This window comes from Haliotis rufescens, unplaced genomic scaffold, assembly GCF_023055435.1.
Source record: "Haliotis rufescens isolate VD_foot unplaced genomic scaffold, xgHalRufe1.0.p SCAF_52, whole genome shotgun sequence".
NCBI classification, from domain to species: Eukaryota; Metazoa; Mollusca; class Gastropoda; order Lepetellida; family Haliotidae; genus Haliotis; species Haliotis rufescens.
In genome coordinates, this window is record NW_025964246.1 from 1,368,483 (window position 1) to 1,440,571 (window position 72,089).

Consider the following 72,089-nt stretch of genomic DNA (forward strand, 5'->3'; position numbering starts at 1 on the left):
TAAATCGGGCGGCGCGAGCGTGTTTACAAAATCGCTCTTTCTATTTCCTTTCTCGTGTGTAATCTCGTTCTAAATATGGAAACGAGATCTACACGTATTGACACGTCATTCGATGGAATTTCCCCGTCTTTTTGGCGCGAAAATCGCGGGTATGTCACCTGTTTTCGCGACAGGTATTTTTCTCGCTTGAATCGTAAATCAAGCGTAATGGCGGCCAACTACGATTCGGATAGCGATCAGATGATTAACAACGACTTTATCGGGAATAATAATGTGTTTGAATTGAATAATTTACGCGAAGGGGAGAGGGAATTTCGCGAATATTTTCGTGAAGATTTTGACGGTTTCGACGAGGTGTCCCCCCCCCCCCCCCCCCCCCCCCCGCCAACTTTCGAGAATGGGAGTGGCAGAGGGACACACAACAGTGGAGACATGAGGGATTTTGAAGAGGCGACCGGATTCAAGAATATATATTGACACGGTGAGTGAAGAGTCGTGCTATTGATTTTTTCCAACTGTTTTACAATGATTCTGTGTTTGAACAGATTATCAGTGCGACGAATGAGAATGCAGCCTACACGTGAACGAGCGATCACAACAACAACAAAGGTGAGTGGCATGACGTATCTGTTTCTTTTTTTTAAATTTATTTTTCTGATCGCAATCCGAATTGTAGTTTGCCGGTTTGTCGTATGTCCTTATATTTCGCTCAATTTGAATAAAATTTATTTCCATATTCATGTTTGTTTTCTTGTTTTTTACATCTTAATTTAAATTTTAGTAACTGTAATGTTTATTATTTATTAATTGATTTAATAAAGTACTGATTTAATTTATTATGCAATTGTAAATAGCAGTGTATTGTAAATATGTTATCACAACTTGTATATTTGCAGAACTTGAATATACGATCTTTCCGTCCTTTTACAATGTTTCCCTCTTCAGATCAATCTGTGTTATCTTCCCTGTGATGTCATTCTTATAGTAGCTGTGGTTCAATGTTCAGATAATGTGATAAATAACTTTTTAAAAACTTAAATACTTAATTTTTGTTTCAAATCCTGAAAAAGAACAAAATAAATCAAATATTTGTGTTTTTACCTGTGTTAACGAGTTTACCTGCGTTTACAAGTTTACCTGTGTTAACGAGTTTACCTAAGAGGCTGTAAGTGTATCATAAGTAATATGTGACATCAGTATAGAAAACAAAGTCAGTACCAAGAGTTGTAAACTTGTTTATTTGTTTACAGATGTGCATGAAGAGAATTTACCTGTAACACCTGGGATTACCTGTGCCGTCCAAGATGACAAGACCACTGTGTTATGTTTACCTTGTATCTGTGATTTATTTTTGTGATTTGTAATACAATTTGAGCCAAAATTCATTGTCTGTTTTCATTTTTTCAGTGTTTTCAAGTTTTATTTCACTTGTAAACACCTGTAATTAGAAAATAACAAAGGTTACAGACAATAACAACAAAGAATATTAAAGTATACTTAATCCTCTTTACAATGGTATATGATAAATGTATATTAAAAGCAAGTTTCTGGTAGAAAAAGTGCATCAAAAATGATAGTGTGATTTTCCAATAATACTGCCAGGGAGGCCAGTGTACAGGGCTTGTCAGTGTCAGGGACTGCAGGGTCTCAAGGGACATAACTCTGGGGCAGCCAGTGATGAAAGAGTTAAACATATTTTTATTTCAAAAGAAATCTGGATTGGTAAACAGGCAAAACTTGCTTACGTAAATACCTCTCCTGGTAATAATTTTACAACAGCTGGTTATATATCAGATTATATATAAGAGAGTGCTAAACATAAACATACTCAATACACAAATGAAATATATGAAGACAATACAAGTGGTGTCTGTGAAATAAGATATAGCAGTTTTCCATTACTACATGCATAAAATTAAGCTACTCGAATCTTTTGCTTTTGACAATGAAATCGTGAACTGGTTTAAGAATAGTCATGTTTGTAGAACTGCTGACTGAACTACTACCATGTAATATCGTTTTAAAGCATACCCATGTGTGTAGAAATACAGAGTGTTTCTGATATTATATCATGTATATAGTTAGTTATATATCAGTTCATAGCATACATGAGTGTGGAATTTATATTTTTAACGATTTTTTTTTTACTAAACATGCTTAAAGCCTAGGCAAGTCTATATCAAACTAAACAAGACTAGTTTGCTTGATTCCACAGCATAAAAATATGAGAAGAGGAAAGGTTCTTTCGGAAAATTTCTTTTATTATTTCTTATTATTTTAAAGACATATTTTCATTGACTAAGTGTTTGTCTAACTGACAATATGAAACAAAAGTCATGTTTGAATATCTCAACAGATATCCCAACAATACAAAATTGTATAAAATTGTCCATTTGGCTGATAATATGATAATATTGACCTTCTATTCATTGTATAACATGTATTATGATAAAGTCACTCACAATTATGTTTCAAGAGAGATTAGGGTTGTATTGAGTCTAATTTGAAATTCAAATTGAAAGTCTATCTCTTAAAACATACAGAACAAACTGACACAAACAGATTTTTAAACAGGATATTTTCAATCATATCCTCCATATTTATTCATTTATCTATTTTTAGCTTTTGCAAACTTTATGCGTGACTTTTCCTTAAGAAGAAAATAAATATGTCTGGCCTGAATTGATATGGCACGGAGCACTCTAATCGATCAGATAATTCATATCAAGTTACTTTCAATCATCATCCTCACAAATGTGCAAGATATTAGTGATTAATTATGTTTATTTTTTCTCACACATAACAAGCATACGACACTGTGTGATAAAACCAAAGCATATTACTTGATGTAAATTCAGATCTGGTAACCATGGTGAACATTGACTAACATTAGTCTCTAAAATAAAATATTTCAAAACAAAAATGGTTAAGTTCTTTTTAAATATATGATAGAAAAGAGTCCCCATATCGTCTTTTTTAGAAATTGAAGAAATCTAGATTTGCACGAGATAACTTAGATGTGTTTGTTTGAAGGTCATAACGTTAATGGCAGACAAGGGCGAACATTTTCCTGAGCTCTGGGCTGAAACCCATAGTTGGGCAACCAGGAAGTTCACCACAAGAACGACAGACAGGCAGATTTTTAATGTCAATTAGCTGGATCAGAACTATTCTCTAGGACTGGGACGAGTCCAAATTTACTACCGGGTACCCACACCCTATTACCTGGGTACTCACTGTAGGTCTCAAGAGATGTCTCAAAATGTCTGATTGGGACTTTTTTTTACCATAGCACAGGCAAAACGTATTTAGATACATGTATTAAACAATCTGGTCATGCATACACTGAAGTTGACTTGAGTTATATCTGTATTCAAGCACATGAAAAGTCAGAATGGGCGCATAGTTAAAAAGAAATGTGAACCTAAGTGACTTGTAGTGTAACCATGGAGTTCTAGATAATTTTTATCATTAAACAATATATCGCGTGACTAACCACGGGTCCGGGTAGTCCTGTGGGTACCTGGGTCCTACTCAGTACCCACCCGACCCGGGTACCCAAATTACCCGTCCCAGCCATACTATTCTCAATGCATCAGCTGTGTGCATTTCATGAGAGAGACATCAGAATGTGCATTTTGAGTATGATATAATAGCTAAGATGTATCATTAAGCATTATATACAGTGAATATGTAGAAATTCTGAAGAACAGGATCTTGCTAATGGAGTAATTTCTTGTCCATATTTGCCGTTTTGCCTCAGTCAGAAATATGAACCAGCTTATATATGATTATGAACATGTCATACGACTCATTCGTGACACTGTCATAACATACTAACTGTAAAATGATTGAACATAACTGTATTGAATCACCTATTTGGTAGAAGTACACTCATCAGATTTGTATAAGCTATAACCCATAACTCACCATTTCAACCCAATGTTAACACACAAAGTGTATATTTATATAATAAGAAAATACCAACTTTCGCCAAAAACAAACTGAATTATTCAACATAGTTATAAAATTTGAATGAAATCATCTGCAGAATCGTGTAAATATTTATGAAACACGAAATCAAAGTTCAGCACAGGTCCATGTAACTAATAGTCTATACCAACAAACTCGCAGACGATTAATTCAATGTCGCCTTTCAATACGGTGAAGGCACCAATATATTGGTTACAGTTCATTCCTCGCTCATTGTTTTCTTCCACTCACATTGCCATGTGTATAATAAAAGTGGCCACAGTCAATACAATTCGCCCCAGACAGATGGTGTTTATATCGAGTCTCCGACCCAGGTAATGCGATCACCTTCACATGGTAAAGACTTCGCCACTGAGAGCCACCGAGAGAGTGTGTGTGTGTGTGTCACTTCGTGATCACAACATAAGGAGCGCGACATCAGTCTGTGACAGATGCTATTTTTTCCTTATAAAATTTAAGGAAACTATTATATTTGACAAAGGTGTGTCATTAAGTCACTTGCTGAAACTATCAATATACAAAAATACACAAACACATACCTCGATTGACGTTTGAAATCGCTACATCTGCCGCTGAACCCTGTGTGCTATTGCTCTCGCAAACAGGAAGTAATCGCGATGCCCACGTGACCTTGCCATTGAGCACTCATTACTGACAGCTACTCATGCGCGCCAATTTTAGTTCACAGTGCTTGAAAGAAACTCTTTGTAAAATGTGTATTTCGAGTGTTCTATTGAGAAACTGTTTCGTACATTTATTTGTGTATCTTTTGATAAGCACTTGCCTTTTATTCGATCGCGAGACTAAAATGATGGAAGGTCATCGTGACATTTTTGTATATACAAAATTCATTCAACACAAAGTTGAATAAACTGGGTGACAATCATAACGCCACCAAGGCCGTAGTTAACTTTATTTGACAGGGTGGGGGGGGGGGGGGGGGGGGGGGGGGGCAAATAAGGTTATTCATTTCTTATTCAAGTTAACTTTCACAAGGAAAAATGTTTTCGGGGGGGGGGGGGGGGGCAGTCACCCAGTTTATTCAAAGGTCAGTGATGGTGAAAAACTATGGATAGGTTGAGATAATAATGTGAATAAATTTATGTTGACTTATTGATTTATTTTTTTCTTTTTATGACAGTGCGGCGTCTCGTCACCCTTATCAACAACGACATGACTTTTTCAAGACTGTTAAAAAGATCACATAAATGCCGACATTGCTTAAACAACACGAAGGATAAAAAAAAACAACGCGCACGCAAACACACGCAAACACACATATATGTAAGAAATTATATGCCAGTAATTAATTATAACCTCCCTAATATGATTCTGTGAAGATCTGGGTTAGAGTAGGTCTTCAGCAACCCATGCTTGCCGTAAAAGGCGACTATGCTTGTCGTATAAGAGGCGACTAACGGGATCGGGTGGTCAGGCTCGCTGACTTGGTTGACGCATGTCATAATATCCCAATTGCGTGGATCGATGCTCATTATGTCAGTCACTGGATTGTCTGGTCCAGACTCGATTATTTACAGAACCTGTCATATAGCTGGAATATTGCTGCGTGCGGGGTTAAACAACAAACAAACCGACATGACACACCTCGGATATGGCTGACTGCGGCGTTACAGCTACTCCACGAGACAAAACAATTTCCATACCCAAAATACCGCTCTGTGAAAGTACTACATATTGTAAATAAGTCCGGGTAATTAAATCAAGTTTTTTTTGCTTTCGCGGCCAAATGACCCAGTGTGCATATACAGGAAATATAAACATTTAGCTACATGAGTGAAGCATTGATGTTTTTAAACCAAAGGTTGAGAAGTACATTGCAGATTTACAAATATAACTGTTACATATATCCTCTTGGGTGAAATATTGCATATTGCAAACATAGCGTTCTTGTTTCTGGTCTTCAGTAATATATTGACATCAGATATATCAATGTTTATCAAACGTGTTGGGACCCGTGAAGATCCGGGGTAGAATAGGTCTTCATCAACCCATGCTTGCCGTAAAAGGCGACTATGCTTGTCGTAAGAGGCGACTAACGGGATCGGGTGGTCAGGCTCGCTGACTTGGTTGATGCATGTCATCGATCCCAATTGCGTGGATCGATGCGCATGATGTCAATCACTGGTATTGTCTGGCGATTATTTACAGACCGCCGTCATGTAGCTAGAATGTTGCTGAGTGCGGCGTAAAACAACAATTCAAACGTGTTGGCTTAGTGCGATGTATAGATCATGTACACTTGTCAATTACATAATATTGAGTATCAGGTACTGAATATACACGACGCATAATTTGTAAATCATTTAGAGCACACTCACCCCTACGTAATGTAGTCACATATATATTGTATTTCTGCACGTCGCTCCAAAAGGGATGTAACACTAACACATTCAGCAGACATTCGTCTTTCATGCATGGATCCCTCCGCTCACAGACATGGCTAGTTTTTCTTGTTTGTTTGTTGTTTAACGCCGCACTCAGCAATATTCCAGCTATATGACGGCGGTCAGTAAATAATCGAGTCTGGACCAGACAATCCAGTGATTGACATCACGAGCATCGATCCACGCAATTGGGATACGATGACATGCATCAACCAAGTCAGTGAGCCTGACCAACCTATCCCGTTAGTCGCCTCTTACGACAAGCAAAGTCGCCTTTTACGGCAAGCATGGGTTGCTGAAGACCTGTTCTCTTCCCGGCTCCAGACATGTATAGAAGGTATTCGGAGATAAATTAATTAATTCCCTTTTATAAAGTAATTTGTTGATATAAAATTATTAGAACTCACATTCAAACAAAGAATTCTAGAATATGTTTACAAAAAGAGTGTCATCACAATATAACAGTTGTTACAAGACTTCTATATTATAAGCATAGAATTCTAAAGGTTTATAAAGATGAAGTGACTAATTCTTGGCAGTCTTCAACAATGCAACCCTTTAGCCTTTATTATAATACCATCAGATATAACTGTATATCCCCATCTCTTGCGGAAACCACACTATTACAATTGCAAAACCTAAAAGGCACCCCCCCCCACCCCAACCCCCAACCCCCACCCCACCACCCCTAACCTGCGTTGTCCACTAGGGGTGGCTCTTTCACATGTCTCCTTTAACATACAACGCTGGTGTGGGTGTCTATATGTTCACAACGTGAGGTGAAATGGGGTCGCGGGATGTATTGTACTTTCTTATCGGTAACTCCAGTGGGCTGACTGCTTTCTTTGCTTCACGTTATCAGCCTGACCTTAGGTGAAGAACAGATCTGTGACATGTGACATGGTCTGCTATTTTGATCGATTCAAGCAGCCATAGTTTTATTGCGTCCCACGGGACTCGCAGTTTAAATTATATTTTAATATTTTGGTGGTCAGGCTCGCGTCGATAAATTACATTCATAGAGCAAACAAGTGCGATACATTGAAAGTTGGATAGATTGTTATACTCCTACGTAAGATCCGGGGTAAAATAGATCTTCAGCTACCCATGCTTGCCGTAAAGATGACTATGCTTGTCGTAAAAGGCGACTACAATGGCGACTAATGGGATCTGGAGGTCAGGCTCGCTGACTTGGTTGATGCATGTTATCGTATCCCAATTGCGGGGATCGATGCTCATTATGACTGTCAATCATGGATTGTCTGGTCCAGACTCGATTACTTACAGACCGCCGTCACATAGCTGGGTCTAGGTTTGTCAGCACCATACCCGTGCTCGTGGGTTTCACCGTAGTGGTAAACGTCTGAGAAGTGCATCACTTCGGGCTTTCCTCCCACATTAAGCTGACACGCCGTGATATAACTGGAATACTGTTAAAAGCGGCGTTAAACCCAACTCACTCACTCACTCACTCACATAGCTGGGATATTGCTGAGTGCGACGTTAAACAAAAAACTAACAATAATACAACTACATGTATATGCCATTTATCAACATAAATTTCCATTTTCCACGTTATTGAGTATGTACTGGTATGTAATAAGTCTAGTCTTTTGCAGCCACAACGTAGTATCTGCTACTAAATTTAAATCATCTGCAAACAAAATCAGTAACAGCTTAAGCATCTCTTCTCAAAGGAAGACATTAATTCGACTAATAAAATATAATGCTATATAACGGTGGTCTGTTAATAATCGAGTCTGGACCATACCATCCAGTGATTGACATCATGAACATCGATCTACGCGATTGGGAGAAATTACATGCATCAACCAAGACAGCGAGTCTGACCACTCAATCCCGTTAGTCGCCTCTTACAAAAAACAGGAAACAGAGGGGGGTGGGGGGTGGGGGTGGGGGGGTAGGGTGTGTGTGTGTGGGGGGGGGGGGGGGGGGGGGGGGGGAGCAGAAATCCTGGCGTACACCGGGAGAACAGAAAAAAATAATCGGAAGTTGCTTCCCATTGTCTATAACTGTAGCTTCATGGCGACTAATAAGGTAACGGAAGTTACGAAGTCCGTACAATTTTTTCCCGCTCTGTGGCCAGAACATATATATATTAACATTTATCCATTTTTTTACAAATTATTGTCATCCATTTTAAACAAAAAGTCTTAAAATATAATTTCTGATATTTTGTTGTTGATTTTTTAAAATATTTTTTCTTACTTTCCGGTAAATATGCATTGAATGCCCATTACTGATAACGCATGCAGAATTTAACTTGTGCTATCTTTGCACTTGTCTGGACAAATCACTGAAGTGTGGCATCCTCATAAACAATGTACTTAGTGGTTGGTAGAATTATTTCCTGTTTTTACCCAATTTGGATCTCCATACACAACTTTTCTCTGTACCGCGATACGATGGAGTTCTCTCCCTTGTCAAACAGAGCGCGAGGCCCGGCTTTTACTCGGAGCTACTAATGTAAATAATGAACTTTTATCAGTAAAATATGCATTGTTAGATAACATGAATGATATCTGATACAGAGAACACGAATAATCATAAAGGTTAGTGAGGGCATTTTGTTCCGTTTAGCGTACATGACAACAGAGACAAAAATCTATTATATGGTCTCTGATGACAAGTACCACGATACCCCGAGGTTGCAGGCTATACAGGGTGCCGGGGACCTTTAATAACCTAGAATCCCCACGGGGTATAGATTCCTGGGGACCTTTTATAACCTAGAATCCCCACGGGGTATAGGTTGACGGAGTCCTTAAATAACCTGGAATCCCCACGGGGTATAGGTTGACGGAGTCCTTTAATAGCCTGGAATCCCCATGGGGTATGGGTTGTCAGGGACCTATAATAGCCTGGAATCCCCAAGGAGCATAGGTTGCCGGGCACCTATAATAACCTGGAATCCCCACGGGGTATAGGTTGCCGGGCACCTATCATAACCTGGAACCCCCACGGGGTATAGGTTGCCGGGCACCTATAATAACCTGGAACCCCCACGGGGTATAGGTTGCCGGGCACCTATAATAACCTGGAATCCCCACGGGGTATAGGTTGACGGGCACCTATAATAACCTGGAATCCCCACGGGGTATAGGTTGCCGGGCACCTATCATAACCTGGAACCCCCACGGGGTATAGGTTGCCGGGCACCTATCATAACCTGGAACCCCCACGGGGTATAGGTTGTCGGGGACATATCATAACTTGGAATCCCCACGGGGTATAGGTTCCCGTGGCCTTTAATAACCTAGAATCCCCAGATTATATATAGATTGCTGGGGACCTTTTATAACACTGAATCACTCACGGGGTATAGGTTGCAATGGGGATCTTTAATAATCTTGAATGCGCGCGGCGTATAGGTTGCCGGGTCCTTTAATAGCTTCGAATCCCCACGGGGAATAGGTTGTCGGGGACCTATAATAGCCTGGAATCCTCACAGGATATAGGTTGGCGGGGACCTATAATAGCCTGGAATCCCCACGGGGTATAGGTTGTCAGGGACCTATAATAGCCTGGAATCCCAACGGGGTATAGGTTGTCGGGCACCTATCATAACCTGGAACCCCCACGGGGTATAGGTTGTCGGGCACCTATCATAACCTGGAACCCCCACGGGGTATAGGTTGTCAGGGACCTATAATAGCCTGGAATCCCCACGGGGTATAGGTTGTCGGGCACCTATAATAGCCTTGAATCCCCACGGGGTATAGGTTGACGGGCACCTATAATAACCTGGAACCCCCACGGGGTATAGGTTGTCAGGGACCTATAATAACCTGGAATCCCCAGGGGGTATAGGTTGTCGGGCACCTATAATAGCCTGGAACCCCCACGGGGTATAGGTTGCCGGGCACCTATAATAGCCTGGAATCCCCACGGGGTATGGGTTGTCAGGGACCTTTTATAGCCTGGAATCCCCAAGGAGCATAGGTTGCCGGGCACCTATCATAACCTGGAATCCCCACGGGCTATAGGTTGCCGGTGTCCTTTATTAACCTGAATCCCCACGGGATATAGGTTTCTGGGGAAGTATAATAACCTGTATTCCCCATGGGGTATAGATCGTCGGGGACCTATAATAGCCTGGAGTCCCCACTGGGTATAGTTTGGTGGGGATAAATTATATTACTAAAGGTTGGTCTCAATGCGTAGCCTCACTGAATGTATGTTTTCGTATGCGACTTCCTGTGTGGCTGTTCATGCTATCAACCACTGGTTGCAGGCCATGTCCGATTATTTACACGCTACTGTGTAGTAGCGTTTCTCTTCACAGACACGTCAACTTAAAATTACAAGACAACGCTTTAAAATATTATACGTACGCATCAGTGACTATTGACGAAACAATGGAGAAAGTTCCTTTCCTGAAATGTTGTACAACGGCTTGAAATCGTGTACGGGACTCATTGACAATTTCTTGCTTCCGGACCATAAAGTGTATATTTTTTCTTCTTACTTCAGCTTTTCCAAGGCAGTCGGACTCGTGTGGAAATGAAAGTTGGATTCAAATTCGGAGCGTAACACATACATTGTTCAACATTAATTGGGAAAGTTTGCATAAAAATCAGACTAAACTGTGTCTTTTGCTATTCGTGACTTTTCAGATTTTTGGTTTCCAAGGTAAAACAAATGGTCTTCGTTCAAATGTACGAGGGGTGTTTATTAAAGATTTCCCCTGACCCACTTCCGATGGACCTAGTGGAATGAAACTTGGCATAGGTATTAGTCTCTCTCCACATAGGAACCACCAAGAGTTACACACTTCTCCCATCGTTTTATGCAGCTATGGAGACCTCGCTTGTAAAAGCCCTCATTTTGCGTCTCAAACCAGGACTTGACTTCAGAAATCAGTGTTTCATCATCTGTGAAACGTTTTCCCTTCAAAAATGACTTCATGGTTGGAAAGAGGTGGAAGTCAGATGGTGCAAGGTCAGGAGAGTAAGGAGGATGTGGAAGGATTTCATAGCCACAGGACCGCGCTTCTGTCTGGGCACCATGAGAGTTGTGTACTGGAGTATTGTCTTGCAGGAGACAGACACCCTTTGTCAGCATGCCACGCCTCTTAAGCTTGATGGCGTCCCGCAATTTCCGCAGCAGTGAAGCATAATAAGCTCCTGTAATTGTGGTACCCTTTGCCAAGAAATCCATCATCACTACTCCGTGCTGGTCCCAAAACACCGTGAGCCTGCAGAGGGTTGGACACGTGCCTTCTTTGGGGGTGGTGACTCCACATGCTTCCATTGCATCGATTGAACTTTAATCTCAGGATCATAGTGATGGACCCATGTTTCATCCTGTGTGATAAGTCTGTCAAAAAAGTTTGCCCGGGCTTTTTTGGCACATGTCCAAAAGATCCTTTTTAGCAATTGATTCGTTCCTGCTTTTGGAAAGGTTTGAGTAACCTGGGAATCCATCGTGCAGACACCTTATGCATGTTCAAATTGTCATGGATGATTTTTTTTCCACAGACCCTACACTGATCTTGACGTCTTGCGCTAACTGGCGAACAGTTATACGTCGGTCTGCCAAAATGGCGGTCTCCACTTGATGGATAGTGTCCTCATCAATGGCTGAATGGGGGCGACCAGGAATGGCAGCTGTTTCCACAGATGTCCGACCACACTTGAACTGGCGATGCCAGTGTTTAACAACGTCATATGATGGGGCATCTTCCCCATAAGGTGCTTTCATTTCATGGAAAGTTTCTTTTGGTGTGCGACCTTTCAAATATAAAAACCTAATCACTGCTCGGTATTCTACTGGCTCCATTGTCACCCCCTACTCGATCATAACACCTGTAAAAGTGGTAAGATTAATAGTTCGGTGCTGCAAATTCAGACATAACCCATAGATACATGTATCATTACACATGTGAAATTTCAACCAAATATGATAACCCTAATCGGGTCAGGGGAAATCTTTAATGAACGCCCCTTGTAGGTACAGTGTGCGTTCATTATTCACAATTAAACGGTTCAGTATCTGATGCCTTTTGTTTTTCGTGATTTTATTAACCTAGTATACTAAACTCACTCCCGTGTAATCCCAATTGTATGGCCCGTGAAGATCCGGGGTAGAATAGGTATTCAGCAACCCATGCTTGCCGTAAGAGGCGACAATATGTTTGTCGTATAAGAGGCGACTAACGGGATCAGGTGGTCAGACTCGCTGACTTTATTGACGCATGTCATCTTATCCCAATTGCGTGGATCGATGCTCATATGTTGTCAATCACTGGATTGTGTGGTCCAGATTCCATTATTTACAGACCGCCGTCATATAGCTGGAGTATTGCGGCGTTAAACAACAAACAAACAAATCCAATTTTATGAAACAAGTGAATAGTTCTGGTACCGAACGCCTCGCCCAATATTGTTCTGCTAACCTAATATGACGCCGTATACGGCCACTAAAAACACCATAACTAAAAGTATTCCCTTGAAATATATACAATCTGGTGAAAGCTGACCTGCTGTCTGTTGGTCCAGGGGGCACGAGGGGCCCAGTCGTCTTCTGCGCCGCAATTCGCTGTAAAGAGTTGAGTCCCTTGGTCACGCCAGAAACCTATGTTTGTGGGTTCGAATCCCGGTTCGCCCCGATTATGTTTCTAGGTTTGTCAGCACCATACCCGTGCTCGTGGGTTTCACCGAAGTGATTTCCTCCCACATTAAGCTGACACGCCGCGATATAACTGGAATACTGTTAAAAGCGGCATTAAACACAACTCACTCACTCACTGTTGGTCCATGGCAGGCACCTGCTGAAAACAGGACGGAGCTATATGCAGTGGAATACCTACGGAAAGGAGTAGATCTATAAAATAACTTCATTTTCACATCCGTTTTGCTATTTTCATGGGAGTACACTCGATTAGTTATATAGTATCCAAATTTGACCTAATAAAGATAACGTTTTAACTAGGGCTGGGACGAGTCCAAATGTACTACCCGCGGGTACCCGACCCCCTATTACCCGACCCTATCCGGGTACCCACTGCAGGTCTCAGGAGTTGGGAACAAAATGTCTGATTGGGAATTGTTTTACCGCAGCCCTGGCCAAAACTATTTAAATACATGTATCAAACGATGAGAAGTTGAATGAAGCGTTATCTTTACTATTTAAGTCAAAAGGAATGTGTGTATAGTCAGAAAGAAATGCGAACATTAGCGACATGTAGTGTAACCACTGAGCTATAAAGATCTAGTGAGTTTTTGTCATTAAACCATATATATCACATGACTAACCACGGCTCCGGGTAGTCCTGGGGGTACCCGGGTCCTACTCAGGACCCACCCACCCGAGTAGCCGAGTTACCCGTCCCAGGCCTAGTTTTAACCAAACATCTGCACTGTCTGTGTAACCCGTGAAGATCCGGGTTAGAACAGGTATTCAGCACCCAAGATGCTCGCCGTTTACAAGAGGCTCCTAAACTTATAAGAGGCGACTAACGGGATCGGTTGGTCATGCTTCCTGGCTTGGTTGATGCATGTCATCGTATCCCAGTTGCGTAGATCAATGCTCATGATATCAATGACTGGATTGTCTGGTCCGGACTCGATTATTTACAGACCGCTGTCATGTAGCTGGGATATTGCTGTGTGGTGTAAACAACAAACAAACACTGACTGAGTTTTGAAAACCCTTCATGGCTGCGAAACAACAAAATTCACAATTTGTCATATAGTTCAATACACCTACATATAGCTATTCTCACTTGACATGGTTTAAATCATTGAGATCTAGATCTAAGCGAACATGACAGATGCCAAATACGAAACTAATGTTGATTACATAGCTTTGCTTGGTTTCAAGATGGCGGCTCACAGAGCTAAAGACTGGAAAGGAAATATTTTGATTCAACTGCAAGGTCGAAATAAGAAACAAACCCAAGCATATGTAGGCCTAATTCAAGCACGTGAGTCAAACATAGCTGTAGCCAATTTTGAATATAAGTACTTCCTCACAAACAAAGATTAAGCCTTTCTTGCGAATGCGGAAGATAGTTTTGACACCTCCCCTTGCAGACGATAAAATGTTGTTTTCATCACAGTCTGGTAAAATGATAAGGCTGACTGACTTGTGGTCAGTTGGATGGTTCACTGATTTAAGGGCGGACCCATACACTAAGCTTGTGTGTTAAATCAGTTACTTTGCCAGCTCGACTGTACAGAAAGAATCATTGACATCAAAATGTATAAGAATGATGTTCAGTGATAGAAATAAAATGTCAGTGAAAGTGTTATCGATTTGAGCATGACTACCGAGGGGTATTTATGCTTACACTTTAAAGTCACACATGTACAGTAGAGTTTGAAACAGTTCTCACTTCAATACTCATTCTTATGGCATTAAACGGCCCCAGTATGCCTGTCAAAATGGCACTAATTTGGCTGAAATGTCTTCAGATTTTTCAGTTTTGAAAGCAGCATATGCTTCTCAAAAGATGTTATAAAACACCCACGATTCTGTCATATCTATACATGCAATAGTTTATCTGTCATGTCTGCAGTGTGAAAGAATCAGGTATTCTTTTGAATGCAGTCTGCGATTTTAGCCACTAATGTGGAGCCCGAAATTAATAAAATTCAGGTCTGTCCTGTAAGCTTTGCTAATAATAGAACATATGATGATCATAAAAATTAATTCCGAGAGCAGTTATAGCTACAAGACTCAAAAAAACATTTGGCACAGATGTGTTATAATGTCAGTCTATACCAAAAGCTTTTGAGTCTCCTAGCCCGAACCTGTCACCCAACATCATTTTCAGTGGATGTTAGTATTCATTTATGGACTTTCATTAGCAATGCTTACCTGACTGAAAGGAATATTACTAGACTCGTGCTTCGGCCTGGTGTCTATTGTCACAGACTGCTGCCTTGTGTTTGTTTGTTTGTTGTTTAACGCCGCACTCAGCAATATTCCAGCTATATGATGGCGGTCTGTAAATAATCGAGTGTGGACCAGACAATCCAGTGATTGACATCATGAGCATCGATCCACGCAGTTGGGATATGATGACCTACATCAACCGAGTCAGTGAGCCTGACCACCCGATCCCGTTAGTCGCCTCTTACGACAAGCATAGTTGCCTAGTGTGGAACTGGTGCTTTAAAAGTAAACATTATATATTTATTCAGGTACCACAAACTATTAATTATTTCAATCAGCATATGTAAAATCAATATTTGTTGTCAGTTTATTGATTAGTAGATGAGAAAGCTACTGGTAACATGTCATGAAAGAAAATATTTTGCTATATCTTATCCGTAACACTCTCTAGTTTGGTTTGTTCAAGAAATGTGATTTCAAGAAATTGTTTAATGGGAAACTGTGTGTGTATTTATTTAAAACTGTCATGGAGATTATTTTAAATGTCTTAGAGATAGACAAGCAAAACTATACTGTTTTTAAAAAGTCAATATATTTTAATGAACATGGTGCCGTTTTGATTCAGAGACATGGCCTATTTACAATCTTTTCCAACAATATCACTCCCGCAACACTAAGCTACCATCATCATGATCATCAGGCATACCTGCCCTGTACAAGCTGTCACTGTATTTGTTTGTTAGTTCTTTAACGCCGCACTCAGCAATATTCCAGGTATATGACAGCAGTCTGTAAATAATCGAGTCTGGACCAGACAATCCAGTGATTGACATCATGAGCATCGATCCACACAAATGGGATAGATGACATGCATCAACCAAGTCAGCGAGCCTGACCACCCGATCCCGTTAGTCGCCTTTTACGACAAGCATAATCGCCTTTTACGGCAAGCATGGGTTGCTGAAAACCTATTCTACCCCAGATCTTCACAGGTCTCTCAGCAATGGACTCATCCATGGACTCCCTGTGACCAGTGTTGCTTAACTTCACCTGATCACATGCCAAAGTGAAAGTCAAATTTCTTCTTCTTTTTTACATTTACATAAAATACTGGACGTCAAAGTGGCCGACATGATAAACAGGACATGAAAGATTTCCGAAACTGTTCCTGAATCTGTGGTGATTACATGTACCGTATGCAACGTAATAAGCGCCCAGGGCGCTCTCAAAATTAGAAATAGGGGGCTCTTATTAGAATATTATTTTGGTGGGGGAAAAAACAACACAGTTGAAAGATATCGTGGTTTATGCCGTCATATAGCTGGAATAATGCTGAGTGCGGCGTAAAACAACAAACCAACCATCAACCAACCATTGCTGAGAATGAAGATTGAGTACATACTGATCCATTAACCGGTATTGGTTGTCGCTGAACCTTGACTGATGGATAAATCAACAACAGGTTTTTATGTTTCACGCTAGCTTTGACATATTGCATGTTTGTTTTCTCCCTCAGATAACAAGCTTGTAGAGATCGCGTCTTCACTCAAGTCACGTAATGTTCAACTCCAAGTTGAGGCAGAGAAATTGAAGGAAGAAAACTTTAATCTCCAGGTGAAGGTTGAAACTGGGTGAGTACATTATGCTGTCTGACTAACGCTTAGTTTCTGAAAATACATGCTGTATTCGACGTAATAAGTGCCCCGCTCTAATAAGCGCCCACGGCGATATATTTGCTAATATATTGGCTAGTGAACAATCCACATTAGCACCCCTTCCGATTGATCAATGTACACAAGACTTATTTATTCGCGTATAATACGCAATCGTGTGTTATATGCACCCTTAATTATGGGCAATTAAATTCGGGAAAAATATATCTGTCGCATATAAACATTTCAGGGTGTCAGCATAAACCATGAAATTTATCTTTCAACTCTGTTTTTCACCAAAATAGTATTCCAATAAGAGCCCCCTATTTCTAATTTTGAGAGTGCCCTGGGCACTTATTATGTTGAATACAGTAGTATTTATAGAAATATGTGGAATCTGTGGAAAATCTAGACTTGCTACATTTGGGCTATAGCATTGCAGTAAGGGCTGGGTGGAAGAGGCTAGGGCTGGGACGAGTCCAAATGTACTACCCGGGTTTCCACCCCACTATTACCCTACCCTACCCTACCTGGGTACCTGCTGTAGATCTCAAGAGATGGGTACAAAATGTCTGATTGGGAAAAGTTTGATCTTACCCCTGGTAAAAAGAATTTAGATACACGTATAAAACGATCCGGTCATGCATAGGCTGAAGTTGTCTGAGTTTTTATCTTTATTCAAACATATAAAGTCAGAAGGAATGTGTGCATAGTCCGAAAGAAATGCGAACATTTGTCACTTATCACTTATAGTGTAACCATAGAGTTCTAGATAATTTTTACCATTAAACAATATAATCACATGACTAATCACGGGTCTGGGTAGTCCTGTGGGTACCCGGGTCCAACTCAGTACCCACCTGACCCGAGTACCCAAGGTACCCGTCACAGTCCTACCTGTTACTGTTGTGAGTAGTTTAGACATGTAATAGCATGACAGTTAAGGTTTCAATCAAATTTGGGATTTGAATGCATGAATGGGGCTGCAGATTTGGTGAGGGTAGTCACACTAGGTCCCCCAAAATACTACAATCAGCCTTAGAAATTCCTCTTTTTTAAGACTTAGTCCTTAGGACTAATGTTAACCATTTTTCACAGAGTTTGTAGCTATTCCTGCTTGAACAAGCAGGGTTAGAACTGAACACTAGCCCGCTAGCCTGGGGCTAGAACAAATTCCTGTGGGCAAGTACAAATTTCCAAATTTCCACATTGTTTTAACATGACAACAAGGCATTTTGTCTTTACCCGAGCTAGTAAAGCTTTGAAGTTTAGTTCTAACCCTGGACCCAGTTTTATTCAGAAGCATTTAGAACTGGATCAGAATTAAGCCCTCAGATACTACTCGTTTATCCGGACTAACATCACTGGATGTATGCTTGTTCTCAGCACGGGGGTCTCGGGCTAGCACCCTGGAGCCAGGAGTCAGGGGCACTTATGGTATACTGTAAACATCTTTATTTCTGCGCCGTTAAAATATTGCAAATACCACACCAAAGACAATACTGCGACGAGATATTTTTGCGAGTTGCCGTGTTGAGATGATCAAATACGATATTTGACTCAACTCATTGTCATGACTGAGTTTGAATGCAAACTATATAAGAAGGATTTGAATGAAAGTTCGTCATTCACAAATTGTGACAATGTGGAGATACGAATGGTACACGCAAGATGGCTTGTTTCCTGTGTGGACAAAATTGCAAAGGACACTGACGCAATCAAGCGAGGTTGGAAGAAGGCAGGATTACTGTGAGGTAGCAGTGACACTAATTGGTCTGTTTACACTGGCATTTGTGATGTATTGTGTGACCATTCTGCATTCATTTGTGTTTTTAACTTACTGAGTAACTTGTGGTTCTGGTTGATGATTTCAACATTTGATGACGTGTTGCAATGAATAAAGTATGTATGTATTAGTTATACCTATTTTTGTGTTTTTAATTTTTGCAATTGAGTCTCGTTCGCAAAACTCGCAATAATAAAACGGTCGCAAAAAATTCCCAGTTTACAGTAGTGTTACAACTACATTGCTACAACACTGTCTTAACATGTGTCATTGTGTGACACCTTGATATACCACAACAAAGAGCTCATGATAGGTGAGGGGCATTTATATGTCATAAAAGACTGCATGGGATCGGTGATGCTTCTGTAAAGCACAAGTGACAAGTAACATCCTAATACAGAGAACTGCCTCAGGCCTCGTGTCATTGAGGGGCTGATTGAGGCTCTAGCCTCCAGCTCCCTAGCAAGTCATTAAGAGGGAGACAAGTTGACGCGATCAGATTGATGAGTTTGTTAGTCATGACGATTTGGAGAACTTATGTAAAGGGGTTACGTGGAGCGGTGACCTAGACTGGACACATGGATGAATACCATCTTGTCGTGTTCCTTGTAGTCACAGCCATGTTGCAGATTCGCAGGAGGCTGAGATACCGGAGGCTGTGAGTTCTAGGGGAAATCATGAGTACAGTGTTTGGCTTGTGTGGGATTTCAGTTTTTATGATTAACTTGGAGGCGTAAAGAATGTTTTGATTGATGTCTTTTGTGTAAGGATTACGACCCTGGTATAGCTGTGAAGTCGTAGCTTAATACTGCTCTGCTTTTTCTACTAATCTTGCTAAAACTGTACATAGCTCAGAGTTAGAAATTGGCACTAGTCCTGTAGTCCTTACCAAACTGCCCAATAGTAAAGGTATCCTAAGGACTAGTAGAAATTGGCCCATTTTAAGGATTTTGCTATATGTTATCATTATAAGGACTAGTGGACAAAAACTGTTAGTTTCTAACCCTATAGCTACGATTAATGCCTTCATAACACTCAGACTTTTCTGAAGTCTGATGAATATTTGAACAATCTTCATCAGAGTGTAAATTCAGAATATCATGGATTATATGCCTTGGGCCCTCTGGTTGACCGTAGTCGAACGTTCTGAAGGCGGGAATCGCAGTAAATGCGGAGCGGAACATAGCAATGTTTTCGCAGCTAACCGTAGTACTCCTAGCTTTATTTCATGCTATTGTTGTACAATGCAGTGTTCGAAATTAAGGGGATCTCTGTGGTCCTTGAGGTTTGCTGCTATAGTATTTGAATCAAGGTACCCTTATATATCTTATGTTAACAATAAGGGTTAAGACAAGACCCCTTGACTTTCATGCTTGATATTTGTCCACTGACAATGTATATCTCACTGTGTGGTGATATGATGATTTATTGAATTCCTATGATGTCACCATCCTCCAACAAGGAAATTAGCCAGGAATGTCTACTAGCCTGAAATTGTTCTCTAAATTATTCACAGTTGCCTCAGGCTTGGATGCAGCGGTCTTAACGCAGATCAGTATGATAGATATATCTTGGATACAAAACTTGTTTCTGTGGATATCATACTGAAGATGCTTTACACTTCTTTTTTGTGTGTACAAATTACTATGTTCTTCGAAATGAAATGTATTTCTACCAACATGGTTATTCTTTACAAACAATGCTATGCAGAAATTCGTATTTGAGTAAGGAAGCGCAAATCCAAACTTTAGATTCTATTCAAAACTTCATATAAAAACTGGCAGATATTCAGTTAAATGAATTGTTAATATAAACTGCAAACAGATTTATTATATATACACATGTAGCTTGGCATGTACAATTCATGTGTTACATCTAACCTTCACTGATATATTTATTGTATCATGTCCTATGTGTAATGGAGCGGTATTGACATAAGCGCTTCGCTTGTTTACCAATCTATTTTCACACTTTTGTGAAAGTAAATATTGGATATCTTTAAACATTAACAAAACTGGTCTGGCCTACTTCTAATTTCCATCCCTGCTCCAATACCTGACTGATTGTGACAGTACCTGAATTAGCGTATTCGACGTAATAACCGCCCAGGGCGCTCTCAAAATTAGAAATAGGGGGCTCTTATTAGAATATTATTTTGGTGAAAAATACAGAGTTGAAAGATAAATTTCGTGGTTTATGCTGACAGCCTGAAATGTTTATGTTAGACAGATATATATTTCCAGAATTTAATTGCCAATAATTAAGGTTGCATATGACACACGAGTGTGTATTATACGCGAAAAAATAAGTCTTGTGTACATTGATCAATTGGAAGAGTGCCAATTGGGATTGTTCACGAGCCAATGTATTAGCAAATATCGCTGCGGGGCGCATATTACGTCGAATACGGTAGCTGATATTATGTTGTTCCACTGTGGTTTAACAGTGGCAGTGGAGGAGGCAATTAGAGTTGAGCAGAGGTAGAAACTAACGTATTCAGTCCACTAGTCCTTATAATTATAACATATAGGAAAACCCTTAAAAATGGCAAATTTCTACTAGTCCTTATGATACCTTAACTATTGAGCAGTTTGGCAAGGACTACAGGACTAGTGCCAATTTCTAACGCTGTTGAGTATCACCTGGTATCTTGCGATACGATTCATATCAAGATATGGACTGACAATACCTGATATGGTACACCACATCAAACAGTAAGAAATGATGAAATCAATGAAATACAGCACTAAAGCCTCGTTCAAAATTTGTCTATTGCTATCTCAGAGAAAACCACAAGAACAAAACACTTTTAAATGAAGAGATGGTTATTAAATGTTGCAGTTAGTCGGCGTGTCCTCAGGTACCACGTCCTTGTGTTCTGCCATGCTTACATGCCATTGGGGGCACGGGTGGCCCAGTCGTCTAAGGGGCCACAATTCGCTGTGCAGAGTTGCGTCCCTTGGGCACGCCAGAAACCTATGATTGTGGGATGCCTGGGAGACAATTTAGTGAGTGATGTATTCTGTGTTGCAGTGGCGGCAGTGGCGGCGGTGGGGGTGGAGAGAAGGTGACACATCTGGAGCAGAAGCTGTACAAGTTGCAGGAGGAACTCACGGAACTACACAGGAAGAGGGGGGAGGTATGTAGTTGTAGACGTGGTGGTGGTAGCTGTAGTAGCAGTGGTAGTAGTAGCTGTGGGAGAGAAGTTGAACACACAGGAAGAGGGGGGTACTGGTAGTTTGTAGTAGAATCTGTAGTAGTAGTCATTGCGGTAGCTGTAGTACTAGTAGTGGTGGCAGTAGTAGGTTTAGTAGTAGTAGTAGTAGCAGTTGTAGTAGTAGTGGTAGTAGTGGTAGTAGTAGCAGCAGCAGATGTAGTGGTAGTAGTAGTAGTAGTAGTAGTAGTAGTAGTAGTAGCAGATGTAGTAGTAGTGGTAATGGTAGTAATAGTAGTTAGGTAGTGGTAATAGTAGCTGTTGTACCTACGGTACTTGTAGTTGTAGTAGCTATGGTAGTTGTAGTTGTAGTAGCTATGGTAGTTGTAGTTGTAGTAGCTATGGTAGTTGTAGCTGTAGTACCTACGGTAGTTGTAGCTGTAGTAGCGGTAGTTGTAGTAGCTATGGTAGTTGTAGCTGTAGTACCTACGGTAGCTGTAGTAGCGGTAGTTGTAGTTGTAGTAGCTATGGTAGTTGTAGCTGTAGTAGCGGTAGTTGTAGTTGTAGTAGCTATGGTAGTTGTAGTTGTAGTAGCTATGGTAGTTGTAGCTGTAGTAGCTATGGTAGTTGTAGCTGTAGTAGCGGTAGTTGTAGTTGTAGTACCTATGGTAGTTGTAGCTGTAGTAGCTATGGTAGTTGTAGCTGTAGTAGCGGTAGTTGGAGAAGCTACAGCAGAACTCACAGAGCTCTGCAGGAAGAGTGGGGAGACAAGGTAGTCGTCATCATCAATATTATTAATTTGTTTTACATAATTTCTGTTCTGTTTCAGAATGCCCAGCAAATTATTGACCTCAAGAATGTTTTACAAGAAAAAGAAAAAGATTTACAACTAAAAGATGCAAAGTGAGTTAAAGGAATGTGTGTTGTTGGACCTTGTTTGTAGCAGGACATTGCAAGTATCTACTGATATTATTAATGATGTTAGTGATATTATATGAATAATGGTAATAGTGATATGCAGTGGTCGAAATAAAGGAGTTTGTGTATTTGCATACGTAAACCCTTAACTGTTAACATAACTTATCACAAAGACTACTTGACTTTCATAACTAATGTCAAACACGAATTTGTGGATGCTTTTTAAAAGGAATGATCATTCTTGCATCTTCAAGCAATCATGATCACATTAATTCTGAGAAACAATAATATAATAAATGTAAAGTACTGTTTTGATTGTAAAAAGGGGGCACGGGTGGCCCAGTCATCTAATACGCTGTGATTCGCTGTGCAGAGTTGCGTCCCCTGGACACACCAGAAACCTATGATTGTGGGTTCGAATCCCGGTTCACCCCGATTATGTTTCTAGGTTTGTCAGCACCATACCCATGCTCGTGGGTTCCACCGAAGTGGTAAACGTCTCAGACCTGCATCACTTCGGGCTTCCCTCCCACATTAAGCTGACACGCCGTGATATAACTGGAATACTGTTAAAAGCGGCGTTAAACCCAACTCACTCACTCAATTTTGATTGTAAAAAAGTTGCAGTTGTGACTTCTAAACACAACAAAATCTGAAGTAAATCTTAAAAGTAATATGTGGTATTTCATGAGTGCTGGTTGTTGATGCTAAGCACATGATGTAGGTGATCTGTAACCTATGTATGATGTTCGACAGATTGTCCGACTCAGAAGCCAACATCCTCGCTTTGAAGAGTGCCCAGCGACAGCTGGAGAACACCATCATTGAACTGGAGGCCACCAACCAGGTCAGTGAGGAGAAGGCTGTGTGTTGGCAAAACAATGGTATTGCGATATATTACAATACAGGTAAAGTGTTAGACAGCTGGAGAACACCATCATTGAACTGGAGGCCACCAACCAGGTCAGTGGGGAGAAGGTTGTGTGTTGGCAAAACAATTGTATTGCGATATATTACAATACAGGGAAAGCGTTAGACAGTGATTGTACGTGCAGGTTCTGTTTTCTACAAACTAAAGTTCAAATTACTCAGGATTGTCAGTTGTCGCCATTATGTAGTCATGGATAGATGTTATATTGCTGGACTATTGCTGTCATGTCTTTTACAACTTATACCACAGTTAGTCTAAGTATGGCATCCACTTACTCACCCAATAACCCTCTCACTCACCAACCCACTCACTCACTCACTCACTCACCAACCCACTCACTAACCCACTCACTCACTCACCAATCCACTCACTCACTCACCAACCCACTCACTCACTCACCAACCCACTCACTCACTCAACCAATAACCCACTCCACTCCAACCTACCCACTACCCCTCCCCCTGCCCACTCACTCAATCACTCACTCACTCACTCCCCCCCGCCCACTCACTCAATCACTCACACACACACCCTCTCACTCACTCACTCACTCACTCACCCAATAACCCACTCAATCACTCAATAACCCATTCACTCACTCACTCACCCAAGCAACCAACCCACTCACCCTCCCCCCTGCCCACTCACTCTATCACTCACCCACTAGCTCGCCAGCCCGCCTGCCCGCCCACCCACCCACTCACTCACTCACCCACTCACTCACTCACTCACTCACTCACTCACTCACTCACTCACCCACCCACCCACCCACCCACCCACCCACCCACTCACTCACTCACTCACTCACTCACTCACTCACTTGTGTGTGGCAGATGCTGAAGGACGAGCACCAGGCCCTCCAGCTGGCGTTCACGGCGCTGGAGGAGAAGTACCGCAAGGTGATGGAGGAGAACTGTGAGCTGGTGCAGCGGTGGATGGATCTCAAGGCCAAGGATGCTGACAAGCTCAACGAGGAGAATGACGACTTCCTCAAGTAGGTGACAGATCTTTAAATAGAAATTAGGGCATCATCTGATCACTTAAAACATCAACCACTCAGGACAATTCACAGTCTCTGAAGTGTGAGACTTTTGTCACTGGTCCTAGAGTTGTTAGTCCAGCCTAACTGTTTCTCCATAATACCAGCCTAGTTCGGCAAGGGTGGAACCTGGACTTTTAGAGTCAGTTAACTCTCTTGCCTCGGGAAGATGTAAACATACAGCTGTGTTTAATTTTGTGACATGACATGACATGTGGATGGGATTAATTATTTTTTGGGAATTAATACTTTTTATTCCTGTATCCCTGTTACATTTATATCACTGCAGTCAGGAAACTACAGAGTTTAACACGAGAGACACAATGTAAAAGTTCAGATTAAAGTTGTTTTATGCAGGACTATTTTAGGTAATCAGCTGGTCATTGGGACGTGCAAATGTACCCGTGTTACCCCGAGGGGTGGTCGGGTAGCCTAGTAGTTAAAGCGTTCGCTCGTCACGCCGAAGACCCAGGTTCGATTCCCGACATGGGTACAATGTGTGAAGCCCATTTCTGGTGTCCCCCGCCGTGATATTGCTGGGATATTGCTAAAAGCGGCGTAAAACCGTACTCACTCACTAACTCTACTCCAAAATGGATTATGTTTCAATTGACCTTCCTAATTCCACGAAAGCCAAGTGATGCATCGACACAATATGCATACAGCTCAATACTCGCTGAATGTTAATTTTACTTTGTGGATACATGTTATATCAGCCGTAGCAAACAGCGACACATTTCCGAATCTGTCTTAATAACAGACTGTATTTAGTGTAACAAAATAGGGACACACAAATCTGTCGACAAAAAGGTCGACAATGTGATATTTTAACTTATTACCTACGAGGGCAAAAATATTCGAATTAAAAAAATTACATGTGCCCTAGGGTCATATCACATCACAAGACAACAGTGTATTCAGCGTTCCCTTTTAACGGTAATTACCATTTTTTTACCGATAAAATTAGCCTTCGACTGGTAATTCATGTGACTGCCAGTCCCTGTGGACCGTCAAATAAAGTACCTTATAAATCTTTGTTGTTGAACAAAACATCGGTGATATTCATATGAGTACATTTTCCGAACAAAGTCAGCCTGTCTGTTACCACCATTTGTAGCGACCTCGTCTCGAAATAAAAAAAAAGAGAAAATTGTTACTGAAGTTTGTGTGAATGACGTTTAGATCTAACTAAGTTACTTCCGAGATGACATCTTTGCAATGAACATGATGTTGAAAGAATTAAAACCAAATAATTTTCATGCTTATTTTTAGTTGTTGAAAGTTGGTACTGGCAAAAATTAGGGGGGGACTGGTAAATTTTAGAGTTGCCGGTCCACAATGACTGGCAGTTTCAAAGGGCAGCGGGAACACTGGTATTGCTTCCGTCATCCGGATGGCATTGTTGGAGTTATTCGAATCTTGTTGTGACCGCTAAAGTTGATCCATGTTTGCAGGAAGCGGCAAGCACAGTTGCGGAAAGACCTTGCTGATGCAGCGAAGGAACCTGTTGCAATAACAGAAACGTAAGTGTTATCGGAACTGGCGCTTACAGTCCGAAGCCGGAGTCCAGTAATTTCTGTCTGGGCTGGAAACCTCAGCTAATAATGGTCCATACAATGACACTAATGTCTTCTGAAAATGATGCTAAGGGCAGTGGGGTAGCCTGGTGGTTAAAGTGTTCACTTGTCACGCATAGGGCCTTGAGGTTTGCTCCTGGTTGTATTTGAACCATGGGGCCCCTTAGGGATCTGTCATTTATGAAATTATCATGGGGGTGGGGGTCAGAGGTTTTTGATGCACTAATGTACTAAAAATACCCCCCCCCCCTCTCCACCTCCAAATGCATGTCATTTTTGGGATGAAATTTTTCCCCGTGTCCTTTGTACATTTTTTTCATGACCCTCCCTGGAAAGACAAAATCCCAAAACACTTTACCGTATTCAACGTAATAAGCGCGCCGCTCTAATTAGCGCCCTCGGCGATATTTGCTAATATATTGGCAAGTGAACAATCCCAATTAGCACCCCTTCCGATTGATCATGTACACAAGAGCTATCTCTTCGTGTATAATACGCACTCGTGTGTTATATGCACCCTTAATTATGGGCAATTACATTCTTTAAAATATATCTGTCGTATATAAACAGTTCAGGCTGTCAGCATAATCAACGAAATTTAACGTTCAACTCTGTTTTTTTCACTAAAATAATATTCTAATAAGAGACCCCTATTTCTAATTTTGAGAGTGCCCTGGGCGCTTCTTACGTCGAATACGGTATGTCCAATTTTTCATGACCCTCCCCAAATATGTGTATTATTTTTAATGACCCCCCCTTTGAGGATGTCATATGTTTTGGTGACCCTCCCCATCCCACCCTATTATAAATGACTGGTCCCTAAACCTTTTTGTTAACATTAGGGTCATGACCAGGGTGCCGTTGTATAAAACAACCTTAGCGCTACGACTGTCGTAAGTCTTTGTTAAGGTATGGGAGTTACGATCACCTTAGCGGTAAGATCGCTTTGTACAACGGCACCCTGGACCTTTTGACTTTCATGCTTAAGTTTGAACACTGCTTGTGCTTAAACTGGTGATAGCCGTTGGGGTAGTCCCAAACCAAAGACCCGGGTTCCATTCCCCACATAGTTATAATATGTGAAGCTCATTTCTGGCATCCCCCACAGTGATATTGCTGGAATGCATAAAACCTAACTCACTCACTCACTTAACCTGGTGAACATACATGATCTGTTTGTTGCAGCGGAAAGCTCTTGCTGCCCGGCATTACCCCCATCTGCCTCAGTGCCTCTATACCAAGCAAAGCACAGTGTGTCTTCGTGAGTACCTCTACAATGCTGTGTGAGTGAGTGAATGTTGTTTTATGCCAGGCATCACCCCATCTGTCTCAGTGCCTCCATACCAAGCAAAGCACAGTGTGTCTTCGTGAGTACCTCTACAACGCTGTGTGAGTGAGTGAATGTTGTTTTATGCCAGGCATCACCCCCATCTGCCTCAGTGCCTCTATACCAAGCAAAGCACAGTGTGTCTTCGTGAGTACCTCTACAATGCTGTGTGAGTGAGTGAATGTTGTTTTATGCCAGGCATCACCCCATCTGTCTCAGTGCCTCCATACCAAGCAAAGCACAGTGTGTCTTCGTGAGTACCTCTACAACGCTGTGTGAGTGAGTGAATGTTGTTTTATGCCAGGCATCACCCCCATCTGTCTCAGTGCCGCCATACCAAGCAAAGCACAGTGTGTCTTCGTGAGTACCTCTACAACGCTGTGTGAGTGAGTGAATGTTGTTTTATGCCAGGCATCACCCCCATCTGTCTCAGTGCCTCTATACCAAGCAAAGCACAGTGTGTCTTCGTGAGTACCTCTACAGCACTGTGTGAGTGAGTGAATGTTGTTTTATGCCAGGCATCACCCCATCTGTCTCAGTGCCTCCATACCAAGCAAAGCACAGTGTGTCTTCGTGAGTACCTCTACAACGCTGTGTGAGTGAGTGAATGTTGTTTTATGCCAGGCATCACCCCATCTGTCTCAGTGCCTCCATACCAAGCAAAGCACAGTGTGTCTTCGTGAGTACCTCTACAGCGCTGTGTGAGTGAGTGAATGTTGTTTTATGCCAGGCATCATCCCATCTGTCTCAGTGCCTCTATACCAAGCAAAGCACAGTGTGTCTTCGTGAGTACCTCTACAACGCTGTGTGAGTGAGTGAATGTTGTTTTATGCCAGGCATCACCCCATCTGTCTCAGTGCCTCTATACCAAGCAAAGCACAGTGTGTCTTCGTGAGTACCTCTACAACGCTGTGTGAGTGAGTAAATGTTGTTTTATGCCAGGCATCACCCCATCTGTCTCAGTGCCTCTATACCAAGCAAAGCACAGTGTGTCTTCGTGAGTACCTCTACAACGCTGTGTGAGTGAGTGAATGTTGTTTTATGCCAGGCATCACCCCATCTGTCTCAGTGCCTCTATACCAAGCAAAGCACAGTGTGTCTTCGTGAGTACCTCTACAGCGCTGTGTGAGTGAGTGAATGTTGTTTTATGCCAGGCATCACCCCATCTGTCTCAGTGCCTCCATACCAAGCAAAGCACAGTGTGTCTTTGTGAGTACCTCTACAACGCTGTGTGAGTGAGTGAATGTTGTTTTATGCCAGGCATCACCCCCATCTGTCTCAGTGCCTCCATACCAAGCAAAGCACAGTGTGTTTTCGTGAGTACCTCTACAACGCTGTGTGAGTGAGTGAATGTTGTTTTATGCCAGGCATCACCCCATCTGTCTCAGTGCCTCCATACCAAGCAAAGCACAGTGTGTCTTCGTGAGTACCTCTACAACGCTGTGTGAGTGAGTGAATGTTGTTTTATGCCAGGCATCACCCCCATCTGTCTCAGTGCCTCCATACCAAGCAAAGCACAGTGTGTCTTCGTGAGTACCTCCAGAACACAGAGCTTTTTGGGGATGACACTTTTCAAATATTTTTGCATTTATTTCTTAACCCTTATTTTCACTAAATTTGTGAGTCTTGGAAACATGAAACAAAATTATCTTAATTGAATTGTACTTAATTGTTATTTATAGACTGCACCTTTGGTCTAGTGGATAGAGCGTCTGCCTGGAGAGCGGAAGCTCGTGGGTTCGATCCCAAGCTGTGTCATACCAAATGATGATAAAGATGGTACTTGTTGTTACCCTGCCTGGTGCTCGGCATTTAGGGGCTCAAACAAGGACTTCTTGGCTCGCACATTGCTGTATAAGTACAAATTCTTGTCTTACAGGATGCTCATGAAGGGGAGGTAAATGCTGTGCAGTGGAGCGGCTCTGGGAGACTCTTTGCAACTGGTAGTGCCGATAGAAAAATAAAACTCTGGGAAATTATTAATGGTGAGCTATATGAAGTTATAGTGGAAAGAAAGAATCCTAGCCTTTCAACAGTAGACGCAAACATATATTTAGAGTTTTTAACAATGGGACGTGTCCAAAATTGCCATAGCTATATTTTTTTCAGTAATTCTTAACCATACAAATATGTTCACTATTTAACACTGGAAACTGTTCATTGTTATTTCCGTGCCCTCCCCAAGTTTGGGGCGGTCGGGTAGCCAAGTGGTTAAAGCGTTCACTGGTTACGCCGAAGACCCGGGTTCAAATCCCGACATGGGTACAATGTGTGAAGCCCATTTCTGGTGTCCCCCGTCGTGATATTGCTGGAATATTGCTAAAAGCGGTGTAAAACCATACTCACTCACTCACTCCAAAGGGTGAGCCTCCCTTTGTGTGTACACCAACCCCTTGCCACGGAAATAGACTCGGCCACAGAGGTCTAGGATGCTGCAGGGTGTTGTACAGAGTTGCTTCCCTTAGTTGTGCCAGGATGAGGGATGCAAATTAGCCTGAAACATTTACTAGCCAAAATAGTGATAACATATATGAAGTACCACTCCATCCCCACTCAGTACCCTGAAAGTCTACATGCTCGGGAGGATAACTTTAGCATCAATACACTGGCTGGGGTTTGTGAGTTAGTGCCTGTTTGCACCCTGTTGTCTAATATTGTTAATTCTAGATTGTCTCTATTATTATCCAACCCGTGAAGATTCCGGGGTAGAATAGGTCTTCAGGAACCCATGCTTGCCGTAAAAGGTGACTATGCTTGTCGTAAAGGTGACTAACGGGATCGGATGGTCAGGCTCGCAGACTTGGTTGATGCAAGTCATCGTATCCCAATTGCTTGGATCGATGCTCATGATATTAATCACTGGATTGTCTGGTCCAGACTCGATTATTTACAGACCGCCCTCATATAGCTGTAATATTGCTGAGTGCGACGTTAAACAACAAAACAACCAACCAACCAACTCAGTACCCAGAAAGTCTACATGCTCTGGAGGATAACTTTAGCATCAATACACTGGCTGGGGTTTGTGAGTTAGTGCCTGTTTGCACCCCGTTGTCTGATATTGTTAATTCTAGATTGTCTCTATTATTATCCTTGGTTCACACTATAATCTAGCTTCCTCTCGTTACCTGACCTGTCCCTTACAAAACATGCTGATGATACACCTTCTACCTAGTAATACTACAACTAGTACTAATAATAGACTATTTATATTGTGTATTTTTCAACACCAATCAGGGGCATGCTTATAGCGCTATTATTACCCTGGTCACCGGAGCAATGTGCACTCAAGAATCATTCTCAGCTCCCTGAGGAGTATACAACCCAAGCTGCCTGTTAGGAGCTGGAAGGTTAACAGCCACATTGCCATCTCATCCTAACGGGTACTGCTGGGTGAACAGTGGCGCATTTCGAACAAAGTCACTTGCCCAAGGTGACACCACATCTGTTACATGTGCTTCAAGACCCATGAAGATCCGGGGTAGAATAGGTCTTCAGCAACCCATGCTTGCCGTAAAAGGCGACTATGCTTGTCGTAAAAGGCGACTTACAGGATCTGGTGGTCAGCCTCGCTGACTTGGTTGATGCATCTCATCGATCCCAATTACGTGGATCGATGCTCATGATATTAATCACTGGTTTGTCTGGTCCAGACTCGATTATTTACAGACTGCTGTCATATAGCTGGAATATTGCTGAGTGCAGCGTTAAACAACAAACCAACCAACCAACATGTGCTTCAGTCACGGGCAGGACCGAAGCCCTGGAAACTCTCAGGAGCCGAGCTGCCGAAATGGGGTAGCAGAGGATGGAGTCATGCCACAACCTCTTTAGCCATGTGGACAGGCAGAAGGTCTGTGGTTCAAATCGGACATTTTATGGCCGCTACATCACCATGCCTCCAGGTATTTGTTGTAAACAAGAATTTTTTTTGTTCCAGGCAAATGTGAACAAAAGGGCATCCTGACGGGTAGCAATGCCGGGATCATGGCGATAGAGTTTGACATTGAAGTAGGTGGCTGTCTTCACTGACACAAAACAATGCTGATTATGTCTTCTTTCCTGGGATCCATTCCATCAAATGTTCTTAGCGCTGAGTAGGGCTGCAACGAATACACTATGGGCGAATATTTAGTGCCAAAAATATTTGAGACTACTATCATGACCATAGCTCTTAGCATAATTTTCAGTAGAATTTAGTGTTATTATATTGATTATTGTTAACTGAGCCTAGGCTGAACAGAATGTTACTAGACTCAGATTTTGGACTTGTTGCTATATTCGCAGACTGATTTCCTAATTAGTGGGTTTCAACAAGTGTTTGTGTTTAATGAGATTGTGTCGTCTATTGAGGTCGGGCAACTCATTCAAAGGGAGACAATTGAACGACTGTCTTGACCCATGAAGATCCGGGGTAGAATAGGTCTTCAGCAACCCATGCTTGCCGTAAAAGGCGACTATGCTTGTCGTAAGAGGTGACTAACGGGATCAGGTGGTCAGGCTCGCTGACTTGGTTGCTGCATGTCATCGTATCTCAATTGCGTGGATCGATGTTCATGATTCCACTCACTGGATTGTCTGGTCCAGACTTGATTATTTACAGACCGCCCGCGTATAGCTGGAATATTGCTGAGTGCGGCGTTAAACAACAATCCAAGCAACCAACTACTGGCTCACCAGCCAAAACCTTGGGTTCGATTCCCACCATGGTCACACTGCGTGAAGCCTGTTCTTGGTGTCATCCACAATTATGTGGCTGGAATATTGCCAATAAGTGCATGGGTAAAGGTGAATTTAGGCTTCATTACTAGCATCAGTGCATGTGTACATGCTTCATGTACGTAAAGATCTATCGAAAATGTCGGAGTGAAAACCAGCATCATGGCATGATTCTCTTAACATTATTCTTTTTCACATGGAATTACACTTTTTTACACCACTGATAACCCCAAAGCTTCAATTAGGGTTGGCATCCCTGCATATGAACGCACTGATGCACATGATGAAGTCATCCATTTTTCATGAAATCATGATCATTTTATTTCACTTCTCCAGTTGAGTTCAGGAAACTAGGGCTTCAAGGAGTCCACATTTACTACCCGGGTACCCGACCCCCTATTTCCCGACCCTACCCGGGTACCCACTGCAGGTCTCGAGTTGGGAACAAAATGTCTTATTGGGAATTGTTTTACCTCAGCCCTGGCCAAAATTATTAGATACATGTATCAAACGATCAGATCATGTGTACACTGAAGTTGACTGAAGCTTTATCTTTACTCAAACATATACAAGTCAAAAGGAATGTGTGCATCGTCAGAAAGAAATGCGAACATTAGCGACTTGTAGTGTAACCACTGAGCTATAGTGAGTTTTGTCATTAAACAATATATCATGTAACTAACCACGGGTACGGGTAGTCCTGTGGGTACCCGGGTCCTACTCAGGACCCACGCGACCCGAGTACCTGAGTACCCGAGTTACCCGTCCCAGCCCTACAGGAAACTTACATTTTCTCAGAACAGAAGAACTAAGGAGAAATATGAGGAAACATCAAATTAAGGCGCCGCGATTCGCTGTGCAGAGTTGCGTCCCTTGGGCACGCCAGAAACCTATGATTGTGGGTTCGAATCCCGGTTCGCCCCAATTATGTTTCTAGGTTTGTCAGCACCATACCCGTGCTCGTGGGTTTCACCGAAGTGGTAATCGTCTGAGACCTGCATCACTTCGGGCTTTCCTCCCACATTAAGCTGACATGCCGTGATATAACTGGAATAATGTTAAAAGCGGCGTTAAACCCAACTCACTCACTCACTCACTCACCTGTCCCTCATGAATAAGTGCCATGGCTCAGGATTTACAAAATCAATTCATTCGTGACTTGACGAGGAACTTCAACACTATTTCACGAGTATTTGTTTGTTTCAGGACAGCTTAATCCTTGGTGCTTCTAATGACTTTGCAAGTCGAGTCTGGTCAGTGACAGATCAGCGATTACGGGTAAATATATAGATTGTTTTGATGTGGTTAGAAATAACAGTTAATGAAAATCCATATGGAACAAGTTTTATAATGATTCACATGCTCTTGATGTAATACAAATAGTTGATGTGATACCGTATCTCAATGTTACTATGGTAATGAGGTCACAGACTCTCATTGTTGATGTGATACCGTATCTCAATGTTACTATGGTAATGAGGTCACCGACTCTCATTGTTGATGTGATACGTATCTCAATGTTACTATGGTAATGAGGTCACAGACTATCATTGTTGATGTAACACAGTATCTCAATGTTACTATGGTAATGAGGTCACCGACTCTCATTGTTGATGTAACACAGTATCTCAATGTTACTATGGTAATGAGGTCACAGACTCTCATTGTTGATGTAACACAGTATCTCAATGTTACTATGGTAATGAGGTCACAGACTCTCATTGTTGATGTAACACAGTATCTCAATGTTACTATGGTAATGAGGTCACAGACTCTCATTGTTGATGTAACACAGTATCTCAATGTTACTATGGTAATGAGGTCACACACTATCATTGTAGATGTTAAGTTGTCCCAGTTAGTTTCTTGATACTGATTTCCAAAGAGAGAAGAGGTAATTATTGAGAGTTAAAGTATTACATTCATGTAGGTATTTGATGTGACAAAACCTGTGCCAGAATTCATGTTTTTCCTCTCTTGGGAAATACAATATGTATGTTTCGTTAATTTGTTTGTTGTTTAACGCCGCACTCAGCAATATTCCAGCTATATGACAGCGGTCTGTAAATAATCGAGTCTGAACCAGACAATCCAGTGATTGACATCATGAGTATCGACTCACGCAATTGGGATCGATGACATGCATCAACCAAGTCAGCGAGTCTGACCACCCGATCCCTTCAGTCGCCTCTTACGACAAGAGTAGTCGCCTTTTACGGCAAGCATGGGTTGCTGAAGACCTATTCTACCCTGGATCTTCTTGGGTCCAATATGTGTGGTATTTTCTTCAATAATTTCTTACACCCTGGTATATAATATGTAAGATAACGTGTTAGACCCTGGTATACAATATGTGTGATATCATGTTAGACCCTTATATTCAATACAGTTAGTACCTGTAGGCCCTGTTATATATATTGTATTGCTCAACGGATTGCAGCACACACTGACAGGTCACAGTGGCAAGGTGCTGGCAGCCAAGTTCCTTGGGGACACCAACAAGGTTGTGTCGGGAAGCCATGACAGGACGCTCAAGGTGTGGGACCTCCACAGCAGGGCGTGTGAGTATCTCTGTGTTTACCTGTCACCTACAGACCACATGGTTCCCCAAATCAAGTGAGTGAGTGAGTATGGTTTTACGCCGCTTTTAGCAATATTCCAGCAATATCACGGCGGGGGACACCAGAAATGAGCTTCACACATTGTACCCATGTCGGGAATCGAACCCGGGTCTTCGGCGTGACGAGCGAACGCTTTAACCACTAGGCTACCCGACCGCCCCCCCAAATCAAGAACCAATGAGGACATGAATAACGCAGTCCAAGCCCTCCCCATCCTTTTATCAGCGAGTCAGGAAAGAGTACTCTACAAATGGACATGGTCTAATTCAATTTTTTTTTTAAATTTATGCGAATATAAATTCAAATATATTGTTTGGTTAGCCAATCAAATGCAATGGAATCATTTGCGATTAAAATTTTATGATTCAGACAGGTTCTGATGCAAGGATGCAAGTGTAGGGGTTGGTGTTGGATGAGGGTAATAGATTGTATTAAATATTGCTGCGGGATTACAAGTTTTCAAATTTAGGGGTGTAATGTTATTTTTTTTTCATGAATTATCAAACTTTTATTGACTCACTGTTATTCATGTTAGTTCCAGCTGGGTCAAGTGTGGGTTTGAGTTATGTCCCCTTGATAATCATTGAATTTATGCCACCATATCCAGGAACCACAAAATCAATGTTGTCCAGACATAATTCTTCAATCCAGGGCCCTGTTCTGTGCTTTTTTTGTTTGTTGTTTACGCCGCACTCAGCAACATTCCAGCTATATGACGGCGGTCTGTAAATACTCGAGTCTGGACCAGACAATCCAGTGATTGACATCATGAGGATCCATCCACGCAATTGACATCTATGACATGCATCAACCAAGTCAGCAAGCCTGACCACCCGATCCTGTTAGTCGCTTCTTACGACAAGCATGGTCACCTTTTACGGCAAGCATGGGTTGCTGAAGACCTATTCAACCCCGGATCTTCAAGGGTCCGCTGTCCAGTGAAGTGATCATGTCATCAAAGGTGACAATGCTTGTCGTATGAGGCGACTAACGGGATCGGGTGGTCAGGCTCACTGACTTGGTTGATGCATGTCATCGATCCCAGTTGTGTGGATCGATGCTTATGATATCAATCACAGGATTGTCTTGTCCATACTCGATTATTTACAGACCGCCATCATACAGCTGGAATATTGCTGTGTGTGGTGTAAAACAACCAACCAACCAACCAACCTGTGAACATGATGGGTGTGGCCACCCAGAGTTCCATGTGGCCAGCCTTGGACATCTGCCATAGGACAGCGCCATTTGACAGTCCATAGTCCATTCAAAAAATTGCATATGTTTTTCAGCTCTTGATAATTTGACAAGTCTATACATTTAGATATGTCGTAGAATGGTTAACTTTCATTGAGAAAATGTCCGAAATCATGAAAAACTATTTCCATTTGCATAGTTATCCTTTGTTTACATCAGCTGTCATCAAAGCCCTACGGAGAGCTAGCGATATGGTCACTTTGATGTAAATACCGTATTCGACATAATAAGCGCCCCGCTCTAATAAGCGCCCACGGCGATATTTGCTAATATATTGGCTTGTGAACAATCCCAATTTGCACCCCTTCCGATTGATCAATGTACAAAAGACTTATTTATTCATGTATAATACACACTCATGTGTTATATGCACCCTTAATTATGGGCAATTAAATTCTTGAAAAATATATTTGTTGTATATACATTTCAGGCTGTCAGCATAACCACGAAAATTTATCTTTCAACTCTCAACTTTCAACTTTTTCACCAAAATAATATTCTAATAAGAGCCCCCTATTTCTAATTTTGAGAGCGCCCTGGGCGCTTATTACATCGAATACGGTAGATATATTGTCATGCACTTCACTGTCGCAGTTCTAGTAGCATATCTATATAATAAATGCAAAACAATATGTAAAGCGCCCCAATAGGCTTGCATAAGGCCAGACTGTTCTGATATCAGAGGACGAGCGTTTGTTTACAAACAAGAGAAAAGTCTGGTCATGTGATGTGCAAATAAGCCCGTGGCAGTGGTGTTACGCTAAGTCACCACTGCACCGGAGTGTGGGGTGTGGTACATGACACCAAGAAGACATATCACTCAGAAATTGAGGTCGAACTGTTTTTTTCTACAGAATGCCACATCACTGTCCGAGTGCTTCCTTTCTTCTGGCCAGAAGTGCCATAGGTTGAGATCAAATGTGCTGAATGAAACTTTTGCTGTACTTTCAGGTATAAAGACAATATTTGCGGGGTCAAGTTGCAATGACCTGGTGACGCTGCACGGGAACAACATCATCAGCGGCCACTTCGACAAGCGTGTCCGGTTCTGGGACACCCGGTCAGATTCTAGCGCTAACGAAATCATGCTGCAGGGACGGCTGACATCGCTAGATCTAGCTCCAGGTAGTGTGCCAAGGATACATACAAGTCATCACCTACCCGTGAAGATTCCGGGTAGAACAGGTCTTCAGCAACCCATGCTTGCCGTAAAAGGCGACTATGCTTGTCGTAAAAGGCGACTAACGGGATCGGGTGGTCAGGCTCGCTGACTTGGTTGATGCCTGTCATCGATCACAATTGCGTGGATCCATGCTCATGATGTCAATCACTTGATTGTCTGGTCCAGACTCGATTATTTACAGACTGCTGTCATATAGCTGGAATATTGCTGAGTGCGGCGTTAAAAAACCAACCAACCAACCAGCCAACAAGTCATCACGCGAGGTGGGGAATATAAAATATACATGATATGTTTGGCATTTTGATAATGATAACAATTATCCTAGTCGTTTGTCCGGTCCCCGATGATCAATTCTGACGTGGTCGCTTATAGACAAGGGTGATGCCATGTGTGTTTGTGATCACTAAAAGTTGTACCTATCTGACCTTTCAGAATTGCTTATTGTACCCCCTACCTTAAAGGGTATTATATGTACAAGTCATAGCACTAGTCTTCGAATTGTATATATGTGGAAACTGTACTTGAGTTTTGTTATTTGTGACTCGAACAATGATGCAATTTATGTTACTAGATTATATAGGTATATCCTTGCTTATCCAATAAACTATCAAGTAAAATAAAATACTTATTACATTAATATTTATGTATTTGGGTTCATTGTTGACTTTAGGAGGAATTATTTACGAGTATGATTAGTAGCAGACGTGGTTATTTTTGTGTCTACATATGTGTAGCAATAGAACTTAGTCAGGTAGTCATTTGGCTACCTCTGAATTTTTAGTGCTACGACTTTCGTAAGTTTATCTTAAAATATGGGAGTTACGATTGTCTAAGTGCTAAGATTCTCGTAAGTCAGTGTTACAGTTTGGGAGTTAGGATTGTCTTTGGGCTAATATTCTCGAAATTCATTGTTACAGTATGGGATTTACAATCATCATTGCCCTAAGATTCTCGTAAGTCAGTATTAAAGTATTGGAGTTACAATCGTCATAGCCCTAAGATTCTCGAAATTCAGTGTTAAAGTATGGGGTTTACGATCATCATAGCTCAAAGGTTCTCGCAAGTACAAACGTAAGTCTATCTTAAAATATGATTGTTACGATTGTCTTAGTGCTAAGATTCTCATAAGTCAGTGGTACAATATGGGAGTTACGATCATCTTTGTGCTAAGGTTCTCGAAATTCAGTGTTAAAGTATGGGATTTACGATCATCATAGCTCTAAGATTCTCGTAAGACAGTGTTACAATATGGGAGTTACGATTGTGTTAGTGCTAAGATTCTCATAAGTCAGTGTTACAATATGGGAGTTACGATCATCTTTGTGCTAAGGTTCTCAAAATTCAGTGTTAAAGTATGGGATTTACGATCATCATAGCTCTAAGATTCTCGTAAGACAGTGTTACAATATGGGAGTTACATAGCTCTCTAAGATTCTCAAAATTCAATGTTACGGTATGGGATTTATGCTCATCATAGCTATAAGGTTCTCGTAAGTCAGTGTTACAAACATAAGTCTATCTTAAAATATGGGAGCTACGATTGTCTTAGTGCTAAGATTCTTGTAAGTGAATGTTACAGTATGGGATTTACGATCATCATAGCTCTAAGATTCTCGTAAGACAGTGTTACAATATAGGAGTTACGATCATCTTTGTGCTAAGGTTCTCGAAATTCAGTGTTAAAGTATGGGATTTACGATCATCATAGCTCTAAGATTCTTGTAAGTCAGTGTTACAATATGGGAGTTACGATTGTCTTAGTGCTAAGATTCTTGTAAGTCAATGTTACAGTATGGGAGTTACAATCATCTTTGCTCTAAGATTCTCAAAATTCAATGTTACGGTATGGGATTTATGCTCATCATAGCTATAAGGTTCTCATAGGTCAGTGTTACAAACATAAGTCTATCTTAAAATATGGGAGCTACGATTGTCTTAGTGCTTAGATTCTTGTAAGTGAATGTTACAGTATGGGATTTACGATCATCATAGCTCTAAGATTCTCGTAAGTCAGTGTTACTATATGGGAGTTTCTATTGTCTTAGTGCTAAGATTCTCGTAAGTCAATGTTACAGTATGGGATTTACGATTGTCTTAGTGCTAAGATTCTTGTAAGTGAATGTTACAGTATGGGATTTACGATTGTCTTAGTGCTAAGATTCTTGTCAGTCAATGTTACAGTATGGGATTTACGATTGTCTTAGTGCTAAGATTCTCGTAAGTCAATGTTACAGTATGGGATTTACGATTGTCTTAGTGCTAAGATTCTTGTAAGTCAATGTTACAATATGGGATTTAAGATTGTCTTAGTGCTAAGATTCTCGTAAGTCAATGTTACAGTATGGGATTTACGATTGTCTTAGTGCTAAGATTCTCGTAAGTCAGCATTACAATAAAAGAATTACAATTGTCTTAGTGCTAAGACTCTCGTAAGTCAACGTTACAGTATGGCAGTTACGATCATCATATCTCTCTAAGTTTGCTTTGTGAAACGGGCCCCAGGGACCCATTAAGTTTGAACACTGTGCCCTTGTAATATGTTGCAATGACAACATTGTATTTGTACTGCAGTGAGTGTTGAAGTTTTGCTTGGAATCAATGACAGCACACAGCTGACACATTTCATAATGCATTAAAGCTGTTCGCTCAGTACCACAATACAATCCAACCTGGCCATCAATAGTCCTGCTCATGAAGCAGGTAAATATATACAGTAACTGATAACTCATTCTTGTGTATAGAATTTATACATTTTTTTATTGCCAGTTTTATATGCTTTGTCAGTTTGATTATCGTTTGGAGTATTTGAAACGATGATGTGACATATTTATGCTTCCATAGGCACACAGCTGTTGCCATGGTTGCAGTTTATTATTCAGTAATAATTTTTCATAATGTTTGCAGATTGAAACACTATAAACCAGATCATGCATTGATTTTCTCCCTAAGCTAGTTCCAGAGTTCCAGATAACTCTTTGAGCAATTGAGTTTTTCCCAAGGGTTTCTATTTTAATTGGATTATTATATTTTTCATTGGGTAACCAATATTTTTTCACTCATCTATTCATCACTCTAATGGTTTTTCCCAAAATTAGTGAACATCTTAAGATTTAAAAAAAATGAAATAATGTTTTAGATGTATGTAACTGTTCTAAATATATAGGCTGGACTTGGAAAGTAAATTATCTTGCAATTGTGTTTCGGAAATTAGCTCCTTTGTACGCATGCTGAAAAGGCTTCATTTGTTATTTACGCATGCTGTTTTTATAATTTGAGTTATACATTTAAAGCATGCGTTTCTGTACACAAGTTAATTGAAAGTAATTTCTGTTACAAGCCGGGGGCACAGGTGGCCCAGTTGTCTAAGGCGCCGCGATTCGCTGTGCAGAGTTGCGTCCCTTGGGCACGCCAGAAACCTAAGATTGTGGGTTCGAATCCCAGTTCACCCCGATTATGTTTCTAGGTTTGTCAGCACCATACCCGTGCTCGTGGGTTTCGCCGAAGTGGTAAACGTCTGAGACCTGCATCACTTCGGGCTTTCCTCCCACATTAAGCTGACACGCCGTGATATAACTGGAATACTGTTAAAAGCTGAGTTAAGCGCAACTCACTCACTCACTCAAGGGCATGGGCATGTGATGGTCACCAAGTTTGTGAGATGCCCCCCTTAATCCCCCATTGTCTTACCATTCACCCCGCTTGGGTGATTTTATTCTATAACAATAGGTGCTGGACAAGTAGGAAGACCCCTTAATGAAATGAATTACAACTCTGCAAATGATTTGTCTGTTTGGAATAATTATGTCATCATTAAACACAAAGTAGATGCCCTGATTTCCCTGTTTTCAGACCGGTGTAGTTTGCTGTGCTGCACACGAGACGATTCGGTGAAGATTATCGACCTCAGGATGAACCAAGTGTCAGCCACGTTTTGGTAGGCAGATTGTATATATCCTATCTCTTGACCGAAGGACACAGGTAACTCTGTGGTCTATGGCAAAGCAATTTGCTTGATCGTGACAAGATCTAAGAGTTTGTTCTAGTTGTGTCAGGAGTAAGAGTTTGTTCTAACCATGACAGGATCTAATAAGTTTGTAAGTATGAACATACTAACTCGATATCTTTTGAAAACCCAGTAGAATTGCCCCTTATTCCTCAATATTTAGAGATACTGTATAAGGAAGATAAAGGATGCAAGATATTTAATTCAAAATTAGTGAATAGTTTTGATTAAAAGGACAACGTTCACAGTGAAACAAAATGGGAAAATGAAATTGTTGCACAGGGTGACTGCTTAATGAAATGGAGGGGCGACAAGGTAGCCCAGTGGTTAAAGCGTTCGCTCGTCACACGGAAGACCTGGGTTCGATTCCTGACATGGGTACAATGTGTGAAGCCCATTTCTGGTGTCCCCCGCCGTGATATTGCTGGAATATTGCTAAAAGCGGCGTAAAACAATACTCACTCACTAACTCTACTCCGAAATGGATTATGTTACAATTGACCTTTCTAATTCCGCGAAAGCCCAGCGATGCATCGACTCAATATGCATACAGCTCAATACTCGCTGAATGTTAATTTTACTTTGTAGATACATGTTATATCCGCCGTAGCGAACAGCGACACATTTCTGAATCTGTCTTAATAACGGACTGTATTTAGTGTAACAAAATGTCCCCTGCCATGATATTGCTGGAATATTGCTAAGAGCGGCGTAAAACCATACTCACTCACTAATAACATGGATAAAAAACCGTACTGTCCCAAAATTGGAAATAAATTAGCAAAATATCATATTTTGATTTAAAGAAAAATTATATGACGCACTCCACTTGATTTTCGTTATAACTAAATTATACATCTACAAAAACAAATGTACGAATTGTTCACAAAATTTTAATGGTCTGACGACTATGTCAACAAATTCTTATCATTTCAACAAGTTCACTGCCTATTCAGAATGCAAATATATAAAAGTTTTTGACCTTCTGGTCTTCATGTCACAATCACGTCTCAGACCTGCATCACTTCGGGCTTTCCTCCCATTAAGCTGACACGTCGCGATATAACTGCAATACTATTAGTGGCGTTAAACACAACTCACTCACTCATGTCACTATCTGTTTACATAGGAAAGATTTATACAATGTCAAATGTTTACACACCATTAATAATATGTCCATAACGTAATTATGTTGCAGTCACTATTTCTCTTTGAAATGTGTCAATACCCATAGAGAGTGCCTGTACACCCAAAAAGAAATAAAGTGATAAAAAAATGAAAATCCTCCTTCACTCAGTCATGTCCTTCAAGACATGGTAGAGGTGTTAATATGTTTGTTGATAATATTAATGAGTGGATTTATTCTGTTCACAGCGCTGATGGGTTTAAAGTGGGCTGTGATTGGTCAAGGGCTGTTTTCAGGTAAATAGTAGTGCAGGATGATGATGATGATGATGATGATGATGATGCCAATTACAATCATCTTCGTGCTGAGATCACTTTGTTGAATGTGACCCTGGGCTCCATTCCATGTTGTGATCTTGGCGCTACGACAATCATAGCTTTTAAGACCCAAAACAAGTTAATTTATATGTCAGAGATGTTTAAAAAATCGGCAATAATGGGTTACTAGATAAAGTGATGGACAACTTTTATTTCCCATTTCGGAAAACTTTTTCTTATCAATATTGCCATGTGCGGTTTTCTTGTATGCTACCCAGAAAAAGCATGTCTCATTTTACTCTTGTGCATTACCAGTGAGTAAGTAAGCTTGTAGGATCTCTCATAGGAACCTGATGTACCCGGTGGCTGAGTGGGTTAGATTGCTGACTTTGTGTGCTGGCTATTAGGTGCCTCACTCTGGCAGTGTGGGTTCGAATCCTGGAGGGGCGGTCGGGTAGCCTAGTGGTTAAAGCATTCGCTCGTCACGCCAAAGACCCGGGTTTGATTCCCCACATGGATACAATGTGTGAAGCCCATTTCTGGTGTGCCCCGTCGTGATATTGCTGGAATATTGCTAAAAGCGGCGTAAAACCATACTTACTCACTCACTCACTCGAATCCTGGATGGGACTCAACCCAAAAAAGTACGAGAATCTGTACTTTTCTTAGAAAGTGTTATCCCAAATATAACATTTGCTCCATTTGACCACTTTCTAAATGGCATTGTGTGTTCACTCTGTAGTAGCGTAGTATGTCTAAATGATCCTGTAGCACCTCTGACATGAGCATGTGTGTCTGTCTCCAGTCCTGATGGCAGCTTTGCAGCTGCTGGTTCAAATGATGGAGGGCTGTATATCTGGAACATCGGCAAGAACAAGGTGGAGAAACTTCTTAAAGAACATAGGTGAGAACGGAAGACTGTACAGAACTGGTTACCATGTATGTCTTGCACCGTCGCAGGGAGTAACAATCTGGGGAGGTTTCATAAGCGTTGTCCCTGACAAATACTAGTCAGGCGTTAGAAATTGGCACTAGTCCTGTAGTCCTTACCAAACTGCCCAATAGTAAAGGTTTCCTAAGGACGAGTAGAAATTGGCCCATTTTAAGTGTTTTGCTATATGTTATCATTATAAGGACTAGTGGACAAAAACTGTTAGTTTCTAACACTGCTAGCCCGAACTTCGAATTTATTGTTATCATGTGGACTCATTAGCTTAGCTTATGAAACACCCGGATATTACTTTACTCAAACAAAGTTAAAGAACACCTGATTGTTTTCATATGGCTATAGGTATTGTATAGATATGACTATCAGTCATGACTGGTGGGAATTGTAACACATCCTTCCAGTTGTGGGTGTTCTTTGACTTGCATTGAGTAGAATAGTTGTCCAGTGAGCCCGTTTTCTGTCTGTATGAATGTGTGCTATGTGAATGTATGCTATGTGAATGTGTGCTATGTGAATGTGTGCTATGTGAATGTATGCTATGTGAATGTGTGCTATGTGAATGTGTGCTATGTGAATGTATGCTATGTGAATGTGTGCTATGTGAATGTATGCTATGTGAATGTGTGCTATGTGAATGTGTGCTATGTGAATGTGTGCTATGTGAATGTGTGCTATGTGAATGTGTGCTATGTGAATGTGTGCTATGTGAATGTGTGCTATGTGAATGTGTGCTATGTGAATGTGTGCTATGTGAATGTATGCTATGTGAATGTATGCTATGTGAATGTGTGCTATGTGAATGTATGCTATGTGAATGTGTGCTATGTGAATGTATGCTATGTGAATGTATGCTATGTGAATGTGTGCTATGTGAATGTGTGCTATGTGAATGTGTGCTATGTGAATGTATGCTATGTGAATGTGTGCTATGTGAATGTGTGCTATGTGAATGTGTGCTATGTGAATGTGTGCTATGTGAATGTGTGCTATGTGAATGTGTGCTATGTGAATGTGTGCTATGTGAATGTGTGCTATGTGAATGTATGCTATGTGAATGTGTGCTATGAGAATGTATGCTATGTGAATGTGTGCTATGTGAATGTATGCTATGTGAATGTATGCTATGTGAATGTGTGCTGTGTGCTATGTGAATGTGTGCTATGTGAATGTATGCTATGTGAATGTATGCTATGTGAATGTGTGCTATGTGAATGTATGCTATGTGAATGTGTGCTATGTGAATGTGTGCTATGTGAATGTGTGCTATGTGAATGTGTGCTATGTGAATGTGTGCTATGTGAATGTATGCTATGTGAATGTGTGCTATGTGAATGTGTGCCATGTGAATGTATGCTATGTGAATGTGTGCTATGTGAATGTATGCTATGTGAATGTGTGCTATGTGAATGTGTGCTATGTGAATGTATGCTATGTGAATGTGTGCTATGAATGTATGCTATGTGAATGTGTGCTATGTGAATGTGTGCTATGTGAATGTGTGCTATGTGAATGTATGCTATGTGAATGTGTGCTATGTGAATGTGTGCTATGTGAATGTGTGTTATGTGAATGTGTGCTATGTGAATGTGTGCTATGTGAATGTGTGCTATGTGAATGTATGCTATGTGAATGTGTGCTATGTGAATGTATGCTATGTGAATGTATGCTATGTGAATGTGTGCTATGTGAATGTGTGCTATGTGAATGTATGCTATGTGAATGTGTGCTATGTGAATGTATGCTATGTGAATGTATGCTATGTGAATGTATGCAATGTGAATGTGTGCTATGTGAATGTGTGCTATGTGAATGTGTGCTATGTGAATGTATGCTATGTGAATGTGTGCTATGTGAATGTATGCTATGTGAATGTATGCTATGTGAATGTGTGCTATGTGAATGTATGCTATGTGAATGTATGCTATGTGAATGTGTGCTATGTGAATGTATGCTATGTGAATGTATGCTATGTGAATGTATGCTATGTGAATGTGTGCTATGTGAATGTGTGCTATGTGAATGTGTGCTATGTGAATGTGTGCTATGTGAATGTATGCTATGTGAATGTATGCTATGTGAATGTATGCTATGTGAATGTGTGCTATGTGAATGTTTGCTATGTGAATGTATGCTATGTGAATGTGTGCTATGTGAATGTGTGCTATGTGAATGTATGCTATGTGAATGTGTGCTATGTGAATGTATGCTATGTGAATGTGTGCTATGTGAATGTATGCTATGTGAATGTGTGCTATGTGAATGTATGCTATGTGAATGTGTGCTATGTGAATGTATGCTATGTGAATGTGTGCTATGTGAATGTGTGCTATGTGAATGTGTGCTATGTGAATGTGTGCTATGTGAATGTGTGCTATGTGAATGTATGCTATGTGAATGTGTGCTATGTGAATGTGTGCTATGTGAATGTATGCTATGTGAATGTATGCTATGTGAATGTGTGCTATGTGAATGTGTGCTATGTGAATGTATGCTATGTGAATGTATGCTATGTGAATGTGTGCTATGTGAATGTGTGCTATGTGAATGTATGCTATGTGAATGTATGCTATGTGAATGTGTACTATGTGAATGTGTGCTATGTGAATGTATGCTATGTGAATGTGTGCTATGTGAATGTGTGCTATGTGAATGTATGCTATGTGAATGTATGCTATGTGAATGTATGCTATGTGAATGTGTGCTATGTGAATGTATGCTATGTGAATGTGTGCTATGTGAATGTGTGCTATGTGAATGTATGCTATGTGAATGTGTGCTATGTGAATGTGTGCTATGTGAATGTATGCTATGTGAATGTATGCTATGTGAATGTGTGCTATGTGAATGTATGCTATGTGAATGTATGCTATGTGAATGTGTGCTATGTGAATGTATGCTATGTGAATGTATGCTATGTGAATGTATGCTATGTGAATGTGAATGTATGCTATGTGAATGTGTGCTATGTGAATGTATGCTATGTGAATGTGAATGTATGCTATGTGAATGTGTGCTATGTGAATGTATGCTCTATGTGAATGTATGCTATGTGAATGTGTGCTATGTGAATGTGTGCTATGTGAATGTTAGCTATGTGAATGTGTGCTATGTGAATGTATGCTATGTGAATGTGTGCTATGTGAATGTATGCTATGTGAATGTATGCTATGTGAATGTGTGCTATGTGAATGTATGCTATGTGAATGTGTGCTATGTGAATGTATGCTATGTGAATGTATGCTATGTGAATGTGTGCTATGTGAATGTGTGCTATGTGAATGTATGCTATGTGAATGTGTGCTATGTGAATGTATGCTATGTGAATGTGTGCTATGTGAATGTATGCTATGTGAATGTGTGCTATGTGAATGTGTGCTATGTGAATGTGTGCTATGTGAATGTATCCTATGTGAATGTATGCTATGTGAATGTATGCTATATGAATGTATGTGAATGTATGCTATGTGAATGTATGCTATGTGAATGTATGCTATGTGAATGTGTGCTATGTGAATGTATGCTATGTGAATGTATGCTATGTGAATGTGAATGTATGCTATGTGAATGTGTGCTATGTGAATGTGTGCTATGTGAATGTGTGCTATGTGAATGTATGCTATGTGAATGTATGCTCTATGTGAATGTATGCTATGTGAATGTATGCTATGTGAATGTATGCTATGTGAATGTGTGCTATATGAATGTGTGCTATGTGAATGTATGCTATGTGAATGTATGCTATGTGAATGTGTGCTATGTGAATGTGTGCTATGAGAATGTGTGCTATGTGAATGTGTGCTATGTGAATGTGTGCTATGTGAATGTATGCTATGTGAATGTGTGCTATGTGAATGTGTGCTATGTGAATGTATGCTATGTGAATGTGTGCTATGTGAATGTGTGCTATGTGAATGTGTGCTATGTGAATGTGTGCTATGTGAATGTGTGCTATGTGAATGTATGCTATGTGAATGTGTGCTATGTGAATGTATGCTATGTGAATGTGTGCTATGTGAATGTGTGCTATGTGAATGTATGCTATGTGAATGTATGCTATGTGAATGTATGCTATGTGAATGTATGCTATGTGAATGTATGCTATATGAATGTATGCTATATGAATGTATGCTATGTGAATGTATGCTATATGAATGTATGCTATATGAATGTATGCTATATGAATGTATGCTATATAAATGTGTGCTATATGAATGTGTGCTATATGAATGTATGCTATATGAATGTATGCTATGTGAATGTATGCTATATGAATGTATGCTATATGAATGTATGCTATATAAATGTGTGCTATATGAATGTGTGCTATATGAATGTATGCTATATGAATGTATGCTATGTGAATGTATGCTATATGAATGTATGCTATATGAATGTATGCTATATGAATGTATGCTATATGAATGTGTGCTATATGAATGTGTGCTATATGAATGTATGCTATATGAATGTATGCTATGTGAATGTATGCTATATGAATGTATGCTATATGAATGTATGCTATATGAATGTATGCTATATGAATGTATGCTATATAAATGTGTGCTATATGAATGTGTGCTATATGAATGTGTTCTATATGAATGTATGCTATATGAATGTATGCTATATGAATGTATACTATATGAATGTATGCTATATGAATGTGTTCTATATGAATGTATGCTATATAACTATATGCGATATGAATGTATACTATATGAATGTATCCTGTATAAATATATGCTATATGAATGTATGCTATAGAAATATATGCTATATTAATGTATGCTATATGAATGTATGCTATACGAATGTATGCTATAAGAATATATGCTATATGAATGTATGCTATATGAATGTATGCTATATAAAAGTTTGCTATATGAATGTATGCTATATAAATATATGCTATATGAATGTATGCTATACGAATGTATGGTATAAGAATGTATGCTATAAAAATGTATTCTATATGAATGTATGCTATATGTATGCATGCTATACGAATATATGCTGTATGAATGTATGCTATATAAAAGTTTGCTATATGAATGTTTTCATGGGTTTCCTGTAATCTCTTTCAGTCATGCAATAATGGCCTGTGCGTGGAATCCGATTGGCTCCTCTCTGGTCAGCTGTGAGCGTTCAAGGAAAGTCATCTACTGGGCCGATTACTGAACAACAGCATGTAACCAACAGACAGAGGGAATGAAATCCAATGTGACAGAGTCATAATCACATGCAAGAGAACTTGAGTCTCCTGACAATCAATATATATAATGTGAAAAGGTCTCAAAGCTAAGAAAGGGCATTTTGATGAACACAGTTTTCCATACTTTATTCTAAGACAAACACTTTTCTTGGACTATTATATTTCTGTCCACCTTTCCCTAAGCAGAGACAGTTTCAATCAAAGCTAATGTTTAGATAATCCCCTTTACCATTCGTAATGAGAGCTGCTTTGCTTAGATCTCTTCGCGAATGTTGAAGTGATGTTGCTTGCTGAGCATGACTATAATAGCTTCCTGTATACCGTTATCAATAGAAAAAAGTCATCTATATAACATGTTACATCCTTATCTTTTATTCATCCTAGAATGATATATATGCCTGATACAGCCAATCGGTGAACATGGTGAATAAGTGAATAAATATACTGGTGATGAGGTACGGTGAGGTGAAATGGGGTGTAACCTCATGTCCAAGATATTGTACTTCTATAGCAGCATGTGTGTGTGTGGCTGCTTGTACTCGTCCCGATTTTTGGCTGTTTAATGGAGCTAGCTCACAAAGATATGCTGCAATTTAAGATGGATACCCCACTCAGACACAGGGTACTGACTCCGAGCCGACCAGTCCTTGTTTTAGCCCCTAAATGCTGACTGCCAGACAGGGTAACAACAAGTACCATCTTTTAATGTCTTGTGGTATGACACGGCCAGGCATCGTAACCACCGACCTGCCACTCTCTGGACAGACACTCTACCACTCGACCTCGGATTGGAGGGAATATAATGGTTATATGTGATCGTATTCAATACTTGTATACACCAACACAGTTATGCCGGATCTCTAATACTCCGGAGCCATTGTTCAGGCACTTTCACCAGCAATCGTATTGTCAAGAATTAAAGTTGTTTCACTTTTTGACAATGGACAGGTCAGTTAAGTTACATAGTATTCTCTCAGTGCCTGATGTATTGCCAGCTATCTCCTTCAAGTAATACCTTTCTGCATGAAGGGATCTGACCACACCTCCATAGGAAGTCACGTGAAACCTTAATTCTCGGTACAAGTGAGTGAAGGATTCATATCTGAATTCTATATCTTAGAACAAATGTGACCCACCAGGATTGTTTGTTTGTTTGTTTGTTTGTTGTTTGACGCCGAACTCAGCAATATTCAAGCTGTAGGACGGTGATCTGGTCCAGACTCGATTATTTACAATCCAGTGATTGACATCATGAGCATCGATCCACGCAGTTGGGATACGATGACATGCATCAACCAAGTCAGCAAGTCTGACCACCCGATCCCGTTAGTCGCCTTTTACGACAAGCATAGTAGCCTTTTATGGCAAGCATGGGTTTTCTTTGATAAGATTGTTATCAGTTGAGGAGTAATGTAAAAAATGAAGCTGAATCATTTTAGAAATCTGATGGGCTCAAGTTTTGGCAGTCAATGTATTCTCCAGGTTTGCCTGAAGCATCCTCCAATGGATGTGTTCTCAGATCTTCACGCAGTGAGGTATCTTGTTTTGGAGTAAAACATCTTATTATAATTAGATTGTATTGCCCAGGTAGTAACCATACACGTGTTGTCATTAATCCAAATTTGGAATCTATGTTTAGTTCTTTAGTCTCCTTAGACAAGTGATGTTCAGTATTTGGCTCTGTTCACCCAGCAGTAAATGGGTACCCGGTAGGATGAGATGGTAATGTGGCTGTTAACCTTCTAGCGCCTCACAGGCAGCTTGGGTTGTATACTCCCCAGGGAGCTGAGATCGATAATTGAGTCACACTGATCCGTTGACCAGGGTAATAATAATATATAGCGCCTGTGAGCAGCCTGGATGGAAGTCAGCACGATATGAATAGATTATTATTACTATTATTATTATTATTCCATGTGAAGCCAACTCTTGCCGTTGGCCTTTAAGATTATACGTTTTTAATTATATCTTAAGCAAGTGAAACTGCTGCTGTAGATTCGAAACTCGCGACCCAGCATTGATTCAGGCTGAACAGGTCCCAGTGCACCATTTATACCACACCGCTTTTGATAGGAATATTTTATATTTCCCTGATACACAAGACTGACTCTCATAATGTCCAGTGTATACCGAATTTGACGTAATAAGCGCCAAGGGCGCTCTCAAAATTTGAAATAGGGGGCTCTTATTAGAATAAAATTTTGGAGAAAAAAAAACAGAGTTGAAAGATTGTAAATTTCGTGGTTTATGCTGACAGCCTGAAATTACACAAAATAAAAGTCTGTGTGTATTATACATGACAGATATATTTATCCAGAATTGAATTGCCCATAATAAGGGTGCATATAACACACGAGTGCGTATTATGCACGAATAAATAAGTCTTGTGTACATTGATCAATCGGAAGAGGTGCTAATTGGGATTGTTCACTAGCCAATATATTAGCAAATATCTCCATGGGCGCTTATTACGTCGAATACGGTATTTAAATAGAATGACAAATCTGAATATCCCTATCAAAAATTGAGTAGTATGTGTTGAACCAGTGCTGGGACCAGGTTTGGCCTACCCAGTATTTATATGCCTGGTTCTTCCCCCATAAGGAATTATCAGAAATCTTACCCTTTTATCCTGATGTAACAAGAACGTATCTTGCCAGACTCTCAATCGGTTCGTCATTAGAGAAGCTTTACTCTGTGTCCCAGAAAATAGATGAGAAACTGATTCCAAGTCTAGATTTTGCAAGTCTAGATTGTGTCGGAAATTATGTATTGTTCTTGGCTCAAATTAGATTACGTTTTGTATTTTGTGAATATTTCTGTGACTAAATGTTTGGCTAGGGAAGCTTCATCTTCCCGAGGCAAGAGAGTTAACTGACTATAAAAGTCCAGTTTCCACCCTTGCCGAAATAGGCTGGTATTATGGAGTTACATTTTGGCTGGGCTAACGAGTCTATGCATAGTCCAATCAAAATCGCGCACCGAAATCGAAATCCGGTTCGTAAAGTGTCATGCAAATTTCGGTCGACTGCAGGATTTGCAAAGCATGTGCACTGCTAACTTGTTGACAACAGATATTTTCTATATCTTTTCATGTTTTTAATCAAGGTGCTCACGTGATTTGATGCACTTCGCGATGTAAGACTCGTTTGATCACAATATAGATTTTGATTATCGATCAGATCGTCTTGACTGGGCGCCACCGTCTTGTTTGAAGCAAATGCAAGTGATACGAGAGGTTGAATCTGATTGGTTGATAGGAGAGGCATAGAAAGGACATTACTTGCAATAGCCACTGGTGACGCTATGATCGGGCCCAGGAATTCCAGCCTAGTTCGGCAAGGGTGGAAACTGGACTTTTAAAGTCAGTTAACTCTCTTGCCTCAGGAAGATGGGGAAGCTTGTGAAGAGATGCATTTTAGGCTGATAGTTAGGATATGTGACGATTGGGAGACAGAGAAAAAGTAAAAAGTAGGATGTCGAAGGCACAAGAGGCTTGTTTTGATATCACAACGTACAATAAGTGTCGATGTGACTACTTGACTACCAATCATTCTCAGCCAATCAAAACAGGGATCATTATGTATTATATTACATAAGTTTTTCCTGAGATGAGTTGGGAACGCCTCAATTTGATGTGTAGAGTTGTGTCCCTTAGGAAGGCCAGAACCCTATGACCATGGGTGCATATTCCAGATTTGATCGGATTATGATACATGGTTTGTTAGCAACAGATCTGTGCTTGCAGGGGTCCCCGAATGTCTGAGACCTGCATCACTACAGGCTTACACCCCACCGTTGACGGTCTGAACAGGACACCAACAGGAAAATTATAGAATGAATTTAAATAACTTGGAATGAGATGAAAATGTGACAAGAAAACTTGTTAATGAATTTTGAATCAGCTTGTTATCAAAAGCAATGAACAGCTTCGGTAATCAGTGGTAATCAATGGTAATCAATGGTTATCAATGGTAATCAGTAGTTATCAATGGTAATCAGTAGTTATCAATGGTAATCAGTAGTTATCACTGGTAATCAGTAGTTATCACTGGTAATCAGTGGTAATCAATGGTAATCAATGGTTATCAATGGTAATCAGTAGTTATCAATGGTAATCAGTAGTTATCAATGGTAATCAGTGGTAATCAATATAGTTTTCAATTGTAATCAGTGTTTATCAATGGTAATCAGTGGTTATCAATGGTAATCACTGGTTATCACTGGTAATCAGTGGTAATCAATATAGTTTTCAATGGTATTCAGTGTTTATCAATGGTAATCAGTGGTTATCAATGGAAATCAGTGGTAATCAATATAGTTTTCAATGGTAATCAGTGTTTATCAATGGTAATCAGTGTTTATCAATGGAAATCAGTGGTAATCAATATAGTTTTCAATGGTAATCAGTGTTTATCAATGGTAATCAGTGGTTATCAATAGTAATCAATGGTAACCAGTGGTAATGAATGGTAACTAGTGTTAATCAATGGTAATCAGTGGTAATCAATGGTTATGAATGGTAATGAGTGGTTATCATGACCCTATGATTTTAAAGTCTGTTATGATTTTGTATGGCGGCTTTGACCATGTGCAAGTAACCTCCACTGTTGGGTTACGACACTGTGACGCACGGTATTCTATGGCAGCCTTTACATTGTGAATATTACACATCAGTATAAATGCCTGCTGTATACGCTGATCTTGTACATTTTGCTTGTCATCCATGACTCAGCCTGTAAATATTGTACAGTACACACATATTTATTCATCTACTTGTACATTTTAATTCTATCTAATTTAATTTGTAAATTAACTTTGAACTTTGAATTTGTAATTCCTCTTGGCAGAGTTGTCTCCCCTCAGCATTTGTGGCGTGGTTGCACTGCTCGAGAGATACCGGTTGTTTACAAAATTTCAGCCACTGTCATGTGACATGGGTTAGAAGTTATATGCAGATTTTTGCATTTTAATTTATTCAGTATCCCGGAAAGTATCGCCAGTGGGTAAACTGATCGGGATCATCACCAAGTCATGGGCGTGTATGTGTTTTGTTTCATTTTGTTTATATCTTTGTCAACATTTTTCCGTTAACTCATCAAGGAATGTGATTTTTAGAAAATACTCTAAAGGCTTGATTGTGAAGCAGTCTTATATATCATATAAGTCTGTCTAAATGTACCAAATTTGATGGTTGAATGGCTACTTTGCAGTTTGTAATTTTTCTTAACCCAGAGAATATATTGATGGCCTAGTGGTCTAAGGTGCTGTTATTTGCTGTGCAGTGTTGTGTCCCTGTGTGCCAGTAACATATACCGTATTCGACATAATAAGCGCCCAGGGCGCTCTCAAAATTAGTAATAGGGGGCTCTTATTAGAATATTATTTTGTTGAAAAAACAGAGTTGAAAGATAAATTTCGAGGTTAATGCTGACAGCCTGAAATGTTTGTGTATTTTTCCAGAATTTAATTGCCCATAATTAAGGGTGCATATAACACACGATGGCGTATTATACGCGATTAAATAAGTCTTGTGTACATTGATCAATCCGAAGGGATTGTTCACTAGCCTATATATTAGCAAACATCACCGTGGGCGCTTATTACGTCGAATACGGTAATTTCAGGTTTTGAGGAGAGATTGCCACTGATTGTTTCTGGGTTCGTCAGCTATACCTGTGCTCATGGGTTTCACCAAAATGGAAAACATCTGAGACGTGTATCAAATAATCTGGACTTACAGGGATTCGATCCCACAAACATAGGTTTCTGGCAAACCCAAGGGCGCCTTAGACGACACGGCCACCCATGCCCCAAAATATTATTTGAAGATGGTTCATAGTGATAGTCATGCCAGGCTTGCCAATGTTTTGAAATCAAAAGTCACCTAACCATTTATTCTGAATTGACAATTGTAGGTTTGAAAGTGTGAAGACTGATTATTGAAATGAGAGATTACAGTTTGTATGAAGTTTGGGTATAAGTTTGCAATCTCTTCTTCAACCAGAGGGGCGGTCGGGTAGCCTAATGGTTAAAGTGTTCGCTTGTCACGCTGAAGACCCGGGTTCGATTCCCGACATGGGTACAATGTGTGAAGCCCATTTCTGGTGTCCCCCCGCCGTAATATTGCTGGAATATTGCTTAAAGCGGCGTAAAACATACTCAATCAATCTTCAACCAGATGAAACTGTGACGTGTATGATGTATCACTATCTACTTAAACAGAGTTCCCAACCAAAACCTTCCACCCTTCCCAATAAATGCCAGAGCAAAGTTTTAAAAGTACCGTATTCGACGTAATAAGTGCCCAGGGCACTCTCAAAATTAGAAATAGGGTGCTCTTATTAGAAAATTATTTTGGTGAAAAAACCAGAGTTGAAAGATAAATTTCGTGGTTTATGCTGACAAACTGAAATGTTTATGTATGACAGATATATTTTGCCAGGATTTAATTGCCCATAATTAAGGGTGCATATAACACACGAGTGCGTATTATACGCGAATAAATAAGGCTTGTGTACATTAAAGGGGTGCTAATTAGCATTGATCACTAGCCAATATATTTGCAAATATCGACGTGGGCTCTTATTAGAACGGGGCGCTTATTACGTCGAATACGGTTATTGAAAATAGGTTATGGAAACATTATGATTAACGTACAATTTTGCTCTCCAAAACTCATCTGAAAATACAGCCAGTACTGCCATAAAACATACCACTCAACTTCTGATAGGGATTCTGAGATAATTGCTTATATTTACATATATATTGCAAGTAATTCTTTGATCTGTATTGAAGTGATTGCATTCTACATACCCAAAGTCATTTATTTAATGTTATAGATCATGGCTACTGTCAATACAGAAATAATGTTGTACGATCTGTTTAGTCCACTCATTAAGACTGACTAGATATAAAAATGAAGATTTATTATCATGATTTTGCAATGATATTTTATTTGATCCAAATGTGCTAAAAGACAATGAGATGAAAATAGAAATATATTTTCAAGATGAGCATTTGTACTTAAGTTTTATATGTATTATGAACAATTCTTATGTCGGTGAATTATATAATCACAGATTAAGCCTATGGATTTAGTTTATTTTGAAATGAGGAAGAGGGTAAAGACTATTGTTTCAGGGTAGAGTATGAGGTATGGGTGAATGTATGTGCGAGCGGGTCAATATTCTAAATATGTCATCCAAATCTGGCTTCCTAGGAGATATCTCTGCAAAGAAATTGCATCACAATGCTTTTCAGACCATTGTGACATCATCGGTTTCCTTGACATCATAATGAAATGACATCACTAATCTCTCTGTGACTGAAGCTGTTTAGGTGTACCTTTTACACGCAAGGCAGTGGTGACTACTGTTTGCAAACTGAAAAAGTTAGGATCTTTTGTCCCAATCCCTCATGAAGTATGAGTGAACTAAAGATGAAAATAATATGGTTTTTATTCTCACCAAAATAGAAACCTAAGGCTTGGCTAGTTTAATATTGCACTGAGGTATGTGTGATGAGAAGGTTCAGTGGTGTGGCCTGATGGTTCAAGTGTTCACTTATCCCATTAGTGAAGCCGATTCTTGGTGTGGTGAAATGGGGTTTAACGTCGCGTCCAAGATTATTGCACTTATGTAGCGACGTGCATGCACGTGTGTGTGTGTTTTTTGCTGCTTGTACTACTCTGGACTGATGCCGATTTATAGTGCTAGCTCATGAGATACCATGCCGCAGTTTAACATGAATACCCCACTCAGACACAGTATACTGACTCCGAGCCGACCAGTCCTTGTTCTAGCCCCTTAATGCCAAGCGCCAGACAGGGTAACAACAAGTACCATCTTTTAACGTCTTTTGGTATGACGCGGCCGGGGATCAACCCCGAACCTTCCGTTCTCCGGGCGGACGCTCTACAACTAGACCACGGAGGCGGCCCCATTCTTGGTGAGGATTTAACATATAGCATCATGGATGTACGTATGTGTGGCTGCTTGTACTTGTCCAGACTTATACCATATATTTTTATAATGCTATCCAACTGAGATACCACAGTTTAACATGGAAACTCCATTCGGACTCAGTATACTGAGCCGACCAGTCCTTGTTTTACCCCCTTAATGCTGAGTGAAGGTAATGACAAATACAATCTTTTAACATCTTTTGGTATGGACGACCAATCTTGTGCTGTCCTGTCAGACGCTCTATCCACTGGACCATTCTCGGTACCGTTGCACCGATAGTATTTGAACCCGCAAGTCCTGAACTGCTAACGCCAGGGTTCATATTACCAGGTCCCCTTGACCGCTCAGTTTCAGTGCTGCATCTTCATGCTTGCAGGAGTATTGCTTAAAGTGGTTAAAACATCACTCAATCACTCACTTGAACAGAGAACTCGTCAGTAAAACACAGCCCCATGATATCTTTTTCTTTAAATCATTCATTACAATTCAGACACTGGAATCAATATTTTCACATTGTGTGTTCATACAGCCTCGTACAAGTATTTCAAGGGTCTTTAATGCCAGATAAGGAGACCTGTTGGTACTGTCTCTATTGTCATTATCTTGATGTATTGAATCGTATGTTTTGCCAGATTGCCGCCTGTCTCCACTTTGTATGTCATTGAGGTTCTGTGGGTAAACTGATATTCTGCCTGCAGGAGTTGTCTCCACTTGGTATGATGTCATGGAGGTACTGTTGGTATAATGATATGCTCCTTGCAGGAGTTGTCTCCACTTGGTGTGATGTCATGGAGGTTCTGTGGGTAAACTGATATTCTGCCTGCAGGAGTTATCTCCACTTGGTGTGATGTCATAGAGGTTCTGTTGTAATGATATGCTGCCTGCAGGAGTTGTCTCCACTTGGTGTGATGTCATGGAGGTTCTGTGGGTAAACTGATATTCTGCCTGCAGGAGTTGTCTCCACTTGGTGTGATGTCATTCAGGTTCTGTGGGTATAATGGTATGCTGCCTACAGGAGTTGTCTCCACTTGGTGTGATGTCATGGAGGTTCTGGGGGTATAATGATATGCTCCCTGCAGGAGTTGTCTCCACTTGGTGTGATGTCATTCAGGTTCTGTGGGTATAATGGTATGTAATGTTCTTTCCTTGTCAACAAAAACATGTAAAATTTGTAAAATTTGTACAGACCACAATTGAATAAATATGTATATTTTACAACATTTTGTTTGTTCTTGAGCTGTTATTTCCGTGACACTTTATCAGTACAGAGACATGCAGACATTATTTCCGTGACACTTTATCATACAGAAACATGAAGATGTTATTTCCGTGACACTTTATCATACAGAAACATGCAGACGTTATTTCCCTAGCATTTTATCAGTACAGAAACATGACGATATTTCCGTGACACTTTATCATACAGAAACATGCAGACGTTATTTCCGTGACACTTTATCATACACAAACATGCAGACGTTACTTCCGTGACACTTTATCATACAGAAACATGCAGACGTTATTTCCATGACACATTATCAGTTCAGAAACATGCAGACGTTATTTCCGTGACACTTTATCATACAGAAACATGCAGACGTTATTTCCGTGACACTTTATCATACAGAAACATGCAGATGTTATTTCCGTGACGCTTTATCATACAGAAACATGCAGACGTTATTTCCGTGACGCTTCATCATACAGAAACATGCAGTCGTTATTTCAGTGACACTTTATCATACAGAAACATGCAGACGTTATTTCCGTGACACTTTATCATACAGAAACATCCAGATGTTATTTCCGTGACGCTTCATCATACAGAAACATGCAGTCGTTATTTCCGTGACACATTATCATACAGAAACATGCAGACGTTATTTCCGTGACACTTTATCATACAGAAACATGCAGACGTTATTTCAGTGACACTTTATCATACAGAAACATGCAGACGTTATTTCCGTGACACATTATCAGTTCAGAAACATGCAGACGTTATTTCCGTGACACTCTATCAGTACAGAAACATGCAGACGTTATTTCCGTGACACTCTATCAGTACAGAAACATGCAGACGTTATTTCCGTAACACTTTATCATACAGAAACATGCAGTCGTTATTTCCGTGACACTTCATCATACAGAAACATGCAGTCGTTATTTCCGTGACACTTTATCATACAGAAATATGCAGACGTTATTTCCGTGACACTCTATCATACAGAAACATGCAGACGTTATTTCCGTGACACTTTATCATACAGAAACATGCAGACGTTATTTCAGTGACACTTTGTCATACAGAAACATGCAGACGTTATTTCCGTGACACTTTATCATACAGAAACATGCAGTCGTTATTTCCGTGACACTTAATCAGTTCAGAAACATGCAGACGTTATTTCCATGACACTTTATCATACAGAAACATGCAGACGTTATTTCCGTGACACATTATCAGTTCAGAAACATGCAGACGTTATTTCCATGACACTTTATCATACAGAAACATGCAGACGTTAATTCCGTGTCGCTTTATCATACAGAAACATGCAGTCGTTATTTCCGTGACGCTTTATCATACAGAAACATGCAGACGTTATTTCCGTGACGCTTTATCATACAGAAACATGCAGAAGTTATTTCCGTGACACTCTATCAGTACAGAAACATGCAGAAGTTATTTCCGTGACACTCTATCAGTACAGAAACATGCAGACGTTATTTCCGTGACACTTTATCAGTACAGAAACATGCAGAAGTTATTTCCCTGGCATTTTATGAGTACAGAAACATGAAGACGATATTTTCAAACAACAGTGTACCATGGCATACTTTCCAACCACGAAATTTACTTTTGACAATATCGTTACGATCAATCTTTTTTATTATTATTTTTAAACTGTGTACTTATATCAACCTAGGTAAATCACGCACGTACGTAAAGGATTGTATTTTACTCTTATTTTGTCTCATTTCAAAATAGTGGATTGCAAATAATTCCTGTCTATTCATGGAAAATGTTCAGTTTTTTGCTTCCAGACGCGTTGAGCACTAACATCAACACAGCACCACATTGTCCCTGTGACACAGGTGTCCTATATCCTACATCCTATTTACCTCGACAACTCGTCGCATGTGGCACTGGTTGAGGCGAGGTGAAATTGGGTTTAACGTCCCGTCCAAGATTATTGCACTTGTATAGCGACGTGCATGCACGTGCGTGTGTGTGTTTGTGGCTGCTTGTACTAGACCGGACTGATGCCGATTTATAGTGAGATACCATGCCGCAGGTTAACATGAATACCCCACTCAGACACAGTATACTGACTCCGAGCCGACCAGTCCTTGCTTTAACCCCTTAATGCCGAGCGCCAGACAGGGTAACAACAAGTACCATCTTGTCGTCTAAGGCGCCGCGATTTGCTGTGCAGAGTTGCGTCCCTTGGGCACGCCAGAAACCTAGGATTGTGGGTTCGAATCCCGATTCGCCCTAATTATGTTTCTAGGTTTGTCAGCACCATACCCGTGCTCGTGGGTTTCACCGAAGTGATAAACGTCTGAGACCTGCATCACTTCGGGCTTTCCTCCCACATTAAGCTGACACGCCGTGATAAAACTGGAATACTGTTAAAAGCGGCGTTAAACCCAACTCACTCACTCACTCACTCAAGATTTACCAGTTATCCAACATCAACCACGGTCTGTAGTATTCTCGAAACTATATTTTTGTTTGTACCCCATGCCATTTGAAAACATATGTACCACTCGCTTGGCGTGAAACAAAATACTAGGGCATATTGCCTATAAGTGCAGGGAATACATAATATTATTAAAAGGCAGCGTAGATAGGAACAATGTCCCAGTAGACCCGGCGTCAGTTAAAACGACTCTTAGCAAGACATTTGATTGGCTCATCTGGGAGCGAAAAACCTTCGAACAGCAAGGTCACGTGTTCAGAATGTCACCGACCATTATTCATAATTCATGTCAACATTTACCAAAAGTGTACAGCAATGCTATTATACGTCCTAATTCTGATAGATCAACGAGTATACGACATCCTATATTGTGACTATAGTCATTAACTCATTTTGATTTCGAACAATTCGCCTACCACGCCAATGAAAGCGTTTGGCACGATATTCGTCCATTCCCCGACCTTTGAAAACTGTAAGCTACTATCAGTAACGCACAGTGGTAATTAACGTATCGGTTATGTATGGAATCCTACAAAGGACATTGTCACGTTGTTGCATTTTCGCCCTTTGATAAAATAAAAAGTATGATTCAAAGGGCGACGATGCGACAATGCGACAAATGGCCAAATGACAAAAAGTCGCATTGTCGCGCTTTGGTAGATTTTGACACTTTTTGCTTGTTTTTGTGAGGGCAACAATGCGACCATGCCGTTACGCGACAATGTCCCTCCTAGGATTCCATAGTAAACAGTTCAGCCACCACACCGTGGCAGATCACATATATATCACCAAGAAGTACACTACGGGATAATCTATAGCACGTGACTAGACCTATGACGTCAGAGAGCTATCTTATGTACAGTGAGAAGGTTCATCGGCAGACTTCAAAGGATGCAATACAAGGGCGTGGCTGGCTCTGACGAATGTTTGGAAATATTATATCAATTAAATAACTGTATAAATTGGTCAGATTTATAAATAGGATAAATATTTTACGTAATGGTCAATTAAAGGTCATTAGTATTTGACAAACACGTTTTATTGATTGGAACTTCTGTTTTTTCTATCGGATTCTTTCGAAGTGATGGTTACACCTTGTCAATTTATAATTAGAAATGAGATACATGCATGGCACAACCTAGTTTTATAACACGGTAGAAATAGAGAATCTCATCCGAGTGTCTTTTGATGTCAAATATATCAACACGAGTGCTGATTTATTTGATATAAATAGACACGAGTGTGAGATTTTATTTATCATCCAACATCATTTTTCCAACTTTTTCAGTTTGAAGACAGTAATAAGCAGTGTCTTAGTGTAAAAGGTACTGCTAACAGCTTCAGTAGCAGAGCCATTAGTGATGTCATTTAATTGTGACGTCATGGTAACAATGACATCACAATGGTCTGCAAAGCATTCTGATGCAATTTTATTGCAGCGATATCTACAATGAAGATATAATGTAGATATCGTTTGATCTCACACAAGCGATATCTCCTGTGGGAGCCAGTTTTGGATGATAAACACACAATTACAACATGCCTCGATGTTAAATTAATTAACAAAAGGGCAATAGGAGTGGATGAGTGAAAGTTGACAGTAAAGAAAAGACGCAAGTCTTTTACATGAAACAAATGTGATGTAATGGACTTGATGTATGTCGTAAATACCATTTACATTATCTGGAGACCGTGGTCTAGCGGTAGAGCGTCCGCCCGGAGAGCGGAAGGTCGGGGCGTCGATCCCCGGCCAAGTCATACCAAAAGACGTTAAAAGATGGTACTTGTTCTTACCCTGCACGGCACTCGGCATTAAGGGGCTAAAACAAGGACTGGTTGGCTCGGAGTCAGTATACTGTGTCTGAGTGGGGTATTCATGTTAAACTGCAGCATGGTATCTCGGTGAGCTAGCACTATAAATCGGCATCAGTCCGGACTAGTACAAGCAGCCACACAAACACATACACGTACATGCACGTCGCTATGTAAGTGCAATAATCTTGGACGCGACGTTAAACCCAATTTCACCTCACCTCACCTCACCTCACCTCACCTCACCTCACCTTTAAATAAGACCCGCGCCGTAACGACTGGATAACACAATAATCAACAAGGTCACCAATGACCTTATGACCTTGACCCCTTGTCCCCAGCAACCTGTGCTTGTCGTAAGAGGCGACTAAATGGATCGGATGGTCAGGCTGAGAGAGTGGCTGGAGTCAGTATAATGTGTCTGTACTGTGGATACGGATATTCATGTTAAACTGTGGTATCTCAGTGGGCAAGCAGGCATTAGTAAGGACTGGTACAAGCAGACACCTCTCTCTCTGGGTGTGAGGGGGCACGGGTGGCCCAGTCGTCTAAGGCGCCGCGATTCGCTATGCAGAGTTGCGTCCCTTGGGCACACCAGAAACCTATGAGTGTGGGTTCGAATCCCGGTTCGCCCCAATTATGTTTCTAGGTTTGTCAGCACCATACCCGTGCTCGTGGGTTTCACCGAAGTGGTAAACGTCTGAGACCTGCACCACTTCGGGCTTTCCTCCCACATTAAGCTGACACGCCGTGATATAACTGGAATACTGTTAAAAGCGGCGTTAAACCTAACTCATTCACTCCTGCGGGTGTGAAAATTGTTTAGTTCGAAGCGCCCGTAAAATATCAACTAGGTTAGTCTTTCTGCTGTCAGTGAACACCAAAGCTCCGTTCAAACTGGTGGGTCAGTCTTCACGTCATGTCCACATGTGACGTCATACGTGGCCCGTGAGGACGTCGGGGTAGAATTGGTCTTCAGCTACCCATACTTGCCGTAAAAGGTGACTATGCTTGTCGTTAAAGGCGACTAACGGGATCGGGTGGTCAGGCTCGCTGACTTGGTTGATACATGTCATCGTATCCCAATTGCGTGGATCAATGCTCATGATATTAATCACTGGATTGTCTGGTCCAGACTCGATTATTTACGGACCGCTGTCATATAACTGGAATATTGCTGAGTGCGGCGTTAAACAACAAACCAACGCCGTCATACGTATTGAGCCGTTGGACGCGCTCGAACAGTGCGTTATTTCTGTTTTTTTAAAAGGGAGGGTCCAAAACAAAAGGGAGGGAATTGTCTAAAGTACCCTACATTTGGTTTTCAAAAGCACCCCCTCATCCCCCATTTGGATCCGCCTATGTCTCGGGTTAGACTTCAGGTTAATAGCAACGTATGCTTGTCGTAAGATTTTGTTTGTTTGTTTATTTGTTGTTTAACGCCGCACTCAGCAATATTCCAGCTATATGAATATTGCTTAGTGCTGCGTTAAACACCACAAAACACTGTTATATTTCAGTTGTGTATTAGTGGGTTGATATGCCGTTTTAATATAGCTGCTGTATCAGTGCATATACCGTAATACCTCAATCTCACATCCACTGGGTTGATATGCCGTTATTATATAGCTGGTATATCAGTGCATATACCGTAATACCTCAATCTCACATCCACTGGGTTGATATGCCGTTATTATATAGCTGCTGTATCAGTGCATATACCGTAATACCTCAATCTCACGTCCACTGGGTTGATATGCCGTTTTAATATAGCTGCTGTATTGTGCATATACCGTAATACCTCAATCTCACATCCACTGGGTTGATATGCCGTTATTATATAGCTCCTGTATCAGTGCATATACCGTAATACCTCAATCTCACGTCCACTGGGTTGATATGCCGTTTTAATATAGCTGCTGTATTGTGCATATACCGTAATACCTCAATCTCACATCCACTGGGTTGATATGCCGTTATTATATAGCTCCTGTATCAGTGCATATACCGTAATACCTCAATCTCACGTCCACTGGGTTGATATGCCGTTTTAATATAGCTGCTGTATTGTGCATATACCGTAATACCTCAATCTCACATCCACTGGGTTGATATGCCGTTATTATATAGCTGGTATGTCAGTGCATATACCGTAATACCTCAATCTCACGTCCACTGGGTTGATATGCCGTTTTAATATAGCTGCTGTATTGTGCATATACCGTAATACCTCAATCTCACATCCACTGGGTTGATATGCCGTTATTATATAGCTGTTGTATCAGTGCATATACCGTAATACCTCAATCTCACATCCACTGGGTTGATATGCCGTTATTATATAGCTCCTGTATCAGTGCATATACCGTAATACCTCAATCTCACACTCACTTGGCCGTAATGATGTTAGTCCATAGCTTCTGTGCCGGTGCCTAAAGCGTGCAACCTCAATCTCCCACTCACTGTACAAATAGCCGATGTCATAAAGCACACTGTTGCTGGGGATTAAGCAATAACCGCTCCCTGACTCAATAAGCGGAGAAGTCCCTTAAGGTAGCATAGAAATCAAATAAAAGACGCATTTCCGTGGGAACATTTGCGTGGTTAATGGCAGACATTAAGCTATAACGCCACCGCTATGGAATGGTATTGATCACGAGGAGATGACTACTCAACTTCCCAACCCTGTCATCAAGACAGGGACGCATCATAAAACACGTTTCCAAACAAATATACTTGACACATGCACGTCGTGGGTTGTCTCCCCTTACGCTGCTTATTTCAATCATTTTATAGTTACAAACGTGATGTATTTCATGGAATGAAGTCTCAGGGTAATATTCTCGAAGATTTTTATCACTGGTATTTTATGTGTAGTCTTATTGTGACGTTTAGGTATTTGCTGTGTGAATACCACCGCTTTTTATGATATGTGTCTTTTGATGAGAGGCATTAGGAATTTGGGGCGGTCGGGTAGTGTAGTGGTTAAAGCGTTCGCTCGTCACGCCGAAGACCCGGGTTCGATTCTCGACATGGGTACAATGTGTGAAGCCCATTTCTGGTGTCCCCCGCCGTGATATTGCTGGAATATTGCTAAAAGCGGCGTAAAACCATACTCACTCACTCACTCCTTAGGAATTTGGGTAACGAACAAGGACCATTTGGTATGGATAAACAATGTCTTTATTACAATTGAGGGGGCGTTAAGATTTAGCTTCTAACACCTTTGTCAAGCATGTGATCATTCAGGATTTGTCCGTCTTTATGGATTTACGTATTTAACAAGGAACTATCTTTTAACGTCGTTTGGTATGACGCGGCCGGGGCTCGAACCCCGGACCTTCCAGTCTCCTGACGCACGCTCTACCACTAGACCACGGAGGCGGTCCCAAGCTAATAAGTGGATCCTAATGGATCGAGATATGCCATTTTCTGGCTCAACAGATTTAAATCCCAGCCAAAGGTTATAACAGTCTCTTCAAACTGACATCTTTCATTCGTAAATAACGTAACTGTTGTGTTGACCTCATGGGTTGTGAGACCCGTGAAGATCCGGGGTAGAATAGATCTTCAGCAACCCATGCTTGCCGTAAAATGCGACTATGCTTGTCGTAAGAGGCGACTAACGGGATCGGGTGGTCAGACTCGCCGACTTGGTTGATGCATGTCATCGTATCCTAATTGCGTGGATCGATGCTCATGATGTCAATCACTGGATTGTCTGGTCCAGACTCGATTATTTACAGACTGCTGTCATATAGCTGGAATATTGCTGAGTGCGGCGTTAAACAACAAACAAACATGGCGGGGGACACCAGAAATGGGGTTTTACTCCCTGTACCCTTGTGGGGAATCGAACCCCGACAAACGTCTTGCCGAGGGAACGCATAACCACAAGGCTACCCCACCGCCCTTAAGTACACTGTGACAACTGATTGTATATAATGCATGCAGATCGCGTTACAATCTGTCATTCCCCAAGAGAGGCTCTGCGATGTATCCATTGTGTACTGCATGGCTGTTCAGCGCAAGTCAACCTGCTGGCGACCTTTATAAGTGCTAATACATATTATGTCACAGCCTTCCGACAACGACTTCCACGCGGACCCTAATGGACACCCGATACCTATCCAGACACGGTCTCGCCGCCAACAGTACCACACACACCTGCCGCCAGGATGACCCTTGGTTGACCTACTGGCAGCTGGGTGACCAGCTTCCCTTGGTCAGAACTGTGGCCCTTCATTAGGAAGGGTCCAAAATATCATAATCCTCCTTCAGACAATTTTACTGCCTACAATAACATACTGCACCCCCCCACACCCCCACCCCCACATCTTGGTCCCCCACTTCCGCCACCACCAACCCCTCTCCCACCCCCCACCCCCCCCACCCCCACCCCCCCCAAAAAAAAACAAACAAAAAAACAAAAAAACAAAAACAAAACAAAAACACCCCCACCACCCCACCACCCCACCTGGATCCGCCATGTAACGCAGTGTGTGTACCCCCGACCGACACAAGAGATTCACGGATTCACGGCGTACATACAGCGACCTTTAGAAGAGTAATTAAGCCTGACAAATAATATCGATTATTTCACGCAACTGAAAGAGTAATTGATTTGTAGCAAACTCAGTTTTATAATTTCAGAGTGGCGAGCGGGCGTTACCGTGTGGATGTGATGTCAGCCCTCGGGCTGGTGTCTACTGATCTGTTTAGTGTGTGTAAATATGTCCCTTACCACCCAGTGCGCCCTTGAGAACAAACATGACGTCCCCGCAACGTTGTGAAAGACAATGATAGGTGGTCGAGTTGTATTTAAACCCCCGTGATCTATATTTACAAACGGTTCCAAAAATCACTCACTCACTCACTCACTCACTCACTCACTCACTCAATCACAACACCATCCACCCAACCACTCACTCACTCAACCCCAGCCATTCAGCCAACCACTCACTCACTCACTCAACCAACCACCCACCCACCCAAACAGATAAATATCGCTGCAATGAAATTGCATCACAATGCTTTGCAGACCATTGTGACGTCGTTGGTTATCATGATCTCACAATGACATCACTAATGGCTCTGCTACTGATGCTGTTAGCAGTACTTTTTACACCTAAGACACTGCTAATTACTGTCTACAAACTGAAAAAGTTGGAAGACTTATTGGATGATAAATAAAATCTCACCTTCGTGTCTTTTTATATCAAATATATCAACACTCGTTGATATATTTGATATAAAAAGACACTCGGTCGAGATTCTCTATCTCTTGAAGGACACCAGGCTGCATCTGTCCGGGAAGTCCGCAAGATAAATTGACACGAGAGAGAAACTGCGAAAATAGAGACAACTGAAAAACGAGCTGTGATTAAGTACCGACATGAAAAGAAATTTCACCAAAGGAAATACACGAAGATGTCACAAGTGATTGCCCTTCACATTCATCTGTTAAGTAATGGAGGTTGACCTTAGGTCTGTCGTCCTAAAGATGTGACGTCTGAAATTCAAGTTGAGGCTGTACACCGCATGGCTCTGGCTGACCAACGAATTATAATTCAGCATATGGCTGACTCTATTGGGATCAGCCACGTGGTCAGTTCAGTCCATCTTCACTGATGCGTCTTACTGACCCGTGAAGATCCGGGGTAGAATAGGTCTTCAGCAACCCTTGCTCACCGTAAAAGACGACTATGCTTGTTGAAAGAGGCGACTAACGGGATCGGGTAGTCAGGCTACTTGGTTGGTGCATGTCATCGTATCCCAATTTCGCGGACCGATGCTCATGATGTCAACCACTGGATTGTCTGTTTCCAGCGTCGATTATTTACAGACCGCCGTCATATTGCTCGAATATTGCTGAGTGCGGCGTTAAACAACAAACAACAAACAAACAAGCACCTAACACGAGCACGCTGTCCGCAGGGTGGTTTCCAAGAATATTGACATCAGAAGCTGGTCGGATTGGCCATACCCTGGGATCTTATTAACCACTTATCAGTCCCATTCTGAGACACAAACTGCCGGGCATAAGAAAGTATACACCTTTATCAAAACGTTACTGGGCTGAAAACAGACGCCGAAACACTGCCAACTTCAAACATCAAAGGGGGCACGGGTGGCCCAGTCGTCTAAGGCGCCGCGATTCGCTGTGCAGAGTTGCGTCCCTTGGGCACGCCAGAAACCTATGATTATGGGCTCGAATCCCGGTTGGCCCCGATTTTTAGGTTTGTCAGCACCATACCCGTGCTCGTGGGTTTGACCGAAGTGGTAAACGTCTGAGACCTGCGTCACTTCGGGCTTTCCTCCCACATTAAGCTGTCACGCCGGATATAACTGGAATACTGTTAAAAGCGGCGTAAAACCCAACCCTCTCACTCACTCACTCACTCACTCAAACGTCAAAACACAACTATGAAACCCGTATCAAATGCTTCACCATCGAATTCCATTTCGTATTTGTTTAATTTTTATCCACCATTTTGGCCAGTTACCGGCAAAATCCTGATACATATTTATGAATTTTAACGCATGATGTGATTTGGGTCCATCACTTTGGTCCAAAGTCAACACATCAGCACAAACAGTGAAAACAGTTGGCCTCTTCCCACCAAATAAGTACAAAAAGTGTCTTCAGTGGCCAAGGTCATGGCCTACAAACAGTGACGTCAGTGGCCAAGGTCATGGTCTACAAACAGTGACGTCAGTGGCCAAGGTCATGGTCTACAAACAGTGACGTCAGTGGCCAAGGTCGTGGCCTACAAACAGTGACGTCAGTGGCCAAGGTCATGGCCTACAAACAGTGACGTCAGTGGCCAAGGTCATGGTCTACAAACAGTGACGTCAGTGGCCAAGGTCATGGCTTACAAACAGTGACGTCAGTGGCTAAGATCATGGTCTACAAACAGTGACGTCAGTGGCCAAGGTCATGGCCTACAAACAGAGACGTCAGTGGCCAAGGTCATGGTCTACAAACAGTGACGTCAGTGGCCAAGGTCGTGGCCTACAAACAGTGACGTCAGTGGCCAAGGTCGTGGCCTACAAACAGTGACGTCAGTGGCCAAGGTCATGGCCTACAATCAGTGACGTCAGTGGCCAAGGTCATGTCCTACAAACAGAGACGTCAGTGGCCAAGGTCATGGCCTACAAACAGAGACGTCAGTGGCCAAGGTCATGGCCTACAAACAGTGACGTCAGTGGCCAAGGTCGTGGCCTATAAACAGTGACGTCAGTGGCCAAGGTCATGGCTTACAAACAGTGACGTCAGTGGCTAAGATCATGGCCTACAGACAGTGACGTCAGTGGCCAAGGTCATGGCCTACAAACAGTGACGTCAGTGGCCAGGGTCATGGCCTACAAACAGAGACGTCAGTGGCTAAGGTCATGTCCTACAAACAGTGACGTCAGTGGCCAAGGTCATGGCCTATAAACAGTGACGTCAGTGGCCAAGGTCATGGCCTACAAACAGTGACGTCAGTGGCCAAAATCATGGCCTACAAACAGTGACGACAGTGGCCATGGCTTCGGCTTTCTGGGATAGCAAGGGAGATAATCATGATTGACTATCTGTAAATGTGTCAGACTACCTGTCAGCAGTACAAGGCCACGTAACTACGCCATTTTAATGACGCTATTAAGGGAAAACGTCGAAGAAAGTTGCGTCCACGTGAGCTACTGCTTCAGGACAATGTGCATGTACATCTAGGGCCCTCGTTTATCTCTTCTCCTGACGTGCCGGGAATAAGACAGTATCTTCACGTTTGATGGTGGCTGAAAAGAAACAAACAAGAGAAATGGATCTTCGATTGTGATATATTTGATGATGTGTTTTTGGACCTCACGTTTGCAGTGTTAGTGTTTTCAGCATAGTAACGTTTAGATAACATTTGTATTTTTTTGTCAAATCCAATTTTCAAGTGTATACTTTCTTAGCCCGACAGTGTAGTAATAACGTGTGTTTGCCGCCGTCGAGATTGCCACCGTCAAGGCCTTTTAAGAGTGAGTGATTGAGTGAGTGAGAATGGTTTTACGCCGCTTTTAGCAATATTCCAGCAATATCACGGCGGGGGACACCAGAAATGGGCTTCACACATTGTACCCATGTCGGGAATCGAACCCGGGTTTTCGGCGTGACGAGCGAACGCTTAAACCACTAGGCTACCCGACCGCCCCGCCTTTAAAGAAGGGCCGAGATAAAGATTAACAAATTAACATATAGCAGATTAATGAATTTATGTGATATAAAATTAATAACAAATCCTGACAGCATATTTACTCATAAACAATCATAGCAATGTAATATGATGTTGTGATATAAGATAACTGAAGGTGACATACATTATTAATATATACGTACAAAATGAGCTTATTTATTCTTGGGTCGGCTGAATTTCTGCAGAATTTGCACATTCTCCTCATGGCGCAACAAACAAATCATGTAACATTATTCCATCATGTCTCACTTGACTGTAATTGCCTAGGTAATAAAAGAGAGAGACGCGTATCTAATCGGCCATGGCAGGTTGCAACGACCTTGACCTTGACCTCCAACAAGACAAGCGAAGTAAGCCTTTCCCCTGGAGACAGGTGACTGTATTTGCATAATGTCACTTTAATGTGTGAATAAATAGATTATTTGCGCTGTATAGTCCGATGAACCTATTTCATTCGCTAACCTTCGAGCTCGTTATTTAATGACCGTACCACATGGCGATCTTAGCGCTAGGACGGTCGTAATTCCCACATTTTAACAGTGACTTATACAATTGCCAAGCGCCAAGGTCGCCTTCTAGTCCGCGGTCATTAATTAACGAGCTCGAAGGTTATTGAATGAAATACGTTCATCGGGCTAGAGCGCGTAATTAATCTGTTTCTTCACACATAAAAGTAACACACTGCAAATACAGCCAGCGACCAGTCTCTTCGGGAAGGCTTCATTAAATAGTTTGGTACATTTGTAACACGGTAGGAAGATGTGAACACCGTTGAGCCTATATTTGTGAAACCGTCACAATGTGTGGCGCGCGTCAATAAATGAGGCTGATATGTAAGGTTGCGTGGTTGAATGAGTGATATTGGTGAAACCGTCACAATGTGTGGCGCGCGTCAATAAATGAGGCTGATATGTAAGGTTGCGTGGTTGAATGAGTGAGATTGGTGAAACCGTCACAATGTGTGGCGCGCGTCAATGAATGAGGCTGATATGTAAGGTTGAGTGGTGGAATGAGTGAGATTGGTGAAACCGTCACAATGTGTGGCGCGCGTCAATGAATGAGGCTGATATGTAAGGTTGAGTTGTTGGATCATTGAGATTGGTGAAACCGTCACAATGTGTGGTGCGCGTCAATGAATGAGGCTGATATGTAAGGTTGAGTGGTTGAATGAGTGAGATTGGTGACACCGTCACAATGTGTGGCGCGCGTCAATGAATGAGGCTGATATATAAGGCTGTTGAATGGCTTGATGAGTGAGATTCCTTTCACGCCACATTTAGCAATATTCCAGCCGCATTATCTCAACACAGGGGCGGTCGGGTAGCCTAGTGGTTAAAGCGTTCGCTC

General features: G+C 41.1%; 2 protein-coding genes across 3 annotated transcripts in view; one reads left to right on the forward strand and one right to left on the reverse strand.

Moving 5' to 3' along the window:
• The window catches only part of LOC124144048 (phosphatidylinositol 3,4,5-trisphosphate 5-phosphatase 2A-like), a 126,184-nt gene extending 121,574 nt beyond the window's left edge, over positions 1-4,610 (reverse strand). The window contains exon 1 of the mRNA XM_048384944.1: positions 4,533-4,610. The gene's annotated coding sequence lies outside the window, so the exon portion shown is untranslated. The remainder of the gene's footprint in view (positions 1-4,532) is intronic.
• Positions 4,611-13,758: 9,148 nt separating this feature from the next.
• On the forward strand, positions 13,759-50,246 carry LOC124144051 (autophagy-related protein 16-1-like). 2 transcript variants are annotated; one of them, XM_048384937.1, is made up of 17 exons: positions 13,759-14,346; positions 16,777-16,891; positions 21,732-21,837; positions 22,682-22,755; positions 23,527-23,617; positions 24,535-24,695; positions 26,195-26,263; positions 27,503-27,578; positions 29,524-29,629; positions 31,585-31,655; positions 33,570-33,641; positions 34,804-34,924; positions 37,193-37,366; positions 41,274-41,358; positions 42,802-42,849; positions 43,676-43,774; positions 48,904-50,246. In XM_048384937.1, exons 1-17 carry the CDS (start codon positions 14,187-14,189, stop codon positions 48,995-48,997), a joined length of 1,722 nt encoding a protein of 573 aa, XP_048240894.1. In that variant the 5' UTR covers positions 13,759-14,186; the 3' UTR covers positions 48,998-50,246. The 2 variants fall into 2 exon arrangements, with proteins under 2 accessions (XP_048240894.1, XP_048240895.1); XM_048384938.1 differs by lacking the exon at positions 13,759-14,346 and adding an exon at positions 15,431-15,545.
• The last annotated feature ends 21,843 nt before the right edge of the window (positions 50,247-72,089 follow it).

Coding starts and splice junctions, on each gene's coding strand:
- LOC124144051 (XM_048384937.1), top strand. CDS start 14,187: ATGACAGATGCCAAATACGAAACTAATGTTGATTACATAGCTTTGCTT. Junction 22,756..23,526: donor TTACAACTAAAAGATGCAAA/GTGAGTTAAAGG, acceptor GATGTTCGACAG/ATTGTCCGACTCAGAAGCCA. Junction 29,630..31,584: donor ACTCTGGGAAATTATTAATG/GTGAGCTATATG, acceptor TTTTTGTTCCAG/GCAAATGTGAACAAAAGGGC.